Here is a 66618-nt window from a genome sequence, read left to right as displayed (position 1 = left end):
CAATTTGGTTAATATTGTTACTTATTATACCTAAAGCTTCTTCTTCTTCTTTAACTCTTTATTATGCGCGTACAGTCTCGTCTATACTATCGCTTAGTAAGATAATGCCGTCTCTATATTCTTATTATGCAAAAGAGGGGTTAGTTTATATTACGCTAGCAAGTCCTTTATCTTAGCAACTGTCCTCTTATTTAGAGTGTACTAAAGCAAATATTTAATCGCTTTGCGATATTTATTCTATTTCTAACGCTAAATATACGCGTCCTATTACTCTTAATAGTCTTTAAGTTCCCTAAGTAATTTATTATAGGGTCTTATATTTAATCTGCTGCTGCAAAGCTTAATAATAAACTATCCGTTACTCTAGCGGAACTTCATTATTCTTATAACGCTAAAAAGGAGGCTGCTAATACTTAATAACGTGCCCTTAATTCTCATCTTACTGCGTCCACTCAGTTAATCCGTCTTAAGAAGGTGCGTAAGAAGGTTTATTCTAAAGAGTGGAAACTTATAAAATAAGGTTTACAGGAACTTGGTAATAAAAGAACGGATTCTCTTCTAATAGAGAAGGAAACAACTCCAAGTAGTTCGGCAATTAATCCTCTTAGGTCCCCCTTAGGTAACTTATTCTTTAGCGATTCTTCTTTATTATTGCTTCCTGACCTATTTTCTTCTAATACTCCTATACCTTTCCTATAGCGTTCTTTAGGTTTTTCAGTGGCTCCCAGGTAGTCTTATCGTAGCCTATCCACTTTACTTTATACTATATTTTATTGTTAACGTCCTTATAGCTAACGATCTTTAAAACTTACTATTTGTCCTCTTCCTATTCTCTATACGTGTCTGCTTTATAAACTAGTGGCTTAATATTTCCGTATGCTAGCTTTAGCATTACGATATACTATATAGAGTAGATCTTTATCTTAGCTAGTAGGTTTAACTTAAATATAACCAGTGAAATTCTTTATATAATTTCAAAAGGTCCTAGTCTAACGTAGTCTAACTTCTTACTTAGTCGTCGACTCTTAAAATTTTTGTATAGTAGCCATACTTTATCTCCCTCCTTAAGATCTGGTCCCTTAGATCTCTTAGCATCATAGTACCTTTTTATTCTTTACTGTACCACCTTAGCTGTTTCCATAAGGTCTGCATAAAGATTTATTAAATTCTCCATTCTTTACTTAGCTATGCTACTTATCTTCTTTACTTAATATAGCGATAATAAGGTTCTTAGCTCATATCCGTAATTCGTCTTAAATAGTGACGTACCCATTTCTTCTTATAGTGTTGCATTATATATAAACTATATAACTAGCAATAGTAATACCTAATTATTCTATATATGATTAATATAATACCTTAAATACTGTTCTAGTGTCTAGTTTAATCTTTCCGTTTAACCGTCTGTCTATAGATAATATGCGGTAAAAGTTACTACTTAAACCCCTTACTCTGCTAAGAATACTTCCTAGAATGCTGCTATAAATCTTAAATCTCTATCTAATATAATTTTGCTTAGTGCTCTATATCTTATAAATACTTCTTTAATATAGATTCTAGTAACATCTCCCGCTAATATTTCTTCTGTGCATGCTATAAAGTATCCCTACTTTATAAGCTTATCTACTATTACTAAAATCGCATCGTGATCTTATCCGGTAATAGGATCTCTTAATTTTAGCAACTTAATAATAAAGTCCCATAATATAACCTCCTATAGTCTCTCTAGTATTTTAATAGGTTATAGCCCTCTATATAGCTTATGCCTTATTAGTTTATTCCTTTAGCAATCTAGATATTCCTTTATAACTTGTCTTGCTAGTCCCCAAATTCCATTAATAATATATTCTTCTTAAAGTCTTAACACTAAGCCTATAGCTCTATTATGTCCTTAAGTTAGTCCTTCGTAAAATAACTTAACAAACTCCTTCGCGATAGATCTCGGCACGTACGTTACTTCTCGATTTTCGTACTGCTCTAAGTCTAGATCCTCCACCTATACTTCTTAGATCTTTTACGTCCATTCACTCTTTAGTAATTTATAGATCTTTTCTTCTCGTGTTGCTATAATCTTCGGATAATTATATTTAATTAACTTATCTGTGTCTCTCTGTAACAAAGCCCCTAATAGCTTCTTATCATTTTATAATTTAGCCTTTCTGCTTAAAGCATCTGCTCATGCATTATCTGTACCCTTAGTATACTAAATCTTAAAATAGTATTCTATAAGCATCTCTACCCATCTAACCTATCTTCGGTTGAGTTCCTTCGTCGTTAGGAATCCTATTAGGTTCTTATAATCCGTCTTAACCATAAATAGCTTTTCTATGCCTTGTAAGAATGCTCTTCATTCCTAAAGTGCTGCAACTATATCTAACAACTCCTTATTATAGATGTTATAGTTTAGTTCTAGTAGTGTTATCTTTCAACTATAGTATGCCACTAGGTGCCATCCGTCTTTATATTTCTATAGGAAGTACGCCCCTAGTACAAAGTCTAATACATCCATCTCAACCACTGTCTTTAACTTTAGTTAGTAGATCTTAAGGATTAGTTCCTAAGTAAACAACTCCTTAACCTCTTTAAATAACTTTTTTTACTCTTTTCCCTATATCTAAGGTTCCTCTTTCTTTATTAACCTTATAAATAGCTCGATGTTCTTTAACTATTAAGCTATAAACCTTCTACAGTAATTGCAAACCCCTAGGAATGACCTCAACTATATTACATTCTCTGGTTCTTGCCAATTCACTATAGCCTCGATCTTCTTTAGATCTATACTAAGTTGGCCTAATTTAATAATAAATCTAACAAAATCTGTCTTCCTTATAAAGAACTTGCATTTCTCAATTACTACTAGCATCTATTCTTTATATAGTCTCTTTAAGACCCATTTAACGTATTCCCTATACTTTTCCTCACTTATTAAGTAGATAATAATATCGTTAAGGTATACTATAACAAATTCATCCAAGTATTTTCTTAATACATTGTTAATACGCTTCTAAAACGTTGCTAGTGCGTTTATAAGCCTAAATTGCATAACTAATGGCTTATATAGTCCTTCCTTTAACCTAAAGGCTGCCTTCTATTTATCGCCTTCCTTAATCCTAATCTAATAGTACGCCTATCTTAGATCTATCTTCGTAAAGATTTGCGCATTACCTATCCTATCTTAAATTTCGCTAATTAAGGGTAAAGGATACCTATCCTTTCTAGTGATGCTGTTTAACTGTCTATAGTTAATATATAGCCTAAGTTTTCTATTCTTCTTTGGTACGAACAGTACTGGATATCCTGCTAATAATTATAATAGTCTAATATATCCCTTTCATAAGTTCTTCTAGATAAACTCTTTAAGCGCTCTACCTTCTTCTTTAGTAAGCTTATAGATTGGAAAGAACCTTAGACTTATTCCTAGTTCTAACTCTATCTTATAGTCCTATGCTATATACTCTAATAGCTTTTCACTTTCTAGTAACTATAACTTTTTGCCATATTTATGGTATCTCTTTAGTATATAGGACAACCCTTTCTTAGTTTCTTTATATATCGCTCCAACCTAATACCATACTATCTTAGTTTATTATCGCATCTTACGTCGTTATATATCCCTAATATCGACCTAACCTATAACCCAATCGATCTTTAGATTATATTCCTGTAACCAAGGTATTCCTAACACTGCCTTATCATTTCCCAATAGTAATATATCGAAAGACATCTTAATTTGTCTTCCTTTAATAGTTAACTAAATAGGTCCTGTTTTAAGATTAATAATACCTCCTCCGTAGGCTATTAGATCTCCTAAAATTATTACTAACAGGTAAAGGTGCTCCTTTTATCTATATAGTAGCCCTATCTTTTTAACTGCTGCTAGTAATATATGGTTCCTTATTACTTTACTATCTACTAATACTTTAAACTGTTAATCTTGCTAATTAACTTATAAATTTAGGTATTGTCCTTAAATTCCTTTAAAGGTCTAAGGCTCTACCACTAGCTCCCTCTAGTCCTATAGGCCTCTACTTTTCCTAACTATTGGCTACTTAATCCTATCTATACTTAGTCCAACTTAGGCCAATACTTAGTTTGCTTCTTTTCTTTAATATACCATAAATAGGTGTTTTCTAGACATTCCTACCATTATTATCCATCTAGGCATTCTTCCGTAAGGAATCTTCCTAGTTAAAGTATTAAGTCCCCTTATTCTTAAACTTCTACTAGGTGCTAACCATATATATACTTAACATTTCGATATTTCGCCTCGTCCGTCATCCAATACATCCTTATTAAATACTTCCGATTTTTGTCCTTAGGTGTCTTATACATATTACACGCATTATCCACATATGCTATCCACAATAGTATATAATGCGCCTAGTGTCTTAGGTTAACTCTTGGCTCATCTTTATCCTTAAGTTTAAACCTTTCACATGTTAATCTAAGCGTTATAACTTCATTTACAGGTACTAAGATTCGTTTTTTACTTCTCTAGCCCTCTAATTACTTCTCTAGATCCTTTAACGTTATAATTAAGGCTCCCTTAATATAAGTTATAGCCTTTTCTATAATCGGGTGGTCTTAGACAACTTTTTCGTCCAGCTATATATAGAAATCTTCCCACTCGTTATTATGTCTTTGCCTATACCACTTTTAGTACAGCTCCTTAAGTGTATACGGTCTATCCGTAAGAAAGTATTTTCTTATTACTGCGTTATAACATCCTTTTATATGTCATTCCTTAAATCTAGTTAAAATCCCTAGATCCTCTTCTTATTCCAGTTTAATAAGCCACTTAGCTCTTAGTATGCCTACTCTTAGCCTATTAGTGACCTTTTATATAAATACTCTATCCCTTATACGTCCCAATATGCTAAATCTTATATCTAGTTTCTGTTCTTACCATATAGTAATTCTTGCTTTAAATTCTGCTATAGTTTCTTTCTATTTACGTCTCGCGAGTAGATCCTTAAAGTTATCTTACTTCTTAATCTCGGTATCAACTTTTTAATCTTCAGGCTAAACACTGTGTTCCCCTAGTAAGTCCTCTAGGTCTATATATTTGTCTCCCAATCTAGTTACTATTTATATCACAGATTCTCTAATCCATAGCGAAGTTTCTTACTTTATGCCTATGGGTGTCCTTATTTATACTCCAAATTTTTAGTTCCCTAGGATCCTTAATCCTAAGCTGGCTTCTAACTTAAGCTTTGCTCCTACCTTAGTCCAACTAGGCTTAGGTATTCTCATCTCGTCTTAAGAGTCTTAAATCTTACTCATCTCATCTTAAGAGTCTTGTGCCGTTAGGAACACTTATCCTGAGCTCATTCATATGTTCTTAAACTAAGCTACTGCCCTACTCCATCAGTTTTCGTCTATTATAGGTCCTTAGGTATACCTTATCTCATCTTAAGAATCTTAGTCGTCTTTTATCTCGTCTTAAGAATCTTAAGCCTTTAGCCTTTTGCCTTTATCAAGTAGTAAGCTAGCACTAGTAGTCGTCTACTTGCTTAATCGTCTTTAGATATTACTCCTTCCGTCTTATAAAGCGATGGATACCATATCCAACGGTATTATAATGCCTATTACTAAACCTTACTCTATAGCGGTCTCAGTCTCTACTTCTATTGCGTTATTAAGGTTCGGATACCCCCAGTTAGTTCCTTTACTATCCTCATCACTATTAATTAATAAGTACTCTAACTCCATTATTATTATAGCTAATCTTTATCCGCACATTGCTGTAATATCTTAATCCAGCTTATAAAGTTGATCTTATTCTTTATCTAACTCTTTAATTCCTTTAAGTCCTCTTAACTCTAGCTCTTATAGCCAATAGCTTGCACCATACTTAGCGTCTTTATAAATTCAGTATATGTTGTTATAACAAAACGCAAAACTTCTAATTAAATACTCTTTTGTTCCCCACAGTACACTATTATCCCTCTATACGTGTGTGTCACATACTATTAGTCTAATTCCCTTTACCGCATAGTAATTCTAACCACTTCTACAGTCTCTAGCAAAATAACCCTATTTTCTACAATTTATATAAGCTCCGTCTTTAAACCATTGCTTTTACTATAGAGTCCGCTTAAACGTCTTCTACTACTAAGATCCTTAGTTTAGCCTATGCTCCTTAGTCCTATAATTACTTAATCCTTAACCTCTAGGTTTCTATAGTTTCTTACTCTATCTCTTATAGGCTTCTTTAGTACCACTTAGGTCCATTAGCTCTGCGCCATACCATAGTTTCTAACTTAGCTTTTATTANTGCGTACTCTGCGNCTTATANAACTATANAACTCTATCCTAACCTCTCTTAGTCTGTTCCCTTTAGAAGATCCTATTATTAATCTTAATCGCTTAATCAATTAATTCCCTTAGGGTGTCCGTATCTTCTATCAAAATAATTACGTCCTAGACTTTAGCCTTAAGTCCCTGTTTATACTATGCCATAAGCGCCCTGTTATTCCACTTAACTTATATCGCTAACGTTTGGAACTACGTTATATATTTAATTGCTAAGGTTCGCTGCGTAATGTCTTAGAGTTTTCTTTTTACTATAGTCGTCGCCTCCAGGTCTCTAAATATCTACGTAAGTCGTTCTACAAATCCATTCTAGCTTAAGAACATAAGCTATACTTCCTAGTTTATTGTCGTCATTCCGTTTACTTGTATCTCTATAAGGTAAAGCTTAAACCATTTAAGTGCTCTTCCTAATAAGAACAATCCTATATACGCTATTTGATCTATAGGTATTGCCAGCTTTACTCCCTCTTACGCAACCTTCAAGTGCATTTACATAAGGAATCCTTTAAGCTTTAATCTCTCTCCTAAGAATCTTTTAATTAATGGTAACTTAACCTTTACTACTTCTATCCCGTTAATCCTTTGTTTAAGTGCCGTATTATTTTCCATTAATTAGTTAACTATTTCCTATAATTACCCTACTATTACAGGCTGTTGCGAGTTAGTGTCTGCTATACTAGTGTCGTTACCTAATCTTAAAGTAGTTGCCGCCGTCAATAACGTTGTAGTGGCTGCTTTTAGTGGCATATTATTCGACTTCTTAAAACCGTAACTATAGTAGTAATTGTGTAACAAAACCTTGTAGTAGATACTACGGTAGGCTCGTTAATAGGCTAGGTATATAGGTATTAAAGAAAGTCAACAACGTAATAATAACTGGTGGAGTAGTTGCCCAATAGATTAACTCTAATTATATTCTAAGAATTACTACAAGGAAGGAACTATCTAGGTAGGGATTAAGGGTCCTTAAATACACAACTATACTCCTATAAAAGTCGTTACTCTATCTACTCTATCTACTCTATTCGCTCTATTATAGATCTCGCAGATTACATAGATTACACAGATCACATCATGTGACCTTGCTTACCATTCCTCGTCATATGGTTCCACGGGTTCCATCCTAAACCGTGCCTGTATTAACTAACTAGCTTCCTCCAACTCTTCTCCAAGTAGTCGTAATATTGTACTTAAAGCGTCCATAACATTAATAGCTACTGGTTAAAAGTCTTTAGGAGCTAAGAAGTTAAAAAAGCGGAGGTCCGATTAGCTTAATTAACTAGGCACTATTAATTATATCTCTAATACTTCTATTAGTAAGAGCGGCGAGAGTGTACGACCTAGGAAGTAATAAAGGTTACCTACTTCCCGGAGGACTACGCCTTTTAGCTCTTTTACCTTTAGCCTTAACGATAGTAACGGTATTAAGGATCGAGTGGTCTCTACTGCGCGGCCTACTAGCCCCTCCCCCCGGCACTATATATCTCCTTACAATACTAAACTACTAAAATATAGGGCTAATAATAGTTGTAATTATATCCTAGACGATCTTATAAACGGCTTAGCTAAAGAAAGCAATAATAAGAATGGCGAGAACGTTATAAATAAAGGTAAGGCCGAGAACTATAGCGATGGAAGTGATAATAGTAATAATACGGATAATAACGACTCTGGGGACGGTAATAGCAGCAATAGCAATAAGGGTAATAAGGCCTATAGGTGTATAGGGCGACGAGGATTCCTAACCCTTATTACTAGTTAATTAAAGGCAAAGCATGCTGCGAAGCATTATCCCTAGCGGTCTTACTATTCCCCTTTAATTTTATCCACGTATACGTCTAACTAAAGCACTACGCTTACTAGTAATTATTGTAAGCGGGTTATATACCCTATATATAATTACCTCTATACCCAAAAACCGCTATTAAGCCCTATCTCTAGCTCTAACTCTAATAAAGTAATACTAGGAGCCGCCTTAAATGCTAATTTAGAAGAAATTTTAATCTAAGCAGCTTTTAGGCGCTAGAAAGACGGGTTATATATACTAGATATCCTTCCTTAACAATTCCCTTTACCTTTTAATCTAATTAAGTAGCCCTAGGAGCTAAAGCCCTAAGGGCTAAAGTTTAGAATAAATTTTACTAAAGAGGAAGACGCGCTACCTATTAAATTAAAGGAGGGATATAATCTTTTATGGGAATAGATTAAAGACCGCTTTTTAAAGAGAAGTTTTAGATTACTATAGGCGCATTATTATTTAAAATTAAAGGCCTAGCCTACTGTGCAGAAAAAAAGGGCCGGCCTATTAGGCGGAAGAGATAGTAATAATAGTAGTGCCCTTCTTTTAGCTTAGAGGTCTATTTTTTATTATATATTCTATTTCTAGCTTAATCTGTTTATAGCGCACTTCTTTTAGCTTAAAGGTCTATTTCCTATTATATATTCCATTTCTAGCTTAATCTATTTATAGCGCATTTCCTATTATATAAGGGCTGTATAAAAAGATCCGTAAGAGCATTACTTTTTTAAGGGCGGTAAGTAAGAGCCACTTATTACTACTTATAACGCTATAGACAATAGAGAATGCAAGGCTAAAACTATATTTACGGCTTGGCCAGCCAATTCAAATTACGTAACACAGCTAAAACTAAGCGATAGTCCGAATAATATAAAGTCGGGCGTTAATAATTGATTAACTTATATATATAACGTAAAGGCGCATAAACTGGCTATAGTTAATTTACCTTATAAATAAGAACGAGCTATAAGAATCCAATCCTTAAAGATATTTTAGTTAGTAAAGGGGCTATATATATCTGGTAACTCTAATCTCCTAGACTACGGCTAATATATAGCTAAAATGCGCATTATAGCGGACGCCTTACCTATTATTTGGCTGGTGGCCTTATTATATACGTAATGTTCTACGCTAGAAAGCTTTAATAGTGGGGTAAGGTAAATCCGGCCGCAGCTTAGCCCAGAAGGTAGCCACTTAGTAATTATTTTATATAAGCATACGCTATTAAAATGCATAACATCACGGACGCCTTACCTGTTTTACTGCCTAATAGACTAATATATTTACGTGACATTTACTGTATTAAAAAAAGCTAAATAGGGTAATGGATTTTTTCAGCGGCGTAAAATAGGCGGCTATTTACCTAAATAATTCTCGCTAATAAATGTCCTGTTAGGCACTAACGTCTAAGCAGTTATACGCTTTATTATCTTAACGATATATTTCTATTTCCGCAAGTCCTTTCTTCTACCTTACTAAGCGCCTATAGTATAGTTTTATTAAGGTCGCAGTGCGCTTAAACTTACGGTCCTCTATACTCCTGCCTGCTCTATTTACTATAACCTATAAGTTATAGGTAAATATTAACCAAGCTACCCCATCCTTAGCTATAAGTAGGCTAATAGGTCTTTACGCGAATTATAGCCTTCCTAGCTGTCTTAGTACGTTATCCGCTAAAAGTACGCCTAATTTTAACGCCTATTACCCTTCTTCCCTTATCCCTTAACCCGCCGAGTTACGTCCATCTGTTATCGATAAGGGTTTAGCCAATCAGATCAATAGGATCAAGGCTCCGTGACCATACGCGTAGTTTTGATTCTGGTGTTCCGCACGGACCATCTACTAGATGGACGCCGGCGGGTTAAGGGATACCGCGCGTCTTTAGCCATACGTTAGGTAACCTTTTTTAGCTTTATACGGATATAAGGCACTCTAGGGTTATAAAAATTAAACACGTTATAGCCAAAGTAAGTACTAAAATGGGCCATTTTATTTACTGTATATCGTTTTTAGCTACTAATATTATATTGGAAATAGTAGCTCTTGCTTTATAAAAGCGCATACTTAAATTAAGTCGTCTAACTAAAATACCATCGCTATTCATCGAGCCCTCTCTTTATAAACTAAGTTATAGCCAAGTTATAGAGGACCTAGAAAGGATATATATTTAGGCTAGAGGAATTTTCTTAACATTAGGTAGATCTGCGCCGGACGCCTAATATACTATTAGAAGTCCTTAACTATATCTAGAGAGGTATAGATATTTAAACTCTTTTAATACCTATTTAAAGCCAACCTATAATTATACTTAGAGTGGAGCTAAAGCGCTTAAAGGAGAGGCCGAATATATAAACGGGAAGATATTTAGAGAGGTAGATTATAATAAAAAGATAATTGGGAAGGGTAAATTAATTTAGGTCTATAATCCAAAAGCAGATATAAGCTCCGCGCTATACTAGAAATATAAAAACCCCTCTGAAGACGCTATAAGTAATATTCCTGCTAGTTATAAGGTTCGTGTTATAGGAGCCACTATTAAGTTTACCTAGATACTAGCTAGAATTTCTTAATTAGTTACATTCCCTTCTTATAACCAACTAGCAAGGTTATAAAAATATCTTAACTTAGGTTTTTAGGGGCTAATATAAGTAGGCAGTTTGTTATCAACTTAATACTAAGGTCGCGTTCCTATTTCTATTATTAGCTACTTTAGATAGCGTTAGAAATAAGGTCGCCTAAGAGTGGGGATTAGGTCAATTAGTGCTTCTACGTATCTATATTTAATTTTTATAGTAAATATTATTAACCGGGTTATATAAACGAGCGTTCCTTTTTACTTATACCTACTTACCGCTATTATACCTCTATCTTAGCTATAAGCTTTAATTTTTAGCTAATTAGTTTTAGTACATAACTGTATAAATGACGCTTAACGTACCCTATAATGACTTTTCGGCTTACTAGCTCTTATTACATTTATACTTTCTATATTATTCTAAAATATAAATAATCTAGGGGCCTAAAGAGATTAGCTTTATCTACCTATAGAATTAGATTACGTAATGTCTAGATATAGTATCTTATAATCCTTAGTAAGAGCCTTAAGAGTTAAGGAACTAAAGGAATCTTTACTCTCCTTAATATAATTAAGGAGGCTAACTCTATCCTCTTTAGTTATGCTAGCTATTCTTTATTTTCCTAAACTAGTAGCATATAGTATAACTAATCTAGGGCTGTAATAGCGTAGAACGTTATATAAGAACTCCTAATAGACCTTAAACGCGCGATCTATTTACAGTTTGGTCAGAATCTTAACAGTAATATTAATATGCTTAGAAGCTTAGTTATTTAGGCAATCCCTAATCTTTAGCTTCTTAGCCATCTTATGGAGTTTTTTATAGTATCCGTTATTCCTATTAAAATAACCTAAAGGTAGTTATAGCTGTCGCTTCCCAATCTCGGCTTCTAATAACGCTATTATATTACGACTTTGCTAAAGAAGAGTCTCTAACTCCATATTCGTTACTCCTATATATCCTTTTCGCTAAAGGAAGCTATCCCTCTGTTTTATATAAATAGTAATATAGGGAATCTCCATTTTGTAGGTAGCTTAAATTTTCTTTAGAGATACCAGTTAGTAGTTATAAAGATTAGGTAGTAGCCAGAAAAAAGGTATAAATTTTAAATTTGGGGCTATAGAAGCGAGAAATATTTTTTAAAATTTTAAAATTTTGTAAAAAAGTATAGAATTTAATAAAGTGCTGTAAATATTCTAAGATATTAGTTATATAGCTAATAAAACACCCTACTTATATATAAAGCGGGGGAATTAGGCCCTAACTATTTCGCTAATACGTTACGGCCTTACTAGAGGAGGGTAGTTAGCTTAGCATTTACTTCGCTATATCCTTCGCTGCAGCAAATTACAATCCCCTTCCTTTACGTAAAGCGTAATATAGGGAAACTCTATTAAGCAAAGTAAGTAGGTAGCAGATAAGTTGCAAGAGTTGGTGCGAAAATAGTAGCTAAAAATAACTGTTAATTCTTAAGAAGTTTCGCCCTAAGTTTAAAAAATTTTAGAAATTTTAGAAATTTAAGAAATTTTTAGGAACTTTTATAAATTTTGGCTAAGTTTTAAGAAGTTAGTCTAAGTTTTAGCTAAGAACCCCAGCGCTAACGCAAATAGGGTTTACCGCTCTAGCGCTTATACCTAGTGTATATACTCTTTACTTTGATTAAAACATCTACCTAGCACCTATATATTAATTAGAGTAGTCGTATCTCTTTTTACCTTAGTCTAGTAATTAGAGTTAAGATCCTATATATAAGCTAGCGACGTCTCTATAGCCTAGGTAGAAATGTCCCTAACAGCTTTCCCTAAATTAAGCTCTCCACTATATTAGAACGATATTAATATATATAATCTAATATATTCTAGCGTTAATAAGGGAAGGCATTACATAGCTGGAAGAGGGGTGTAGTAAAGATTTATCTATAGAATTTATGCAGCCTAGATAGGTGATAAGGTCCTAATTATATTCCTTCCCGTATTGTTTCTAGTTTAAACAACATTAGATAGCTATAAGCCTCTACTATATATGCAACTGCGTGTCTACTATATCTCCTTTTATATCGCTCTAGTGCCGGAACTAAAATACCAAATACGAGCTATAGCTCTATTTCTGTAGTTATGGCGAGACTATATACCTTTACCCAGTTAAGTTCTGTGCCACGTTAGAAGTAATATTAGTATAGCGTCTCCTAGGGTGAATAGGGGGAAGTATTTGCATAGCATAAAGCGGGTTTTAGTAAATATTCGCGGTATAGTAGTAGCTTAGGTCCTATTAAAGGGTATAAAAGAAGGCGGGTCTTTTAAAGAAATGATACCATTTATACTTAGCTCCTTACTCTAACTTTGTACTTTAAATTAGTATTACGTTACTAAGCTTTACAGAGTAATAATGCTAGTTATATCTAAGCCTGTTACGCCAGCGCCTTTACTGCCTTATAATAGTATAAACACCCCCCCTAGTAGCCTAAGCTAAACGCATCTATATTATAAGCAGTTAGTGCAGTATATAATTGAAATGCTTGCAGTTGTATTAAAGATAGTTTAAGCGACTTAACCTTCTCTACCTCCTTTACCTTCTCTACCTCCCTTATCTCCCCCTATAAGTTTAGGGGTTAAAGAGATACCCGAAGTAAGAGGTTCTAAGGTTAAAGTTAAGGTGTTAAATAAGATGTATACTCGCGAAATCTCTAAAACATACTTGGAAATACGCTAATATAGCGTTTACTATAGCTAGAATAAATAAAGCTGCTAATATAAGACTATAGAGATTTCGCCGGATACGTTTAGTGAGCGTAATATATATAATTAGTATATTTATATCCTTTAGAAGAAATTTAGTCTGTTTTTTAGGTGACTTTAAATATATTAACTTAGATACTAACTTTTAAGCTAGACAAGGACAAGAAAGACTATAGTACGTACCTACATCAGGATTTTTTTTGGGGCACGTTGTTGCAGATTGCGGCAATTTGCTGCGAAATGTGCGAAACGTGCGATTTAAGCGGTCTATTGCGCGTTGTACGTTTTGCAGCACTTTGCGCGGAGCCTAAACGTAGCCTATACGTTTTGCAGCACCCTGCGCAGAGCCTATACGTTTTCCCCTTTTTACAGGTTTTATAGGTTTTATAGGTTTTATAGGTTTTGTAGGTTTTGTAGGGTTTATAGGTTTTGTAGGTTTCGTAAGTTTTAGTCTATATAAATTATAACTAAATTATTATATATTTTCACAGATTGCTATAATATACTTTTAAATATATTTATATTATAACTATATAAAATGCAGAGCCATCTAATTAGGTGTAAAGGGGAGAAGCCTTTCACAGAGGCTCTAAATCGTCAATTGGCCTAGTGCCTGCCTGCCTGCCTACCTGTCTGTGCCTACCTGTCTATGCCACCTTGATTTAATCGATCGATTGAATCGTTTATAGTGTTCGCTGGCTGGTCGTTTGAACGGTTGTTGTCTGGTTCTAGCAGCGGTCGTGTAGCTCTGACGACGGTCGTCTAGCTCTGGCGATGGTCATCTGGCGACGGCGACGGCCGTCTAGCTCTGGCGACGGTCATCTGGCTCTGGCGACGGTCGTCTGGCGACGGCGACAGTCGTCTGGCCCTGACGACGGTCATCTGGCCCTGACGACGGTCATCTGGCTCTGGCGACGGTCGTCTAGCTCTGGCGACGGTCGTCTAGCTCTGGCGACGGTCGTCTAGCTCTGGCGACGGTCGTCTGGCGACGGCGAGCTCTGGCGACGGCCGTCTAGCTCTGGCGACAGTCGTCTGGCTCTGACGACAGTCGCCTGTCCCTGACGACAGTCGTCTGGCCCTGACGACAGTCATCTGGCTCCGGCGACGGTCGTCTGGCTCTGGCGACGGTCGTCTAGCTCTGGCGACGGTCGTCTGGTTCTGGCGACGGTCGTCTACTGGCTGTCGTTCTGGTGTCTCCCTAGATAGGGAGGATGTAAGGAAGGAAGGGTAAAAAATAAGGTGGCTACCTAGGTGTATATAGGGGGTATACTTGGCAGAGGCACGTGTAGAGGCTATCGGGAATATAGCGGGGACCCGATGCAGAGCTTCGTGTAGAGACTCCGTACGCAGAGCTTCGCGTAGAGCCTCGTGCAGAGCCTCTGTACGTAGAGCTTTGTGTAGAGCTTCGTGTAGAGCTTCGTGTAGAGCTTCGTGCAGAGCCTCGTGTAGAGCCTCTATACGTAGAGCTTCGTGTAGAGCCTTGTGTAGAGCCTTATGCAAAGCTTCGTATAGAGCTTCGTGTAAAGCTTCGTGCAGAGCTTTGTGTAGAGCTTTATGCAGCTTTATAGTATTTTTATTGCAATTTTATAGTATTTTTATTATAGCTAAAATTAGGGTCTGCTTAAGTCGCAATTTTAGTAATTTGCAGTAATTTGCATAAGTAGCTTAGCAAATCGCCAAAATCGCCGCAAATCGCCAAAATCGCGACTTACGCCGGTTTTGCAGACCCTGATTTTCGCTTGCGATAACGTGCCCAAAAAAAAGTTTTCCTAATGTAGGTATAAATTTAGGAGAAGTAAGAGATGGCTTATAGGTGGTGCTAAACGGCATATAAGCTATCTCCCTTTAGGAAGATAAGCCTATAGTATGCGTGGTAGTCATACGATTTGTATGGTGAGATCACCTAAATTCGATGCTGTGCGGGCGGGGCTCGCTTAATTCAATTTTCGCAAATACTTTCGAAAACGGTAGTAAGCGAGCCTCCCGCCCGCATACGCTCGCTCGACAAAACACTTCTACAGTAACTAAAACCAGGTCTTATTTAATAAAAGCAAGTATATAAAAGTATAGAATAGATACTACTCTATAAATTTAAAGCGTGGTAGGCCATTATATAACGTAGTAGAGCTTTAGGCTAGGTAAACTGTTTAAAGTCGTATATAAAAATAAGTCTTATTTTATAAAGCTAGTAAATAGAACTATAAAATAGACATGGCCTTATAATTTTAAACATATAGCAGCTTAGTAGATAATATAGTAGTATAGCCTTTTGGGGTAGTTAGTATTTAGATGCTAGAAAGCGTTATATCTTAGCAGTCTTAGCAACAAAAACCACGTTATTTACTAAGCCGCCACGTATTTAAAATAGTCCTATCTACTAGTTTTATAAAACAAGACTTATTTTTGGCAAGGTAGTAACCGAGTTCTAGGGGTCCGAGCTTACTCAACTATTTTCTGTCATTCCAAGATTAACTCTGTATGTTGTGTATTATCACTTACAAGTCTCTGTCCTACCCTAGCGGCGGGTTTCGGGGAATGACCGACAATATGATATTGGGCTTGCGAGAAAGACCGGCTACTTGGAGTCTATGGATCATGTCAAAAGTTATCATTTGACCCTTAACAGAATGCGCGAGGCTAAGGAAATTCCCACTGCTTAGCTGCACACAACAAGCATCGCCAAGAACAGATGAAAGGATAGGGTAGTATGCGTTCCTAGAAAAGAATTAAATTTGTCAGACGCTTCTGCGACATTGCTTGCAATCTTGCTCCCGCTCATGACTGAGGTTCGTCCAATCAGTGTTCGCGATCTCCCCTTAAAAGGCCTCGAAGATAATTTTAGTTTCAACCTCTATATCATAACACACTTGACCGAACATGATAGTCGCGTTCTGGGGGGGCCCGAGCCTAGAATACTTCTTTCAAGTTACTTTTATACTAGTCCAATGGATAGCTGTCCTTTGCCGCTAACATCAGGCTCAAGGCAACACTCTCCAAGCCAAGTTTTAACGTCCACGCCTCAACCCTGGCAGCGCTTCCAAGTTGTCCACTGATAACAATGCGTAGATTGAGCTGAAAAATAATGGCGGAGGGTGCAATTTCCTCCGTCTTATTATTCGCAGCGACTTCGTGATAATGTGTCTCAGCTCCTCCCGCCACAGGGTTCTCCGTTTTGCAAGGACAGGATCCGAGGAAAATATATTTGAGTGACAGAGATCTATTAGGGAATGAAGCTCTCAAAGCGAAATCGTCTTCATCACTTACTTCAAAGCATCGTTTAGACTTGAACGAATAGACACTACAATATATTATATATATATCATGGAGACTCTCAATATCTCAGATCTGCCTCCGACTGCAACTTCTCCCACGGTCCCTGCTCCGATGTAAGCCACACCTCATATTCCAAGCTTTACTAAATAGATTTAGGACCTACGAACCGCCAGAGGAGAAAGTCCTCAACAATTCAAACGACCTCCTCGCCCTTCTCGACAAGTACGAGGGATGCGTCGACGTTGCCAAACGCTAAACCGTCTACGTTACCACATATCCAGTCTCAGATGCTGACGTACAGAATATATCTTGGCTGTTCTGCGTCGGCAAGATGGACCTGTGGACCGACAAGATCATCTCGTTCTACACAGTCAACACGTCGACACGCGAGTACTCTCCAAGCCCCATTATTGAGCGTGTCGATACCCCTATTCTGCGCCTCAGCGCTGCCTTGCGCCCGCATAAGGAGGAAGGGAAGCTGAAGTATGTTGTTGCGATTCAGTGTAGGAGCACGCCTGTTTCGTATAAACTGGTTGTAAGTAATTCAAAGAAAGCGGCGGGTATGGACATGTTCTATGAGGTTCTCAATGGGAACTCCATATCTTTCGTTGGAGCTGTCCTGAAGGATGTACCGATCCCTGTAGAGCATCCGCATAAATTCCCACAGACTAAATTTAAGCGGGTAGAATCAGTGGAGGAGGCTGAGGAGGTTGGAGAGGGCGTCGTTGGCATTATATGCTGATCAGTGAGATCTCGGCTTTTCCTGTATCTATTGGATATTCTTTCAATGCAATGTTGATTCGGTACTTCTTTCCATGACAGAAAAAATCTTGTTTGGTCTTTGCCAAGTTTCTTCGCATTTGTAAAGATTGTGAGTACAGCCTCCATTATCACCGCAGCTAAGCTCAGCCCTACAGAATGCATTGTATTCCCTGCCAATCACTTCCCATCTATAATAAATATCAGATCTCACTACGAAGAGTCATTGAACCTTCTTTTGCCTTTAACGTCCAGCTGCCAATGCCTTGGCGTGGCCACATTGTCTGGGCATGAATCATCCCACTTTCTGGCTATTCAGCCGCACTCTTTAGGAATGTTATATGTGGTATCCTCGGGTTTTTATTCATCTCTATCGTACATTCATGAAAAAATGCCAACGATTAGCGGGGTTCATAGTGGCTTCTGGATTAACTGGGGTGAGTTCATTCCGAGTTATTTCGTTGCTGAAATTATTATTGTAAGAGCGGGGGGGACAGGGTTGGCGCAGAGAGATACTCAGCCGATGAAATCCGATGTGCTATCACTGTCCCCAATTTGGGAGTGAGATATTCTTAAAGGTTGTTAAGCATATCCGTTGGCAGTTCATCTTTGGACGCTGAATGTCGCTTTCTACCCGTTTCGTTGAACCAGCTTCATATCCTAATTACAAGCCGCTAATCTCCTATTTTGTCTTGGTTCTGCGTATCCTTACCCTCCTTCAGCTCTTTAGCTGACACGTTAATAGCCAGCGGCAAAACTCTAGGTGCAACGCTCACACTGCCAGCCGACGAGGCTTTGATCCTGGTTGCTTTCCTCGCCCTATTCGTTCAGACATCCGGTAGTTTCTTTTGGAGAATACTCTGTTTCTCATTACACCAAATCCGCTCGACATCTGCGAACCAGGACGGCCTATACCACCAACAACAAGCACTACTACGGAACGCCGTCAACGGTCCCAACGCACTCTGGGAATTGACGAAAGTGGGCTGGGCGTGGCGCAGCAACTCACGCCCCGTGCTATGGCGCTCACTCCCCTTAATCATCATCACAACCATCCATGTCGTTTGTTTTGCCATCGCGGGTCTTTTCTCCTCCCGCGTCATCACTACCAGCGATGAGGTGCTCGTGCTAAGCAAGAACTGCGGCTTCCTGCTTGGGCTTCCGGACGCCATAACTGCCAGACCCGAAACTGTCAACTCGACTCAGCTAGACATCTTAAATTCGGACGCCGTACTCGGCCGCTGGAGCTATGGAAGAGCCGCTGCCTACTCGCATGCGTGCTATGGCGAGGAGCCGGGCCTTTACAACTCCATGTGCCGCTTCTATGTCCGTCAGCAGCTCGACTCCGCTATTGATCGGTTTGCCCCTTGCCCTTTTGCTTCAGGACTCTGCGAGACGTCTGCGGCCAGGTTTGATTCGGGGTTCGTACACTCGAGCCGGGATTTGGGCATTAACGCGCCAGAACATGACGCGATGTTGTTCAGACGTGTGACGACCTGCGTGCCTCTTCTCGCTGAAGAGAAATATGGGTCTGCTTGGGAACCAGCCGAGAATTTTCAAGGTCAGTGGCCGGTTCCAGGGGACAATTTGAGGCTGTATACTATGGGGAAGTCGCTCTTGGAGTTTGGCAATGTTACGTTCGTGCGAAGCAACTTTACCAAGTTACTGGCAGGTCCGTATGACATGCAGTGAGCGTAGAATCCAATTCCTTATAAACCCCTTACTTCGGAGAAGCTCGACTTGTATTCCCCCTTATTCTGCTGAATATGTGGAAACCAAGTTAGAGATATCTCGAAGAACTACTCTGGGAGAATGAAAGCTGATGAAATGGGGCTTACTAGGTGGACCAGCGCCTATCTTCAGAACCCAAACGCCAGTTCCTACACTCCCATTCCTGCCCTCAACACGACCGACTCCGACGTCACACTCATCGGAATCTCCAGCAACGTGAAATACATTGGCAACACCACCGACCCCTGGTTCAAAGCGCTAAACCGGAGCCTCATCCTCGACCTCGTCTGGACCGCCTCGCGGGACCTCTCCGTGCTCGGCTGCACCGAGCAGTATCAATTCTGCAGCCCTCTCAAGCGCTGCACGCCCCTCACAGGGCTATACGCCACGCTCCCGGCCGCCACCTCTCTTGGCCTCAGCGCGCACCAGCTAGCGATGTTCCAAATACTATGGAAGGCTGCGTGGGTCACGGCGCTGCAGTTCCAGATGGCGCTGCTGGGCAGCAACGTGCTGCTGGCCAAGAACGCGCTGTGGGGCGACACCGGTTGGTCGTCGCGGCTGCCGGACCGCCAGTGGGAGCTCGAGGCCTTCAACATGCACAACATCTCGCTCGCCTTCATACAGCGCGCTATCGTCGAGTATGCCTCGCCGACGGACATTGAGATCAGGCCCGGGCTGCGGTCGGTGCAGCAGATTGTCCGCCCGACGGATCCAGAGGCTCTGCGCGTGTGTGGAATAGTGAAGATTCGGAGTGTTGACCATACGTCGTTTAGCGTGCTGGGACTCGTGCTTATACTTGTGCTCGGCTCGGGGTTCATTGTGCTGGATTTTGTTCTTGCGAGAGCGGTCGGCTGGACCCAGACGAAGACTGGATGGCGGCTGTATAAGCGGGCGGAGTGGGTTGACCAGAGCACTTTGCAGCTGCAGAGGCAAGCGCTGGAAGGGCGCGGGATCGGGCCTTGGACTGGTACGGACGATGATGTTCCTGTCTTGGCCGGATATCGGCGGACCTTTTCATCAACGACGGATGGGGGTGCAGCGCGGGCTTGGTCTTCAGCAGTGCTAAGGGGAACGGAACTAGGTGTGCTTTGGGGGCGAGGCTCTGCTCAGAGTGTTACGCCAACGCGGAGTAGTGAATTTCTGCTTCTAGATCGGAGGAATGAGGAGTAGTTCCATTTATATGTATCGGAGAATTGGTGTTTAGGGCAGAGTTTTGAACATCTCCTCGACGGGTAAAGAATAGGAACGGCCTGGGGGTTGGGCGTTTGGGGTGTCCTACCGTAATATTGCTTGCCTGCGGTAAAGTCTCTGAAGGAACCCTCGGTAACTTGGCTGGAAGAGCTGGATGGAGGTTTAATTAACGACTGAACGACTTGTGTCTGACGTGCAATAGTAGTCTTAGGAATGAAAGGAACCACGCTCCAACACTCAATCTAATTTCTTTTCGAGCCCAACACCAGGCCTTGAAGGCTACGTTCGCTTCAAAACGCTTATAATACATCGGTTTTCTGACCTTTAATTCCGCACATTCACATCCCAAATCTTGATCGACTCGCCCTTCCACCCCCTCTTCTTACCGACGCGCGGTTTGTCGCCAGTCTGACTCATCGCAATCATAGTCTTACTGCTCGTCGCAAATGCCCTTACAAGCTCCTCCATCCTGCCCGTTTTGACAAACGCATCTGCTAGTTCGGCATTAGTATCGCTAGCAACAACGGTGGCGAGGTCCATCGATTTAGTCATGATGTCGCGGGAAACGAAGAAAGCACAGGCCTGGACGGCGGAATGGTACGCGAGCACGATTTCGGGGAGGTAGGCGGTTCGGATCTTGGTCAGCTGGGCGAGCTCGCCGTCTGCGAGGGCGCGGCGTTTAGTATCAAGAGAGGTTAGATGGGCGGGGGTCGTGCGGTTACCGTCAGAGCCGTGAGTTAAAAAGTCGTTGAGCAGTGGCTCCATGGCCGTGTTGATCTGCTCGAAGAGGTCTTTGATGTTCTTCGTAGCTGCTTTACTGCCGGAGTCGCGGGCTCTGGGAGGAGAGGTTAGAGGGCATTGCTTGTTGCGGGATGGAGGGTGGGGAGGTCTGAGGGGCAGGGATGGACGGACTTTATGAGAGCGTCTTCTTCGCTGCGCCATTGGCTTAGCAGCTTGATAGCTTGCACGAGCTGTTGGAGTTCGTTGTAAGTTCGGCACTGCTCTTTGTATTTGAGTAATTTTGCTCTCCGCTTCTCAAGCGACTGCTTCGATAGAGGTGCAGAGCCTCGCCTCGAGTTTGAGCGAATGGATCGGCGCAGTTCTGGATTCACTAGTTCCTCCATGCCGTCCCATTCCATGACGTTGAAAATTTGGTCATCGAAATAGAATGGTGTTTTGGCCCTTGAAACAATTTCTATGGACATAACAGTGCACAGCTCAAGCGCTGCACCGATACGTCCATTGACTAGGTGTTTATGCGTCAGTTTACGCACTCAGAGAATGGTAAATTAATGGTAGAAAAACTCACGAAGAAAGACTTTCATGGCATCCGTCATGGCGACAAACGTTGTGCTCATATGGTCTTCTAGATGTAAGTACCACTCAACACTCTGAATAATGGCCGCTTCATCTGGAGTGATATCTAGATCGATAAAATCGTCCTTGATCCGTTGGCCAGGCCATAATTCGCCGTCAGTAGGTTCCAATATCTCGTATTTCTTGATAGATTTCTTTTCATCACCAAGAGAGCTTTTCCCAAGGACAACTTCGTAATACTCGCCGAGCGCATCCACAACTTCAATATCATATTCTTGCATGAGTTTCAGGAATTGTTTCTGCTCAGCGGGATTCCTGATGTCCGGCAAGATTCGGCCAAGGGTGTTCGCTCTTCGCAGCGGCGAGAGTTGCGCCGCGTATAATGGAATGAGATCCATCTTCCGGGCCATTCGCAAAAAGTCAATGTACCCGACAGTGACATTCTCGAAAATGTGGCCACGTGTGCCATGTGCGTTTTCAAGTCCAAGGACTTCAAAGATGAGCAGCATGTGGACCACAATGCGAAGAGCGTGTGGGTCCTCTCCAATACGCTTATAGTACTCTTCTGTGACCTCATCTACCGGTAATATCAGGGTTGAGGTGAACTCTTCCGAGAATGCCATTTGCGAGAGAGCGATGCCTAGGTTGTAGACAAGATCTTCAAATGTCCTGCTTATCAGGCTTCCCTGAATCAGCTTCATGGGTGACTTCGACTGTGCGAATATGCTTTTCGTCTCCTTCAACAAATCAATGACCCGACGGTTGGTATTTTCCCAATCTCCATGAAACTCCACAGAGTTGAAAAGAGCGAACTTTCGGGTCAAGGTAGATGGAAGCCTTTGTGGATAGTTTTCTTGAAGGTACGCGTCGAATCGAGAGAGTAGTAGTGAGTTGTAGCGAGCATATAAATGATCATCCCATGTTCGACAGACTGCTTCAACAGACGCCAAGTCTCCGCTAAGCAGTCCGTAAACGGCACTTTCGTATCGGTAAGTACTGCCTCTAGCAAGAGCGAAACACATGCGACGCCATAAGCCCCCAACATTAGGCCCGGACAGACAGGTGAGTGCATCGCCTTGGTGCTCGTAGGCAGCCCCCATGCTGAGGCCGCGCCAACCTTCATTTCGTTCTTTACACCATTCGCAAATCTCTTTCCAAGGAATTCCGCGCCGCAGCATTTCGTAGCATGCCATCCAAATGGCCCGTTCATAGTAGTCGTCTGATTTTTCTAAAGTCCTTCGTTGCCTAAATGGAGCATCTGGATCAAGCTGGGTTGCCAAAAGCTGAGTCTTGTCGCTGTTCTTAATTGGAGGCATATCCACTCCTAACGGGTAATCCAATTGTCGCAAGCGCTTCTCTTGCTTAATCTTCGCCCGTGTATCCAGCCAACCGCTAGACCATGTGCTCGTGCCTTTCCCTGATTCCGATTCTAATTGCTCTGTTATCGACTGGATATCGCTCTCATTGCTGTCCGCAGCTTTCTCCAGCCATTTCAGGATCATCTGCTTTTCTTTGGCTTTATCATCTTCTAGAATGAAGCGCTCCCAAATTTCGATTTCTGGAGTATAGCGGTAGATGTTCTTATTTTCAGCCGAACCTTTCTTCCTTGCTGCTTCAAGGGTCACTCCAGGTGCAGGGTAGTACAGCTCAATGATTATGCGGAGGAGGTCCCAGGTTGCCGCTTCCGATTGCCAGTGTCGCAAGTCTTGCACCGTTAACGAGATTGACTCCGGGATCACTGTCGAATCTAGATCGGATTCTTCATCCTCATCCTCCACACTACGATGGGGAGTACCAGCTAAGCTCTGTATTCTCCTTTGCACATCTTTCGCAAGTTCTCCACGATTTTCTACGGCGTTTTGTTTTTTCAATGCCTCAACTGTTGCGTCCGCGTGATCCTTGAACTTTGATACCAATCGTAATGTAGTGTGATATTTGGCGGTTGCAGTTTCATTTCCATGTGTATACCAATGATCCACTCTCTCCGCAAACTTCTCCACTTCCTTCCCGACGCGGTCAGCCATTGTCCGTAGTGGTTGCAGAGCGTCGTCGTGCGCATATGATGTGAGGCGGAGAGGGGATTCTGGATCTGAGAAGAGTCAGCGGGACTGCGCGTGCAATGAAAATTATCACCGGCGTTTTTTGAGAGGATTCTGCTCACCGTTGGAGGATCTGTCGAAGCTCTGGTGTCTTTGGGGCTAAATAAGGGAACGCAGATTAGCTACGGCACTGGAAGGTAAATTGCAGTAGAAGAGGAAGTAGTTCCAGCTCTTCTTTCACGAGCATGAGGCAGAAATGAGTAAGATACCACCACAATGCCGGCCCACATCTCCAAGTGAATTAAGAGTAGTGTTGGAAGTTCGACTGCCCCCAGGAATGCTTGAGCAAAGTAAAATTAGGATACCTTGAGTCCCGAGGATTGCGATCGCCTTGAGATAGGAGCCATTGCCAGCGAAGAGAGAGGGAGATAATCAAATGGGCGAAATGCAGCTACGCAGAACAAGCTGCGTGAAAGGCGAAAGCGGGCCTTGACGCTTCTTCAGAGGAAGCTGTCGACGGGCCAAACAACGAGATAATCATGCGGCTCTGCGCTAGCGCGTTCTCGCTTGTGGGCCTAGAAAACCAACGCTGATTCTTTTTGCTTTCCTCTTCTTTTTCTTCTTCTTCAATGTCTTTATAGGCAATCATTAGAGTCTCGGTTCAAACTTATCTCCATGTTTGTACAGGCCCTTGCGGCCTCTTGCGTGCTCACGATCGTCTTAGACTAATATACTACCTGTTCCCTCACTCGACTTCTTCGGAGCCAGCATGAGAGTGTAGATTGGAAAGTTGGTATTACATTCTACGGCTTTTTGTTACACTTCTGTCCCACAGATTAAAGTCCTTGACTTATCTGCTTCATCTTCAGCCTGTGGTCTTAGTCAGATGGGCCCTCATTAGAACAAGAACGAAGGCTTTCCATTACCTCAAGAGGGATACCTTTGGGCAACTAACTGTACTCGCTTCATCACCATTCTCTTTGTAGAAAGCGTTGCAGCATTCATAGAGAGCATCAACCTTATAATATGTATCAGGCTATGGCTCGCCTGAATATACCGGCCTGGAAATGCGCTTACCTCTTTCCTGCACTTCTCTTCGTTGTAATTGGATCTTTGCAAACAATCTATGCACCAGCGATTAGTCCTGGTCAGCAATGAGATATTTACCTTACCCACCCTGAATCGCACATGCCCTAGGATGGCAGGGAGGGTCGGTCTTCAGGTCTTTTACTCCCTAGGACGGCTATCAGCTCTCATGTTCCATGTTTATCCAGTGACATCAACTACCATCTCGCTTAGAGCACCACTTTAGCGCGGATACCGGATACAAACTTCACGAGAGAGGCAGGAGAAATTCAATGCACCTCTAAGTAGACGTGTGAAGTGCTCGAAACCCTAGCGAATGCAGATGAAAGGGTGGTAATGTAGTAATGACACAAGCCGTTACCGTGAAACCTGTCTTCCATTCCCGACCTCGCTTCTCCCTCCGGGCCACTTCGAAGTCCAAGACCCCACCAAGCTAGGACTTTCTTCCACATCTCGAGCCGACAGTACTTCAGCTCTTATTTCCTTCTTCCACCTTTACTTTTTTCGCCACCACTCTTTCACCGTCGCAATCACACTCACAGGTCGCGCTGTGATTTCAAAGACTCCAAATTATCCCGCCTATTCTCCGGTGATATCGTAAACTCCGCTAAACATCACTTTTGCGCCTTGCACGCCCAGGTTCGTCTCACGCCACACCTCTACCATTTAAGAAGGCTCACCCGCTCACAGGCAACAGCTTCACTTTCCTCATCATAAGCAGACCTGAGACCCAGCATTCGACACCCCGAAACCACCTCCAATATGTCGGACAACGGTTCTCCAAACAACATGCACAAGCCCGAGGATACTGCTCAGCAGTCGGAGCATCTCAATATCAAAGTCACGGATAATAACAACGAGGTGTTCTTCAAGATCAAACGTACTACCCAGCTGAAGAAGTTGATGGATGCGTTTTGCGATAGGCAGGGCAAATCCCCACAGAGTGTGCGCTTTCTCTTCGACGGACAGCGTGTGCAGCCTACAGATAATCCAGATTCGGTGAGTCAATCATCCCGCTGTTTCAGGTTCACGGTTCGGCATTTCTATTCTATGGCCGAGGGCTAGCACCGTGTCATGCCTACTGGTGAGGGGCAGTATTCAGCAAATACTTGCTATATAGCTGGCTTCCAAAGACTTCGTAGCCTTGCCTGTTGCCTGCTCGTGATTATTTTATGCCAGTCTGTAATTTACTAATACATTTTATACAGCTTGACATGCAGGATGGCGACACGCTTGAAGTCCACCAAGAGCAAATTGGCGGGTGTTGATCCGAAACTCCTTTCCGACACGACATGATTGAAAAGAAAAGCTGGCTCCTGCTGAATGCTAGAAAGGTCAACTAGCAAGACGTGCACACGATAGATACGATGATAAATGAGCACTTGCTGCTAGGCTGGCTCGTCAGGTGAAGGACTGAAGATCTAACCAGTGAGACGAGGAATGAGGGTGGGACTCTTTTCTTTCTCGGATACGGTGGTTCTTCAGGCATGTTTGGGGCGTCTTTGGTGTCACCGGGGTTGCGTTTCGTGGCTTCCCCGCAGCGTGTATCTTTTATGTTATTTACTTTTAGAATCACTCCATCTCGCCGCCTAGAAAAGTATTTTTCACGTGATAACCCCTTTAACGGCTTGATTGATTCTATCTAGGGGCTCGTTAAAAATCTGTAATGCCAAGAATACACTATGTACAATTTGGAAGTCACATGAAAAGGAACCACAGGCTTGGTGTCGTTCCGAAACGGTAAACCTCAAATTGCGGTGAGCTTTTATCCGTTATCAACCAAGCACTCCCAGCTACCTTCAATCGCTTCACTATAGCCGGATAAAAAGCCTTGCTGGATCTGTAACTTAATATACTTTACTATTTTTTTAGCGGCTTGCAGGCCTAGTTACAGAATTTACCTCATGCATTAAGATTAAATGAATATCTCCTGCAATGCTCCTTCAACTATCATCTACTGGTGCAAAACCTCATATAAGTTAAATGAATATAATGGTTGATAAGTTGAGCCCGTTTGACTTGTAGTACTGAACCAACGGACAAAAGCAAATGAATGCCATGATATATAAGTTTTCGAAACAATGAGTCGAACAAAGACGCCCCCCGATCTCAAGCCCGAGACCCACAATCCATACAGCGCAAGCAATACACGCGATCCACGCGTGACCCGCCCCAATACTCCTACAAGCCCAAAAACCCCCCTCGCACCCTCCTAATCCTCCCAAACTGCCTTCTTCCGCCTCTCCGCCTCCTCCGCCTCCCTCCTCTCGCGCTCCCTCCGCTCCTCCCGCGCCCTCTTCTCCCTCTCCCGCGTCACGCGATCGAACTCCCTCTCCTCCTCGCTCCGCTTCGGCGCCCGCACCCCCAGCGCCCCCGCGATCAGCCGCCCGGCCACCGCCGTCGTCTTCTCAGGCCGCCGCGCCGGGCTCGCCGTCCCGCTGTTATTCCCGCTGCCGCTCCGCGAGCCCCGCCCACTGTCGCCCGCGCCACTACCGTACGCCGCGGCGGCGGCGGGGGCAAGGGCGGGGAAGTCGAACGGGGCCCCGACGGGCGAGGCGGGAGTGGGCGGTGGCGGGTGAGGCGTCTCGTAGCTCGAGGCCGTCGCGATGGGCGGCGTGGTGTCGGAGGTCGAGGTCGTGGAGGCTGTCAGCGTGTCTTCGGTCTCGGCTTCGTCGCTGGACGAGACGTTGTCGTCCCAGGAGTCGGCGATGGGCTTCTTTTTGGGCTTGGGTGCTGTGCTGAGTTTCAGGTGGGAGAGGGCGGATGTGACTTCTGCGGGGGGGTGGGTAGGTTAGTAGGTGGTTGCTGGGAGCTGGGAAGGGGGGGCATGGTGGGGCACGTACCGGACTCGGAGGGGGTGACGTGAGACATTGTGGTGGCTGGTCTATTGGGTGGTGGGGATGTGGGTGTGAACGAGCAGATGGTACAGTAAGCGGACAAATGTTATATACAGGGCGCGCGGTGACGAAAGGACGATCTCGGTGGTGAGAGACTAAAGAGCAGGAGACTTTGGGCACAGAATGTGGGGGGGTCCAAGCTTGGACTGGGCTTGTGAAAATCAAACCGGACGAGAAGGCACATGCCAGACGACGGGCTTGCACGTCCGATATCTAGTACCTTCTCTTGATGGCGTTGCAAACCAACTTGTATTGAAAAGCTAAGACAAGCTCGGGTAAACGGCGTACAGGTGTCTGCGCATAGGGGAGCACGAGGACGAGGGAAAGGCAGGTAGGCAGTTTCCTATCCGTCGAACAGGACAACTCATATGCGTTCTTAGGTCTCCGCGAACATGATTTAGTCTTAATTTAAATACACTGATCCTCAGCATTTAGGACTATGACTGTTAACGACCACGTTGCTGCGCTGCGGCCGCGACCTACAATAATGAGAAACCTCATCTAGCACTTAATTAGGCATCGTAGTCTCGGCGCCGCCAAGCTCTTACCGATAACTTCGTCTCTACCTATATTGAGATATTGCATATAGGTAAGCTCTTCAGATACTACTGCAATCGGAGACTCGGTGCAGCGCCTCTTAAAGACAGCTAAAACGGTGTACACGTTTTACAAAAATTAATAAACTACTCAAACGGGCACACAGCATTAATCTCACGTCTCCATACTCGACTATTCCGCTTAGTTATACTCTATGTTTGTGTGTAGGTCCAGGGGGATGTAGGCTTTAGTTCTGTCTCTTAATTCCCGTCGACTAGCAGAATACATCCTTTTCGCGCATCTAGTGGATAACTTGCAGGAGGTTTTTCGGTAACAAGCAGCCGTTTAATGGCTTTAGCCCCGCTTCGTCCAAATCAACTCAAACTGTACAGCCGGATTTGAGATGTTCTGGCGACAGAGTGGCTGACGCTCTCTCCCGAGGTCGGAGCAAGCCAATTGCGTCGTCAGGTGCGGAATTTGTTTATTCCCTATTCCCGACGCTTTTACAAAAGCAACCTAACTCTCATTCTGCGCTATATACTTTCTCACTCCTCCAATAGAGCCCGAGTCTACTCTACCAATTGCTTTGCTCCTGCTCATGCCCATGTAGCGTGCTACTTACTAGCTTCCTGCCACTTTACAAGGACCTGTTGTTGATCCTTCCATCACACAGCGAGCATTACGTCTCATGTGTCAATCATGCTTTCTCATCGTGCTTTCATCAAAAGAACTTCTTTTAAGCAAAGTTGTTTATATTTCAATAATCGTTCTTCTCATCTATTCTTCTCGTCCTCTGCAAAGTATGGCGCATACGCCGACACCATTCCCAATCTGAAGATCGGAAAGTACACACGGGTGATATATCAAGGCTTCACGGGTAAACAAGCTACGGCCAATGCCAAACAATCAATTGAGTATGGAACTCAAATAGTAGGAGGTGTAAAACCTGGTACGACCGGGGAACATCTCGGTTTGCCTGTTTTACCGAGTGTGAAAGCAGCCAAAGAGCAATTAAACCCGGATGCTACCGCAATCTTTGTTGCTGCTCGGTATGCTGCTTCTGCAATCGAGGAGGCCATTGAGGCGGAAATTCCGTTGATTGTAGCCGTTGCGGAGCATGTTCCATTACATGATGTTATGAGAGTAAGCCATGTGTCCTAGCTAGGACAATTGGGGCAAGTCTACTGAACGGCTTTAGATCCATTCCATCCTCAGCACACAATCCAAGTCTCGCCTAGTAGGTGCTAATGCTCCTGGAATTATCTCGGCCATTGGAAGGTGTAGAATAGGCTTCCAACCATTGCCAACATTCTCTCCTGGTCATGTTGGCATTGTGGCTAAATCAGGAACACTGAGCTATGAAACCGTTGCCTCTCTCACAAGAGCTGGACTCGGTCAAAGTTTATGCATAGGGGTGGGTGGTGATGTTATTGCTGGAACCAATTTTGTGGATGCACTCACAGTCTTCGAGACGGACGAAGATACTGAAACTATCATTTTGGTCGGTGAACTAGGCGGGACTGCGGAAGAGGAGGCTGCCGAATGGATAAAGGTGTATAAGAAACGCGTGCCAAATCCAAAGTAAGCGTATCCTCTTCTAGGTCATTCTCATCAAACTAAACAGCAATCTAGACCCATTGCGGCTCTTGTAGCAGGTTTCCAAGCCGTCCCGGGCAGAGTGATGGGACATGCTGGAGCATGGACCGGCATCGGCGAAGGTACCTCTGAAAGCAAATACAAAGCCCTGGAGAGCGCTGGAGTAACTATGGTCGACCACCCAGCCAAGTTCGGCAACGTAATGAAAGGTCTACTATTAGGTAGTGGAAGAAGCGTGTATGAAATTGTATGTCCTGCCCCCTTACTTAAGAAATGGTTCTAAACAATCTGTAGCAAAAATCTGTAGTAAACCAACGCCGATCCTTCCACACTTCTCGCTCACGGCCTCATGTTCGACTAGCCCCAAGTCGCTCAGCTAGTATTCCTCACCGCAGCCTCCACCTCACTACAACTCAAGCTACAGACCTCCTCAAAAACTATGGCATAACTATCTCGCCAGACCCTTCACCCACGCCCTCATCCTCCCACTTCGTCGGCATAACAGTTGACCGCTCATCCCGCAGCCCTTGCATCGTTGCCTCTCCCACCACCTCCCCGACCCAGCTCGCTTACCGCGCACGTCGTTTCCCTTTCGATTACCGGCTGGGTCCCTCGCAAGCCACAATCCTCGCGGCGCTCGAGTACCTCCAGCTCGACGCCGCCCCTTCCAGTGCCAAAGCCTCCGCCGCCTCCCTAATCAACTCGCTCTGGTCGCTCTACCAATCCAAAGAAGCACTAACCCTGACCGTACACCTCTCCCTGTCCACCCAGCAAGACTCACTAATCCTCCACAACCCCTCCCTCACCTTCGACGACGCCGCCTTCAAATCCGCCTCCCGCCACCCGGACATCCATTCCCTGCGCGACCTCTCCGCCATCCCCCCAGCCGAGCTCGAAGCCGAAGCCCACGGCATCGTCTACATCCCGCTCCCCTCCCCCAGCGCCGCCGCCGCGCAACCTCTTCTAATCGGCACCCTCGTCAACGGCGCCGGCCTCGCCATGAACACGTGCGACGTCCTCGCCGCGCGCCTGCACGCCTCCCCCGCCGCCAACTTCCTCGACACGGGCGGCAAGGCCACCGCGGCCACCATCGCCGCGTCGTTCAAGCTGGTCCTGGCGGATCCGCGCGTCGGGGTCGTGTTCGTCAATATCTTTGGCGGGCTGACGCTGTGCGATATGATTGCGCGCGGTGTCGTCCTTGCGTTCAAGGAGGTTGGGGTCGACAAGCCGGTTGTGGTTAGGTTGAGGGGCACGAATGAGGAGGAGGGTGCGAGGATTTTGCAGGGGGCGGGGTTGCCGATTGGGGTGTTTGATGGGTTTGAGGAGGCAGTGGGGGAGCTGGGGAGGTTGGTTGAGGGGCAGGACGGGTGGGGGAGGGGGAGGTTGAGAGGAGGGGTGGATGAAAGTGATGTAGGTATAGGGATAGGGATAGGGAGGGGAGATTAGGGTGAGGCGGAGGTAGAAGTAGAGGTAGAAGCGTTGAAGATAGATTTGGGTGGGAGTTGGTTATGCTAGTTATGCTAGCTATGCTAAATATAGACAGATCCTTTTACTCGCGTTTCAATTCCTAGTATACAGTTCATGCCGGTCCGCTCCCTGGACGCGCGGAAGAGGTAAAAAACAAAGACGAAGACGAAGAAAAGAAAGGGCTCTGCCGCCCGCACCCGCGTTTTTCCGCTGGGGAAGAAATGTTAGAACCGCCTGGCAAGCAGGCGCTCATCCCTCATGAAGAGAAAACACGAGTCAAAACAGAACCCGCCTCCCACCCCTTCCTGGCTCATCCTATAAAACATAACGCCATGACCACTGCAACCCGTAGACCCGCTCCTAACGCCGCCCGCTTACGATAAAAAAATGCAAGACTAGAAATGAGCGGAAAAAATAACTGCGTAGCTAAAGAAACCGAGAACTTCAGAATCAAAATATATAATGTGTGGCTGTCGGACGCTGGGTGGTTGGGAAAAAAGAAAAAAGAAAAAAGCGGTGTGCTGAAGAAATGAATGCTCGCTTCAAACGCTTCAGTGTTGCCGGAACAAGAAACAGAAGAACGGAATGGAATACAATGGCATATCGAGTACTGTAACATGCTCACATACCCAGCTGTCGAGATGGTAGAACAAGCCCCTTCTTTAAAAAGCTTAAACCAACCCCCAGGCCGTAACGCTGCCGTACCCAAGCAAACTATCTAATCAATGAGAAAGGATGATGTAGAGGGAAGAAGGGACAGCCTTAGAAAAGAGATTCTCTCCCTTAGAAATCCACACTCCACCGCATCCTCGGATCCCGTTCCAGCGACCGCTCCTTCCCCTGCCCATCCAGCACCTTCCCCAGTACCCTCCCCTCGCCCTTCAGCGCGCCGCCGTGCTGCACGTCGACGAGCAGCATCTCTTCGGCGCAGTCGCTCTCGGGCAGCCGGATGCGCGCCTCCATCAGCGGCGCCGACACGAAGCGCGAGTTCAGCAGCGCGTGTGGGGATACGAGGTCTTCCAGAATGTTGAGGGACGAGACGTCGGACGCGGCGAGCGGGGCGCGCGACTTCATGGCGCGCGGAATGGGGTCCGAGGAGGTGATGGTGGTCGAGCGGGAGATGCGTGCGGGTCGGCGCGGCTTGGAAGGGGATGGGTGCGCGTTTTGATCGGAGCTGCTTTGGGAGGAGGGTGAAGGGCATGCGGATTCACCGGATAGCACGGTCGAGAGCTTGTGTCTGCTGTTGCGGACACGCACGATGCGGAGGCTGGAGGTGGGAGAGGTGGTCGGCGCGGTGTGCACGATGGTGTCGCTTGATTCGCCGGAGGAATCGTCGTCGGTGGAGTCGGAGGAGATGGCTACGGGTGCGCTGCGGCGCTTTTTGCGGGATCCGCTTAGAGGGGGAAGGGTGGCTTTGGGGGTCTTGGGGTCCCGGTCGTGGCGCTGGCCTTTTGTTGCGTTCCTGTAGCAGCTGCCTCGTGATAGGGGAGGCATTTCTGGAGTTTCGCCTCTTTCCAGTTTCACTTGCAGTTGTCTCGCGCTGACTTGGCGCTGCAAATTCAGCTCTATGCGGCTGCTGGTACCACTTCCGCTGCGACTTCGGTCGGTGGCCCGTTCCTTCCCGTTCATGATCTTCGCTCTCGGCGGAGGTTGGAGCATCCATTTATTGTCTGCAGCATTCGGAGAAGGCATGCTGACGACGGGAGGGTGGAGATCGTTCACTGGAGGTGCGCGAGCGGTGTAGTAGCTTTCCGCAGTGGAATATGCAGTTCCTGGTCTGCTTATACCGGCGACTCCTACAGACGAACCGGTGCCATTGCTTTGAGAACCCTTCCGCGTTGTCGGATCCGGTTCCCCAAATCCCCATAGCTCTTCATCTTCTCTCTGATAACGCCGTCTATTCCAATTGTCTCCACTCAACGTATCATCTGAGGTCCGGGTTGGATCAGTAGTCTCTGGATGATTCATATCCAGACTGCTTCCTCCTCGGCTTGGACCAGTGCTGTGTGTTCCTGCCGTTGTGATACCCCTCTGGCTCCCGTTGTGTGCCTTGCGACCTGTTCTTCGCGGTGGAGGGCCTGGTCCGAGTACAATCTCTTCGGACCAGTACGGATTTGTCGCGGAGGGTTCAGGGTGACGGTATAGATCCGGTTGCTCCATTTCGAGCTGCCTCTTCTGCCCCCTATCTCTCTTTGCTTGTTTCCGCCTCTTGCTGCGGTATAAATATCCTGTACATGGTGCACAGGACACATAATGGAAGATGGCTGACTGTATTCCCCTGATGAGAGACATAGCGGCGAAAGGTAGTCAATGCCAGAGTGTGCGATGTAGTTGGAGAATGCGGAGAAATCGGTAATAGTGGGGATGCAAGGCTGGTGGAGATGTTTGACGGGAATTATGCGTATTGACCTGGCTCTTTGGGGTGAGGTATCTTGTCGAGGCGCAGAAAGGTCAGTTTACACAGCGCCGCGCAAAGTCGTCGTCCATGCCTGCCGGAACCAGCGGCGGGGAAGTGCCAATTGTATAGGCACTGCGAGCGACTCCTTCCGGAAGGTGGTATAGCGGCAAAATGTGTTGTTGTCGAGGTGCGACCGTAGTGGCAGTTGCTTCTGGGAGCAGGGAGGGGGCGCTAGATGACGAATGATCAACGGTAGCCACTAGGGTAAGATGCCCGGTGCGGTGCGGCGGCGCGGCGAAAGCTTGGTCACTTGTAGAGCAGCGGCGCCCTGCACATATGAATTGGACCGGGCGAGGATGAAGTACTACTATATTATAGCTGGCCTGTCTTCCAAACTCAAGCTTCAGGGCTGTGCCGTTCGACAGGAGAGAACCAACGACGAATCCGGGACGCTTCTCGTATTTGGCTACCTTGGCGTGACTGTTCCTGCAGCGAGCTGAGGAACATCACATCCAGGACATACATTCCATCCAGTCTGGACATGAGGCAATTGGTAAAGTCTCACGGCACGTTGGGAGATGTTACCCTTTCAAATTATGCACTCAGAGGACGGTGATGCATCCCGCTATCCCGTCCGTTTTGCCGGCGCTGTCTGCACCGTCTGCACCATCTGCACCGCCTCCACCGCCTGCAATCTGCATCTCTAACCCGTCAACAACGCACAGTCTTTCTCTTGGCACAACCTCGCGACACGTCAAGCCACCAATCTTCGGCTGTGGATGACAACTCCGAGACGTGGTATTTTCTCTACCGGCTGCGGCGGGAATGCACCCACGGACACGAAGAAGGCTACCACCATCTTTCTGCAAAACTATTCAGACCGCGGAATGCTTCTCTTCTTCTAGCCATCAGTCATGTGTCTAGCATACTTTCATGCACCTTACCACGACTAGAAATGGCATAAGGAATTGGGCAAAGTGTCGTTTAGATGGCAGCTCACATGGCGGCCCGCACGGCGGCTTAAATAGCGGATCAGATTGTCGTTCAAATGCCTCATGTGTCCGTCTGGCGGCTCCTAGCACAGCAGTGATCAACAACTGCCAGCTGCGCCATGCGTCAAAATTGCCTCTTCCACTAAGCCTGGATGTTGGAAGCTTACTGATTCAACAAGGATCATGTCATATTTGTGTAACACGCAACGGCACCGTTGCTCGTTTCATGTTAGCAGACTGAGCATTTTCACTGTTAGGAACTTGTCACTATGAAGGTGTCGTTGACTTTCTCCACCTCGTGCGTTTCCTCGTCTCAATAACTATGGCGCTCACCACCCCCGCTGATGAGTCTCCTACACTTCACTAACAGCAGGTACTCTGCTTTTGTGGTTCTCGAGATAGTATTTAAGTGCATTTCTCTACATTCTCATGTGCAACAAGGCTAGTCTGTTTTCTTCGATGTTCCTCGAACGCTCCCTAAACCATTCTCTAAATTACCCTACCTCTTTTTGCAACCTATTTACCACTCTCCCTTTTTAACACTATACTATTCTCGCCAGTTCGACTCTTCGCCAGCTACATGTGCAGATAGGCTTGGGACCACTACCAGCACTGCAACCACTTAGCAAATGGAGCGATCGAGAGGTGTAATACCGTAGAAGCTGATATTAATGCCAGTCGCCCGCACAACTTTTCTATTCCCTTTCGATTTTTTGATGTACTCTGCCCCACTTGCTTGGGGTTGCCCCAAGAGAACAATGCCCAGGGGGGAGCAGCAGACGCTCTTGCTGCAGATATTGCTCCTGTGGTGAACCCACCCACCCCTACCCGCGCTATTACCCCTGGCTTCAACTTTCCACTTAGCAACGGTCTCTGGGGACGTTCCTCCTCCGCCCCCTGGTTGGATACTTGCCCTCCTAATCTGTTCTTGCCTCCTGGATCTATCGCACCCGCCCCTCCTATGCTCCCTCCTGGCGCAGTCCCCGTGCCTCCTTGGTATCCCTTAACACGGCAAAATGGGTCCTCAGGTTATCGATAAGAATCCACCAATTAGATTAACCGAATCCGAATACACGTACTTAGAAATATAAAGCCAGTAATATTCGTTAAATCCTATATAAAATTACTATATAAGCTTAATCTTTGGAGCCACCCGATATGAGGTAGCCAGCAGTTATCCTTCCTGCAGAACGGTATTTTAGTGATGGTGTAATTGATGATTGAATCCTATATAGATACACGCATTGTTTTGATTCTAGTGTTCGCGCACGGTCCACTTCCTCCGAGGGCCTGCCGTGTCAAGGGATAGAGCTCGTGGCGTTATATAAATCTCTCCCCCTAATATTTACCTACGACTTGCCTTCTATTTAAAATAAGTTTATAATCATAGGAAGTATATTAACTCTTATCAGAAAGCCCTAGGACTAATATTCGCGCATCTATTTAATAATTTAATCCTCCTAATAAGAATGCGGTAGGGTTTTATAGGCTAGGTGTTGAGTGAGACGCCCAGCAAGGCGATGGGCAACGGTGGAGGAAGATAATATGCGAATGTCGGAGGCTTTGCGAATTAACGGCTCAACGCCCCGATTCAACGTCTTATATAGCTTCTTGTATAGAGACTTTAGCTTCGCAAGAACTGAATTTAGGAAGGGAAATGCTGATTTGTGCTAGAAATTTTCACTTTAGGTGTAATTTAGCAGGGGAAGAAGAAGGGGAAGCAGAACGTAGGTGATGAAGGTTTGCAGGTTTTGCAAACAAATTTCGTCTATGCGCTTTGCTTCGTCTGTGCTCCAACACTTTGATGTTCAAAACCTTCATAACCAGGGTCACCTTCATAACCCCATCACCTACGTTAGGCGAATGGCTCGCTGGGGGGTGTCGCGCTTCCTGGGGCCCCATGTTAATATGCCAAGACGTCTCGCCTCGAACCACCACCCGGCCAATTTCGCCAAAAACTATTTCTAACCAAATCCACCCTATTTTTTTCAAGACAAACATGGCGTAAGTACCTAGGTGTAGCGTATATATTAGCCAGTTTGCTAACTTAATTCGTAGCTCTCCCTATAAAGAAGGAGATCGTTTAACCCTATACACAGAGGGCGAGCAAACATTTTGGGGAAATCTGCAAGTCCGAATAGGGAAGTTGTATCAACCTTGGACACTCTCTTGCGTAATGGAGGTCGACGTGTTACAGCCCACAACTAGCCCTGCTCGAGCAATCCTTAAGCTCTACGACTGGCGATTCGCAGCGCAGCTCCGTAAGGACAAGATGATCGATCCATGGACCACCGACTACGAATCCGCCTATATCGACTTTGTCCGCAGTAGCCGCGCCCAGGACTTTCTAGATAAATTACGCAACGACGATGACTTTGAGGAGCCGGAAGAAGGCTGGGATATTGCTGAAAACGAAACCTATCTCCATGATTTATGTATAGACATGTTCAAAGCCGAAACAACAGTATATACTAAGTTGCAAAGTTACCAAGGGACCCAAATCCCGCGCCTATTTGCGCTAGCTACACTTAGCATTAAACCACTATATCTTGAAAACGACGTCGACTCTGCTCCACCCGACTCCGAGCTCTTCCAAGTAAATGGTATCCTGCTCGAACTTATCCCCGGCTTTACTCTCGCCCAGCTCGACGAGGACAAGGCCCCACATACATCCTGGCAGGCCATCGTTAACCAGGCCATTCAAACCGTACACATCCTCTCCGACCATAATATACTAAACGAAGACATTCGCACCTCTAACATACTAATTACCCCGGACGCCCATGCCCAAGGCGGATATCGAGTTATTATAATTGATTTTGCGCAGTGCAGATTCCGGGGAGAAGATGAGTCGGATCTTAAGTGGGGTCGTGCAAAGTGGAGTCAGGATGAAGAGGGGGCCGTTGGGGCTGTTATGAAGGCGAGATTAAAAAAATTTGGGTTTAATTTGAAGTATGAAGGGTCGATGAGATATTTGGAGTGGGCTGAGGGAGAAGGGGATGAGGAGAGTTAGCTTAATTTATAATAGTAATGCTGACGTTAAACTAGAATAAACTGTGTTCTAGTGTCCATTAGTTAATTCGTTGATGGTATCTCGCAGAAAATAAAGGAAATGGTAGGTATGCTAATAAGGAAGATAACGGTAGAAGGAGTATAGGGAATACCCGATAGTTACTGCTTAAGGACGTCGCGCGCGATAACGTAATAACGGTTCAGAATTAGGTAAAAAAGACGACACGCGCACGGGCGGGCATACTGCTCCTTATTAACCAACGAAATTTTCTCCCGAGGATCTGAGAGCTTATGGGCGTCGCCTTGGTGAGAAGTAAATGTTTTAAAAATTAGAAATTGTGTATTTTTGCGAGCAACGTCCTAACCACAAGATTTATTATATATTTTATTGATACAATTGATTCTTTAGGTAATCGTATCTATATACTTATAGATTATAACCCCCTATTAAGAATACTAGGGGGTAAGATATATCGTCGCAGAACGTAAGTTGGATTTTAAATTGAGATGTTTATAGATTTTAACTAAAACCAACCAATACTAACTAATTACCTATATCTAACTTCTCATAAAATAGAGCTATAATATCGCCGTAATATAGAGGCAATAGAGGAAATAAAGGGCTTTTAGCTTTTAGCGTTTTAGAGATAATTAGATGTAGAGAAATATATAAGGTATGGCAGTAAGGTAAGATTTGCGACAAGGTTGCGATAAAATACTGACCACAAATGCGACTGACTGCCCATATCTAATATTTTATATAATATAGCTATAACATCATTTTTTAATGCAATAGATAGAGAAGCTAAAGAGCTCTTACCTCGTAGTATTTTTATAATAACTAGGAGCTATAAAATAGTTGAGATACAGCAGTGAAAAAGGTGATTTTTGGTGCATTTGACGCTCCGTTACCACCAAAGCTGCGACCATAAACTCTCACCCTCAGGAGAAAATTTCGTTGGTTAATAAGGAGCAGTATGCCCGCCCGTTGCGCGTAGTGCACGTACCAACGGTCTCCCGAGGGTCTGATTTATGAGATAATCGATACCTTGTTGGCCACTTAGTCACGTTACTTCACTTGTCTATAAAATTCTATCCTGCTACTCTTGCCTGTGCTGTTCATCTTCTACCCTTGCTTCATGTTATGGTCGTGGCTTCCTTTAATTCCTCAATCAATTAAACGCTTACAATATTGCGGTTCTTCTCCAACGTAATATACACATCATTGAATACTGAGTACATCTACTATCAATTATAGCAATTTTAATCGCCCAAAAGACTCTCATTCCGATATCTCATCCTAGTACTGCCGCTCGCTACCGTCAATCAATGAGGAAATGCACTGCACACTACTTTGTTTTCAAGAAACACTTCTTAACTCGCCAATCCGAACCTGCTGCTCAATCAGATCTAAGCAGTCAACCCTTAGCATAGTGGATTTGGGGGAACTGCTGTTGGGCGTTTCTGCGTGGCCCAAACCCTCTAGATCCGGTTACATAGCTCCTAACAAGCTAAGAGGCATCACGCTTTAAACTGCACACCACCAATTATGTGCGTCACCGCCACCTACATCTACCCTTGCAACATCAACTCACATTGCGAACACATGCATATCCGGTGCTCAGAGATCCAAAACCTCCGTCCCTACCCTGTCCCGGGCCTTACATACGGCAGCCCACCACGATGTCCCAACCGCCATCAGGACGTCTACCGCGTTCAGGCCGTCTGTCCGAGATGCAATAAGCCCAGCCTGGATATAGAAGTAGCAGCAGAACCAATGGGAAAAGAGATGGAATTTCTCGACCCGGAGATAGAACACACAGTGAGGAAGCATTTCCAGGCGCCGGGATCTATTGTGGGGAACACAGCAAAGCGTCATAATGCAAGAGACGGTGGAAGAACCGCGAGACGTGATGATGGAAGCAAAGAGCTATGTCCGGAGAGGTAGGGAACTCTGAGAGATGCTTGGAGGTGCTCCTGCCTGGGTGGCGCTGTGGATGTGCATGCTGGGTTGGAAAACCCTTGTGCCCGGCAATGAGATTAACCTTTCTAGGCCTTTTCGTGTTTTCTACTAGGCGTTATCGAAACTCGCTCTGGATGGCGGGGCGAGAGTGCTGGCGATTCGTCAGTGGTTGTCTGGAGACTTGATGAACTCAAGTATATTTAGGCGTTAAGGTGAAAGATGGAAGAAATTCTGGAAAAGTTCATGCCGAAGATGGAAACAGGCAGCCACCGATTCATCAGAGCAACCGTACGCCGATAATTAGCCCTCCCACTTCGTACAGTGGGCAGTACATGGACTAGGATCTAAAGGTTCCCGAGCAATTGTTTCGGCAAAGCGAAAAATCATGGCATCACTGTGCGTATTGAAATGCATACGCATAGTTGGAGAAAGCAGTGTGCAGCTAGCATAGTATTACGTTAATTACGGGATATGTCCTACATCAAGTCATCGCAAAAATAAGGGCTTCTGACCGGTATATGTGCCTAATGTCGACGGAGCCGTCCAACCGATCCACAGCCTAAGTATTCATTTACGCCGCCCCCCACAGACCCCATGTACCAAAAGCGCCGCCGCCAAAATGCCGAAATCACATCATGAAACCATAGCATCGGCCTCGCCGTTCCCGTTCATAGCTTCATCGTCATCGTCGTCATCGTGGCCTTCTTTGTCTGCGTCTAGTCCCAGACTCAACTTGGACGGAATGTCCTTATTGGCTTCTCGTGCCTTCTTCTCCGCCCATGCTCGTAACCGGACGAGGTTTCTTATCCGAGCCTCACGGCGCGCACCTTGATTGCCAAGTATGGCCTCATTCACCCGGTTTGCGACGGTTTGCCGTAGATTTGGGTCTAGGAGAGCGGCAAGAGGTGGTGCTAGGTTTTCCGGTGGGAAGATGAGGAGCGCCATCGTTCGTTCCAGGTCTTCCAGAAACTCTGGGTTCGTGGGTGCTCGAGGTGCGAGTTGTGAGGTTGCGAAAGTAAGAGCGGGCGTTATGTCGGCATTAGGGGTGGACATGCAGTTTCGGATGAGTTCGATGAGCTGCAGTCGCAAAAGAGCAAAGTGGAGGGAAGGGTCTAGGTCGAGAATCTGCCAGATGTGGATAAGGTTAGCTTATACTGGCGGTGAGAGGCTGGCTTGAAATATGCGAAAATGACACAATGTTGTTCATATTGAAGACTGAAGTTTTGGAGTTTTTTATCATCAACACCCGAAGGCTATGAGTGGTGCATGAACTATATTAATCATAACAAGAGGGTGAGCACAAAAAATGAGGAGATAGACTGACTTGAGGGTTGAGGTCATTAATTTTATGTATTGCAGTCTCAATATCGCCGGCATGAATGGCATTCCGGATTTCCACCCTTGGCCGTATCGATTCTTCTTCAATAGGCGGTTGGATGTTGGCTTCCATAGCGAATTTCTTCGCTGCCGACGGATACCCTTCGTTGATCAGGTAGTCCATAATGACGAAGTTTATATCCCTGTCGAGAGCGGCGATGCATGTTAGCTTCTTGTCTCCCATCAAGGCAGCGTGGTAAGCGAATAAACAACGAGAGCATAAGCTCGTAGATTATCAGAAAAACAAGTTAACATGTTCTCCACATAGAATTTCGGAGAGATTCCCAACTTGATATTTGGCACATCATGGAAGAAGATAGAGGAAGTGGGTCGTGCTAGGTAGCAAACATAGAGGAGGTCTTACGTCTTGGAAGGTTTGATTTCGTCTACCCGACGTTCGAAGGGATGCCGCGTCGGCGTGGCTGCCGAGACTGAAACGGTGGAGGAGCTCTGACGGACGGTAAGTTTGCGTGTCAGGCGCCATAGTCAAGGTGGTGGGTATTACCATGGTGAAAGAGAGATGTTGCTACCGTATCTCCATCAGTTGTGGATAGGCGCTGTTCGACCTAGGTCGAGGTACAGGGCCGGACGCAGATTTTTCTTCAGGCTGTGGAGAGAGAGGGATGCCTCGACGTCCAGCTTCGACAGTGGAGCCCGCTTAGCGACAGCTTGGCGCTTTATGTCAGCGTTCAAGCCCGAGGCCGGCTGACCGACAAGTCCCATGCAGCTTCGGTTTATGTACGCCGCGTTGCTAGGTAGCTCCATGGAAATACTTCTGGCTTGTGAAAGCGTACCAAGAGAGACTCTGAAATATATTTCCAAGTGAATATCTGCACTGCGTATGCACCCCTCGCATGTATGTTGATTTTGGATATTCACAACCCTTTCAGACGAACTCCGATTGGGTAACCTTGACTAATGCAAGCCTCGCTTCAGCCTCTTTAAGTTCACACTAATTTCTCGAGAAACGAATGCCGATTGTTTCCCTTATTGCTGACCAGGTCTATTGCTATCCTATAGTTAGCCGTCTTATACGTCGACATATTACTATGGAGTGATATCATCATTTCCAGGAAGAAATTTGGCTCATATTCCTCCCCCCACCATGGCGTCGGTCCAGAGAAGTCATTATTCTCCGCCATGGGGGAATGCAAGCATTATTGGAGTTGCTGGGAGCTCTGGTTCCGGCAAAACATCCTTGGCCCTTGCCATAGTAGCATCTCTTAATCTTCCCTGGGTCGTTATCTTGTCAATGGTCTGATCTCTCCTCACATGTCAGAGTTCTCATGAGCATACCTGATAGGACTATAGGATTCCTTCTACAAGTCTTTGACACCGGAGCAGTCAGCAGCAGCTTTTCGGAATGAGTATGACTTCGATTCGCCTAACGCTATCGACTTTGATATCTTGGTGGATCGTCTTCGAGATATCAAGGAAGGGTATACGTAGCCTTATCCCAGCTTTGCCTAATTGCTCATGGTAGTCTAGGAAGAAGGCTGAGATTCCTGTCTACTCTTTCGAAAAGCATGCCCGACTCGATAAGGCTACCACCGTCTATTCTCCTCATGTGTTAATATTAGAAGGCATTTTTGCCCTTCATGATCAGCGAGTGCTAGATATGCTTGATTTAAAGGTAAACACCTAAGCATTCTGCTATCCGTAGCATTTCTTATACCACTAGCTAACTGATCTTTAGATATTTGCTGAAGCAGACAGCGATCTCTGCCTTTCCAGACGACGTATATCTATCTTCTCGAAATAAAGTATCTTCTAAGCTAACGGTGCAGCAAGCAAGTCCTTCGCGATGTTAAAGAGAGAGGACGGGACATAGAAGGTTGTATCAAGCAATGGTTTTCTTTTGTGAAGCCAAATTTTCATAGATACGTTGGGCCTCAGCGAGAAATAGCTGGTGAGTAATAGCCTTCTTTTGTCTAAAAGACTTCTGAATCAAAAGCTTACGTCTTTAAGATATTATAATACCTCGAGGAGTTGAGAATAAGGTTGCTATAAGTATGTCATATATCTCCATTGTTGCAGAATAGAGTCATCTCATATATGTTAGGCATGGTCTCCGACCGTATTCAAAAGATACTCTCACACAAATCAAAATTGCACCAAATCGAACTACGTCGGCTAGGTGAAGTAGCTGAGGATGCTCCTTTGTCCTCCAATGCCACCATCCTAAAACAGACGAATCAAATCCGTGGCATCAATACCCTCCTTCTAAACCCAGAAACACCCAGAGAAGATTATATCTTTTACTTTGACCGTATGGTTGCGCTTCTAATCGAGAGAGCCATTGATTTTCTTCCGTTCCAGCCGAAGCAGGTTTGGACTCCTCATGGGAATGCGTACATGGGTCTGGACCGATCGGGAGAGGTACGTCTTCTATGACCGTTCCCCCGTTCCCCATCAAAAATCTCATTTCTCTATTAGGTCAGTGCAGTAGTGATTTTACGCGGTGGCAGCGTCCTTGAAACTGGTCTCCGGCGAACTATACCCGATTGTCGTACGGGCCGCATTCTTATCCAAACGAATTACCGAACGGGAGAGCCTGAATTGCATTACCGGGCCCTTGCCTCTGGTACGCTTTCTTTTACTGTTAATCTCCATGTAGTTATGCTGATATCATCTTTAGATATGTCGGAACACGCCATGTTACTCTTACTCGATTCTCAAATGTCAACCGGCGGGGCAGCACTTATGGCGGTACGCGTGCTGGTCGACCACGGAGTCCCAGAGGATCGAATCGTGTTCGTGACGTACATGGCAGGGCGAGTTGGTGTGAACAGGCTACTGAGTGTCTTCCCAGAAATGCGGGTCGTAATGTGTAGAATGGGAGATGATATGGAAAACAGATGGGTAGAAGCGAGATATCTAGGTTGCTAGTGGAGCAAAATCCATATATGTACAGCGAACCATAAGCTCATGCTCTTTGACTTCCTGGTGTGCTTGTCAGAATGTGCTTCGTTCCTGTACAAGCATTACGACTACTGTTCGGACAATGTCAGATACAGCCAAACTGTACACCTCTCGACCGTAGCCCGAAATCAATGGAAGGGAATAACGCAGCCCAAAACGCCTCGAATGCCACCAAAAACCTTCCTATCTTTAGCTGCTACTACAGAGCGCTCGACGCCAAAAATCCTGCAGCTCTGTCCCGCTTAGCAATACAAGCCCTAAGTCCATGTTATAAGAAGTACTCCGTCGTAACTTCTTTGCCTTGCTGTTGTTGCTGCTCCGCCCGGTGCACATCGTTCTCTGGCGATGCATCGAACACGTTAAAAAATCTCTCTCCGGTATCACTAACCTCCAATACACTAGCCATATTCCCACACCTGTAGCAATAATTAGGTGCACTCCATACAGTGCTCAATCGGTCATCGTACAGCACCTGAAACCCTTCCTGGCAAAGCTGGTGCGCGCGCAATATGTGTGACATGGCGTTGACCTCCAAGAACTTCTTCACGACCTGTGCCCCGAATGTATACCCGGCGCCTCTGGGGCTCAGCGAGAACTCGTCGCGCTCGGAATCTGGATCGCTCCACACAAGATCTGCCATAGGACCTTCGTGGGGTATTTCGCGGAAGCGATCGATGATCTTGATCTGGTCGATCGAGTGAATGGAGGGGGAGAGGCCACCGTGCACGCAGAAGATCTGGTCGTTGATCACGACGGACAACGTTAGGAAGTCGAACATGTCGGTGAAGTAATGCCACACATTCGCGTTACCGTATTTGCGCGAGCACTCGGTGTAGAAGCCATATGACTGTGTGACGCCACGCGATTCGTGGTTGCCCCGGATGAGATGTACGCGGTGCGGGTACCGCAGCTTGAGGCAGACAAGAAGGGATATTGTTTCGACGCTAAAGAGGCCGCGGTCGACGTAATCACCTGCGAACGAACGAGATTGTCAGTGAACGTCTGCGCGGGAGGGTGTCGCGTGCTAAGGAGGGGAGGCCGCTTGCATACCAAGAAACAGGTAATTTGTATCCGGACAAGGCCCTCCAATTTTGAATATCTCTATCATGTCGAAAAACTGGCCGTGAATATCACCGACGACCGTCACCGGTGCGAGGATGTGCACCACGTTGCTCTCCTTCATGAGGAGCTCTTTCGTCTTCGCGCATATTGCCTCGATGACCGACTCGGCCAAGAGTTCCTTCTTGTAAAGCCTTGCTATGCACTCATCAAGATCGACAGTTGCTACGGAGGGAGGAAGAAGTTAGCTTGAAGGTATTTCTCGTTCCGGAAAGATATTGCTTACACGGAAGACCTGGCATATCTAGAGGTCTACGGTAGGTGAGGTTTGCGCCGGCTCCTTCATTCGCAAAGGTTCAGGGAAACAAATCCAAGCTGTTTGCCAAGTCTGTATCGTAAAATCATTCTCGACGCATCCTGAATTTCCTCTGCAGCAAGGCTGTTACCGGAGTCAACGTATTTGGAGGTGGTATGGAAGACTTGAATGACTGTGAGGCGCGGGTCGTTTAGTCACTGCCAACCAGCAGCTCTTTTAGTCGTGACCGCGGGGTTACTTCCAGACCCTTTACCACAGCTTAAATGCAATTGTAAGAAGGTCTGTATAAGTTTTGCATATTCTATCTTTATAGTCTACTCTGCATGCTCTCAAAAAGCCTATTAAAGACAATCATTACATTGGCACAGTTGAACGAATCGCGTTGCAAGAAGCCCGCAATAATCACTTAGTCAGCGAGAGCGCCGCTTCGGAAGACATCAAACTAATAACCTTTACGTCCAACCTCACCAACGGCAAGTCGTGCATAGCAGCCCATCTTCAGCCTGTTCTACACATTTCCCATGTCTCCGCTACTTTCAGACACTCTGTGCCATAGCCAATTCGTCTCACCTGGTCTCTGGAGCTCTTTCTCTTGGCGGCTGTTCTCCCTCTCACCTCATCAGCTTTAAAATTTTAAGTCTCTCATTCACCACGTTTATCTCTATAATACTCTTGCTTTCACTCAATTTTTAAAACCCAAAGGCCTCCAATACGTGCTGCCTACTGCCTTGCGAAGGCTTGTGCATTTTCTTCGCCAAGCCTTGTGAACTGAATCTAGCTTGAGACGTAAGTAAATCCCCCACTTTTCCCTTCTCTACTCCACCAAGATAACTATACCCACAACTTCGTTCATCAAAGCCTCATCTTGCTTTTGACAGAATTGTATTCTCATATTCCATTAGCTAGAAAGGCTGTTTTCGGATGGCGTGGAGTGGTCCCGCGGCAGGCACGGCGCCATATCAACCACCCCAGTACGCAAATGGCCAGCCACCGTACCAGCAACCACCTTACAGTCAACAACCACAGCAATATCCTCAACAGCCATATGGTCAGCAATCTCCGTACGGTCAACAGCCTTATCAGCAGCCACCCTATGGCCAATCTCAATATCCTCAGGGTGCTCCTCCACAGCAAGGGCAACCTCCTAGTCAGTAAGTCATGCTCGATGATTTCTTATTTTGTGATCATTGCATTATTTTTGTGTAAAATTGATTACGCATAACCAACTATGACTCACTTCGGCACGTGTCTCGTAAACTAGTCGTAGTTTAATGGTGCTGATAACGTGATAGACCGCCATATCAGAAGCGTAAAGGCAATCCAATAATCACACGCTATCCACCTCCACCAGGTTATCGTGGTCCTGCACAAAATCAAGGTCCTCCCTACGGACAGAACCAGTATCCACCACCTCAGGGTGGTTATCAGCCTCCTCCACAAGGTGGATATCAGCAGGGATATCAACAACCTCCAAACTATCAACAGAATCAAGGCTATCAGCAACCACAAAGTTACCCGCCACAGCAAGGCCCGTATCGACCTCCGCCAAATTATCAACAGTCTGGAGGGTACCAACAGCTTCCTCAGAATTATCAGCAAGGCTATCCTCAGCCTAGTTACCCGCCAAATCAAGGAGGGTATCAGCAACCGCAAGGCTATCAGCAACCTCCACAAGGCTATCCACCTCAGCAAGCAAGCTACCAAGGCTACCCGCCTCAATCCGGCCAGCCGCCTCAAGGTCCACCGGATCCTAATGCCCCGCCATATCCACAGTCCGGACAACCTTGGCAACCTCCAAATCAACAACCGCCTTATCCTCCAAATGATCAGTATGGTCCGTATGGCCCCCAGCCTCCTCCAAGCACACAAGACCCGAACGCAACGCCTATTCCAACCCCGGCACAGCCTCACACAGATCAAACCACACCGATTCAAGGACAGCCTTCCAGCGCTGTGAGCATGAACCCCGACCCGGCCAATGGATCAAAGCCCGGTGAACTATACCTAGCTTGGGATGACTGGGACTTCGACTTCGATGGTGCCATATGGCCGAAAGGAAATGAACCAATCGATCCGAATCTGAGCCTTGGTGTTATCTGTGAGTCATCAACGCCAGAGTTTCGGTATGAGAGTCTAATGTTCTATAGTATGGCGCCCAGCGAAGCAGGTGACCCGTGCTCTGCCTTCGACATATGCCGAAGCAGAAGAACAAGCGTTGCGGCCGCCTGCCGAGAAGCTTGGAAACGGAGAGTCCGTGTCCATCTATTTCACACTAGAGAACTCGCACGAAGCTTTCTTGAATGTGAGACAAACAGACGATTGGCCCAATGTCATGGACGATCCGATTTTCGTCGAATTTCCGGACATAAACGTTGAGCTCATATCTTTGGAGGATGTGGTTGCAAACCGCGACCGTCCTGATTGGTCAGTCGAAGAGGTTGTTCAGGATAGAGAAGATAGAGAAATAACTGATTCTAATTGGAACGTCATGGATAACCTTGAGCAAGCCTTGACTTCAGGTCAACATTCTGCCAACGAGCCGGAATCAGACGCAAGGGATAAATCAGATTCTCCACACGCCCAGCCTTCGGCTGCAAAGGATCAAAGTCAGGAAGATATACTTGCTCAATTGGGCGTTACGGGTTCACCAAAGCCAGTATTTCCGACTCCAGGTCCAGCCTATATGCCTCCTCAACCTGTAGAGGAGCCCATGAAAACTCCAGATAAACCCCCACGGTAAGAAGGTTGTTCGTATAGCTATGAATTTAACTGACGTACTACCAGACCTTACGGCGATAAGGGACCCCCCCGCTCTAATTCGTACAGCGGCTACCGGAGTTCGTCATATGGGCAACCTCCTCAGCGCGGCTACGGCTCAATGCCATCTCATCATTCACATCCTCCCCTCCTCCCTGAATCCGAGAATTCTCCATCCCATGACCCGTGGAAGGTTGATCAGCCATTGAATCGCGCCAATGGACATGCTAGCTACGATGGTACGCGCGATAGCCCTGCTCGATCCGAGGGAAGCAATCGTACCTTAGCAGGCTCTGACTTCGAAATGGAAAATAAGACTAACGCAACGAACGGGGCTGACAAAATCGGTCCACCGGAGCCTCGGCTGCAGCGCACTGAAAGTTCCGCCTCAAGGAAACGAAGCTATGATGAGACTGATCAAGAGGATGGTAAATTGCGACAGTCCGATGATTATACGCCTCGCTTAAAGAGACGCCAGCCACAAGTCGCCGCCGCTTATAGGTAAGATTGTTCCGGGGTGTTGTATTCATTGCTGATGTTCCTAGTCGTCGATAATAGGTCTGCCATAGCGTAATGGAGATGTTGCTCTACGCTGTTAAAGTCCTGCTCTTTAAAGAGTAAAAGTAATAATCGCCGCCTGTACTATATACACTCTGCATCGCGCGATGGCGCGGGTGGGATTTTTCTCTCATGTCCTCTAGTCTGTTGACCTAATTATGGTCCAGCCTGGGTTGTCTCTTAATATCAGGCTTTAGCGATCGGGGCCAAGAAGCTCCATAGATCGCTCTCTGGCATTAGTGCACTTTCTATTTATCTTTTACTGTCTCCAGGCCTCTGTCTGTTGCTTCAGACCCTGTTATTCTTTTAAAACTTCATCTCGTGGCGATTCGGTTTTCGTAGTCTTTTTCTGTATGTTTTTCAAGTTACTCAGCTGTCACACATGTCGTCCCAGCTAAATAGTAATCTCTTGTCACTCTGCTCGTTGACCATGAACATTCCGAACCTCGTTAGCTCACTCGTCACTTGTCTGTTGGTCAGGGATCCGAGTTTCAACAACCTCTATAAATCCTTCAAATCACCTCTAATTTCATGGCTCTCACGCTAAACCGTCAATCGTTAGATTCTCTACTGCCCAGTGGTGTTACTTTATTTATTAATTTCGGCTGTCCCTATAAATGTAGCGTTTATGGGAATGAGTTGGAGAAGACGTCACCATTCTATTTCAGAAAGCGTTGGGCGGAACCGAGACGATATTTTACCACCTAAATATCTTTACGAATTGGAACGCGACTGCGCATAGCTCACGGTTATGCTTTGGGCCTCTTTTGAAAAATTTCAGAAGCTTATCGGAATGGCTTGTGGTGTGGCAACCATTGGACGACTTACCCTTTCCACTCTTATTTTCCAAGAGCCGACCTGATGCATAACCCTGAGCTGTGTGTAGCTGAATTCCAGCACTCGTCATTCAGTATCACGACCAGGAGTCAGCCTTCGAAGGATAAGCGTCAATGGTAAGACCATAAGACCTCAAGAGGCATAGATTTCAGATAGTTAACTATCATTTCACCAACCTATCCCCCTCGCCTTCGTCATCGCTTTCCTCACTCTCAGTCTCCTCTTCCTCCTCCGTACTTTCCTCCTCCTCTTCGGTCTCCTCTTCGGTTTCCTCGCTCTCTTCTTTATCCTCTGCCAGCCAATCATCCAACGACCTTTCCTTGATGCCATTCGTATTTTTCGGGGCAAGGCCCGTATCTACAACCCTGCCAACACCAATTGCGCTGTCCAACTTCTCACTTGCCGTCTCCCTCCGACCTGGCTCGTACTCCTTGCCAGGGCCTCCAGCCTCGTCTCTCAACCGTGAATCAGGCTCCTTCCCTTCTTCCACCCACGGCGGTAGATCCTCGTATCCTCTGAGTCCGCCCACACCACCTTCATCCCCGACGACCAGACTCGCGCTTCCGAGCGTATAGCCCTTGCGAGTTTCGCTGGGGCTTGGCGTCTGCGGAACAGGTTTCGGTGCGAGGAGAAGGAGAGAGGCCAGCTGGGTGGATGAAGGGGTGGCGAGCAGCGCACGGTAGACGCGGGCGCGATCTCTAAGATCGTAGGAGGTGTCATAGCGGGTGAGAAGCAAGACATAGTGATAGAGTGCTTGTATCGGATGCGGTTTCTCCGCTTCCTTATGCCCTTGGTGCGGGACTTCCTTCGCCAGCTCCGTGTCCCTGAATCCACCCTCCTCCTCAAACCCAGATAGCAGCGATGCCGCGTCCTGAGGCTGCGATGTCTGAGGCACGGGGTCTGGAGGCGGATTCGCGTTCAAGTAATGCACATACACTTTCGCGGCCAGCAGCACAATCTGCAGTTTGGCCGCCTCCGCCTCGTCACTAAACCCCTTGACCAGAATGCGCAGCACGTCGGCAGCGATGTTGTTCTCCGGGTCCAGTCCCGCGAACTCGCCGACCAGCCATATGATGCTGGCGCGGGCCTGCGCGCTGGTCGCCGCGTCCAGATGTTTCGCCAGCCGCACGACGGTGGTGCGGTGCGCGCCGGGATCCCGCTGGATCAGGTGCCGGATGACCTCGAGGCTCTCGGCGACGAGATGCGCGTCCGCGCTGCCGATGTGCGCGAGCAGCAGGCGCAGGCAGCGCGCCGAGGTGCGCGGGCTCGTCGCGCTGCTCTGCGCGCAGCGGCCGATGGCCCGCACGGCTTCGCGCACCAGGCCCGGGTCCTGCGACCCGCTGCGCGAGAAGTGCGACAGCTCGGCTAGGATCAGGCTCTGCAGCCGCGCCGGCGCGTGCGGGAAGATCAGGGTGAGTAGCTCCAGCTTCAGGCGCCAGATGTGCGGTGCGTCGGTGCTGCGCACCAGGAAGTGCGTGTAGTGCGCGGCGAAGGGCTCGGGCCGCGCCAGACACACCTGCACGATGTTGTAGAGCGCAATGTGCTGGATGTCGGTTCCGGAGCGTAGCAAGGAGATTAATGGCCCGATAGCGCTGTCGAGGTAGGTCGAGTTCCCGAGGTAGAGGTAGCAGCGGACGACGGCGATGACGACGGCGGAGTTGCGCGATTGCAGGAGGGGCGTGCATGATTTGAGGAGGAGGTCGAGATCTGGGTCTAGGAGGACGATTTCCTCGGTAGTGTGGGAGGGGTTGTCGTCATCTGAAGAGCCGTCCGAGTCGTAGAATCCTTTGGTAGTTTTTGTAGTGGCAGTATCATTAGTATTCGAACTACTTTTCTTAACACGCCTTGTCCGCCGTGGGAAGCATTTCCGTGCATATATCATCATGAGTCGCAATGTGGCCAGCTGACCCCATTCGTCCATGTCTACTAGCTTGCGGATGAGACTGCGATAGTGGGGGTGTATTAGATCCATCCGTTCTGGGCAGACTTCCAGAAAGGCGGCGACGGCCGCGCCGGCCACGAAGTACTGCTTGTCTCCCAGCAGTGTTGAGAGGTACTCCAGAAGCTGCGGCAGCGTTGTAGGGTCCAGGGAGTAGCATTTCGGTATAGCCAACGCCGCTGCTCGCCGTACATACGGACTCATATCGCCTGCTCCACGCTTGATACCTAGGGACACGATCTGGCTAATGACGGGGACACGGATGCCCGACATTACACGAAGCGCTAGCGCCCGCAGCTGGGGGTTCGAGTCTGTGAGAGACTTCTGGATCGTGTTGATGGACAGCAGCGCCGTATCCGGCTCCGCTTCGGCATGGTGGAGTAGGTATATGTAGACGAGCTTCTTTATTTCAAGGGAAGGCGATGCGATATTTTTGATTACGGAGCTGAAGTAGGGAAGGGTGGGTTGGTTGCGGTGGGTCATCTACACAATAATATAAGTTAGCATTAGACTTTATGCCGGATAGCGGAGGGGTGGTCATACAGTGATGACTTTCCGCAGACCTTCAAGCACGTCGCGGTCGGAACGGCTGTCGAGCAGCTTCTTGAGTTGGGCGGCAGGGAGCACGCGAGTCGACGTCTTGCGGATGTAACTGGCATCGCGTGCAGCTTCGAGGGTGAGGTCTCGAGCTGCGGGAGTAAATTGGGCGTAAGTTGCTGGATGCATGACGAGGGGTGATGGTGTAGAGTGTACCTGTTTCCAGCATGCTAGAGATGCGGGATATAGACTCCATTTCTCCGCCTTTCCTCTCGGAGGAGTTGAGACGTATGAGCGTTGTTGGTTGCAGTTTTTTCGGGAGAACGGGTGGGGGTGACGTTGAGGTCGTTGCGTGGGATGGCTCAAGCTGTTTCTCCTCGACTCCACAACACAATTCCGCTATGGGTTGAAAAACAAAGCGAGGCGGCATCTGTCGATATACGGTGCTCTCTATAGCTTTCTAAATCTACGGAGACACCACCACACTCTACTATTTCAAATATGTCCAGCACACGACCAGACTCAACCCCACCACACAGCTCCATACTCTAGAGCAATCCAACAACACAACTTCCTCCTCCCTCCTCCAATGGACCCAGCTACACCGCGCAAGCCCTCCCTCACTCCCACCGTCCTCCACCCGCTCAGCCTCCCCGGCTTCCTCACCCACCTCGTCTCGCAGCCCTCGCCGCCCCAAACCATCATCATAGTCTGCACCTCGCGCTCCGCCTTCCTCGCCGACCTCCTCACCTCCCTCACTCCGACACCCCAATCAAACACCGAAGACCAAGACCAAGCAGCCCAGCCCCTCCTCCCCCCAACCCTCCGCACCCTCCTCGCCTCCCAGCGCATCCGCCTCGCCTTCTGCGCCTCCGTCCCCGCCCTGCACGCCTATCTGGCCGCATACAGCGGGCCGGCCAGGGAACCAGGCGCTGGAGCCGATATGGCGCGGAAGGAGAGCGAGGACGAGGAGGAGCAGCATCCGGTGCTGGTGCTGCTGAATCCGCTCGCGCTGCTTGCGCCGACGCCGGCGTTCTCGGCGCAGGGGCTCGGGAGGCTGGTCGCGGCGGGGGTGGAGGCGGCGGGGAGGGCGGGGGGGAGAGGGGTGGTGGGGGAGGGGGAGGATGTTGATATGGAGCTGGGATTGGACGAGGAGGATGCTGGGGATGGGGAAGGGGTGGAAGGGCGATCGGATTCGAGGGAGGAGGATCCATGGGAGCAGGATATTCCTATTCTGAATGTGTCGGTGAGGAGATTTGGGTCGGGCGGTGGGGAAAGGGGATGGGCGGGACGGACGGTTAAGGCGAGGAGGGTGATGGAAAGGTGGTGCCGGTTCTCTTCTTTGGAGGGTTATTGACCATGAGGTGGAACGGGTTCTTATGGGGTTTATATAAGAACAATATCACGCTCATACAACCCTCCAGCTGCTCCTCCTGAAGCGTCTCGGATTACCTCGAGTAGTGCTTTGGCTCTGGAATACGGTGGCGGTATCCTTCTCAATGCTCTTCTTGATCGTTTTCGCGTTTGCGTCGGTCACCACTACAATTCCCTAAGAGATCTCTTATGCTGGATTTGAACCCCTCAAATCTTTTGATTACACTGCTCAACTCTGCCTGGATATTGTACTTTGCTAGTGAAGCGAGGTACTGAAGTAGCGTTAAATCACTTGCCATAGGTTCTCTATCTCCCAGATATTAATTAGATCGGATTGGGCTAAACATACTAAAGCACTCCAAAGCCTTGGTCCAATCTCAAAAGATTTGGTCAAGGGTCGTACCATGCTTTATGCGACTAAACACCTGTGCTTAAGAATTAAAGAGAAGTAAGGCAGTCAAGCTCGCTTGAAAAGGATTTGAACTGCAGTTGGATTGCTCTCTAGCTCCACCTTAGGCTTTTGCACCTACTCAGTCCCATAGGATCTCATGATATCATCTACATCCTCAACCACGAGCAACCCTTGCCCTAAATTTTTCTTCTAGTACAACCAACTAGCTACCTAAACTAAACAACGCTTCTAGCCAGCCCACCCACAGTTCATATTCGGTATCATTTTCCAACTTAATACACCACTTCTACTACAGATGCCACAGCCCAAGAAAAGCCCATAACAGACCGTCTTCTACCAGTCCTTCTTGATATCAAAAGACCACTCAAACTTGAGATGCGTCTGGTTGTCGTCGTCGACGAATTTGGAGGTGGCATTGTAGTGACCGCGGGTTATCATGCCGGAGGGGGCGGTTTCAGGTTCAACTGTAGGAAGGGGACATTAGCAGTGTTTTTTTTTCCGAAGCGGAAGAGCAATGAAGTCCATCACACTTACACTTCTTCTCATAGAGTGGTTTCTCCTCGGTATTAGGGCTATAAGAACCCTGGATATCATCCAAGTCAGCATTCCATCCATCGTTCAATGAAGTAGGGTCAATTTACAATCATCTCCTGCATCTTGTTCGACACGCCCAGCCGCTTAACCACCTGCACGTATTTCATGCCCGACAGAATCTGATGTTGCACCTTGAACTGTGCCTTCATGCGGAATACTGCACCCTCCTTGATTGTGAATGGCTTGCTCTTGAGAGCGTCGACGGCGCCCGGCTGCTTCAGGTCAATAATTATGTCGGGTCGTCCTTCGACTTCGAGACCGAGGGAGAGGATGATGCATTTGCGTGGGTCGCTGGGGTCGGAGATGTCTTTTCCGGCGCCAAGTCCTAGAGACTCTTTCCACTTGCGGAGGGATTCGTCGTTTTGGTCTGGTGTTGTGGTCAGTTAGAGGACTAGATCGGTTGGCTCAAGCATTGCGTATAAATAATGGTAGAGAATAATAGAAGCAAATGTTTTAATGTTTGGGTTAGAAGCAGGGATATATGCAGGGGAATAGTGTACGCTATGGCGTGTGTTCAGAGATACGAGGACAAAAGTCACAGTGAGGGGCAGCTCAACTTGCTCGTGAGACCGAAAAGCGGCTTCCAGGAATTCAAAAGTACATATGCGGTGCTGATGGTCTAGAATGGGTAGCAAGAACTCCGAGATCACTCACCTAACTTTTGATACTCATCAATGGTCTTCTTCTCACCAACCTTAAACCCCTCAGTGTGCTCTGGCTGAAGCTCGTCGTCGTGATCGTGCGTCATGTCTGCAGCTTTTTGAGGGATTCGGTAACAAAAGCGAGGAGATGGGCTTCGATGCGGTTAGAGTTGTAGGTTGACTAAAGTATCAGGCGGCTGAAGAGGGGTGGGTATGCGAAGAAGATGTGTCAAAATGCGTGAAGCAGCCTTTTGTTGCCTCATCTGTGACATGTGGGGCAGCAGCAGGGCCGTGCAACGAACGTCCACACCGCCTCTCGAAATAGCTCTGCGACTGGTGAAGCACGAAGTGGCAGGTTATGTAAGCCTGCGCTGAGATATCGAGGCCCATGGCCCATGATTGGATTTGCGTTGAAACGGGTGGTGCGCCAGCTGAGGCACGTCTGAGGTGTCATTGCTGTGCCCCGCTACGCCTTCGCTGTGCCTTTTCACGATGGATGGTGTGAAGCTTTTGACATGATAACGGATTTCGGCTGAGCCTCGATAGCCTCGAGGCGACTGTTTGAACGGATACTTCAATGTGAAGGCGATGACTCCCGAAGACGTATGCAGGTGAATCTGGAGAAATCATTTTGGAACTACTTCACCTAACCAGGAACACGTGTCGGGATATCCTATCCACAAAAATATTCTTGCTGTCGTGAGAGCTTCTTCACGACCTTTCAATAATGAATTCACTTCTCTAAATGTATTCAAGACATCCAGCAGAGCCATTCACCCACTACTCGAGCTCCAGCAGAGCTGTCAGGACTCGAGGAAACTAGTGGGGATCCCCGGCATGCCGAAGAGGTGGATCTGACAGTGCAGGTCATTCTTACCTATTCGATAACTCGTTCAAGCTTCGAAACTAGCATGACCGTTGAATTTATGGAAAGATCTGGTGTGCCATGATGCACACCCTTCCCATCCCTGGTCCCCCCAGAAAGGAGGCGCAAGCTTGATCAACGACAGGCTTTGACTGGCTTGAACAAGCTTGGTCGCTCTGTTGCACCGATTGATGAACTCCCTGTCGCATCGTCGCATCTATCACATCCCTGATGGGTAATCCGAGGCCGAAATAAGGAATTTGCGTGATCGAATGATGATTGAAGTCCGGGGAAAATCTCGACTCCCAACCTCTTTCTGGCCAGCCACGCCTCCATCTGCCTAGCCCGCAAGGATACAACCCCGAACACCCAAGTCAAAGCTCTCACCATCTCCCTCGCCTAGCAACCAGAACTGCATCTCCAAACATTCTGCAGAGACGTTAATTGCATCGCGCGCATACTTTATTTGCTGTCGCATTCACTCACGAGCCGACTCCATCCACGGTAGCAGCTTGCCAGCAGAGCCGGTGGCTGAGGTTGCGCGCCCAAGTCACCCTCTCGTCACCCCCATCAACGCGCTGGCGCTGCAGCAGAAAACTTCTGCTTCCCGACCTCGTTTCATCATCTCCATCACTCTCCAAAATGGTTTCCAAGCGATCACTACCAGAGAGGCGAAATCCTCTAGTTGAGCCTGAGAACTCTCCTTCCCGTACGTACACGTAGTGCATCGCGCATTGCGCATCTCCTGGAACTCCATCGCTAACCATCGCAGACGAGATTCTTGTCGAGCGGCGGCGGTTAGGCCAAACGAACCTTGCCGTGAAGCCCGGCCAGACAGGCCTCGTAAACGCCTCCAAGATTGAGAACTTGGGTTCCTTCGACTATGCCCACCTCCGCGCCCCCTTACCAAAGGACCTGAGCGGATCCGGCATATTTTCGCTGTCGAAGACGTCCTCGTACCCCGAATCATACTTCTTGATGGTACGATAATGCGGTGGTTGATTGAGCAAGAACTCGATGGCTGACCTGAAATCTATAGCGCCGAAGCAGCGATGGTTACATAAGCGCGACTGGGATGTTCAAAGCCGCATTTCCATGGGCATCTGTAGCTGAAGAGGAAGCTGAGCGAAAATATCAAAAGACGTTCCCGTCCGCTGACTCCGAAGAGGTGGCTGGAAGCGTATGGGTAGCGCCAGAAGACGGTACGTCAAACAGCGTTGGATTATTACGAGGATTACACCAGTCGGCATTCTAACATCAATATTTTCCTAGCACTCAAACTTGCGGATGAGTATGGCATGCGCGGATGGATCGTCGCACTACTCGACGCTGAACCGATAGAAAAGGGCAGCAAGGACAGGAACAACATCGAGATCATGACACCTCCAAGGTTTATCATACCGGAAAAGGGCTCGCTACTCCCGCCTTCGGCATCAGTCCGCGCTACGCGGAGCAGGACTTCTCGCTCTGTGTCCCCAAGCAAGGTTGCAACCCCCGGCAGGAAAATCGCGAGCCCTCGAAAGTCACGTACCACAAGGAACTCAGTGAAGACGGAACCCTCTACCGCTCTAGGCACTATCGCCGCGACTAGCCCCTTGCAGAATGTCATGGAGAATGGGACACAGGGTTCTGAATCAGCTGTCTCCGAGTCTGTAGATGGCGAGACGGTCAGAATTGAGGTCGATGAGGCAGTCGAAAAGAATGGGGACGTCGAAACAACTACGACAACCGTAAAGGTCGACATACCTGCTGAACACCCGGAGCTCCCATTACTAGAGAGTACAGAGGACTTAATCGCCAAGGCAAAGGAGATGGTTGAGGAAGCGAACAAGTTAGAAGGGCCAAAAGTAAATGGCGTCAAGTCATCGAAGCGCAAAGCGGAGGAGCTAGAAGTTGACGAAGAAGAAACTGTGGCAGAGGCACAACCTGTCAAGAAAGTCAAGGTCCTAGAAGAAGAAATCAAAAAGGAGAAAGTAACAAGAAAAGCCCTGATTGGGCTAACTGCAATGGTTGCAATTGGGTTCGTACACCACCTGCAAAACCTCAGTTCTGTGATTGACAACTAACCTGGAAAAATAATAGGGCAACAATTCCATACTTCTTCTAAATTCCCAACGGCCATATTTCCGAACTCTATTTATTGCTTGCTTTTGTCTAGTCTTCATTGCACGGCTGCTTGTGCCTCAGTTACAATCCCTTCCCCTTCCTCCTTCATCCCCTGATACCACAGACTTTACACCTACTTTCCTCTTATCTACTGTTTAAGGGCGCATGGCACAACCACCTGTCTTGATCTCCCGGCGTTGCACAGATAGCACCTTTTTTCCGTCCTTTCGTTTACCTCCCAGGCAAGGTAGAGGTTGACAAAGCACCCAAGTCTCCGCGAAGTCTGAACTTTGCGCATCACAAAAGAGACTGAAACATGCCCTGTTCGTAGATATTGTAATTTCACGTCCTTCATCCCCCTCAATCCTCGTCACCTCGCTCGCACCGGGCTTCACACGCCGCACTCCCATTCCTACGCTCCCGGCGCACTTGCACCTCATCACGACGTCATGCCACGTCCTCGCACGATATATAGGATTCAATAGAGAATTTTGCATGGCGACCCTACTCAACCTTTTTGAGTGTGTTCGGGAGGGCAGTACTGACCCTTGATATATCAGGGACAGGCGGCTAGACTGAAACTTAAACGAAGAGATAGACTCTATCAGAGCCCTCTTACCTAAATATAGCATTTGGTGTTTCGCTATCAACATGACCTCGCCATCACCATACCAGCCCCTCCAAGGTCCTGTCAGGCCGATCTGTTGATTCAGCATTACTGTTGTCATACGCTACTGGGTCAATGACTCAGGACAGTACTAGTCATGGCAGCGGGAACACTATGCATCAAATGATTCGATTACAAAAACTAGTTCAAGAGAGGTCTAAAGCAACATTCGAGCCCAATTTTACCCGACGAGGACCTCCCAAACGCCTTACTGATATCGGAAAAGATATCCAACCTCTCGTAAACTCAAATTCGTCATAAAGCAATCAATGCACAAATTCAGAGACTCTGCTCCATCTCGGTAATATACAGCTTGATATGTGACTCCATCTTCAGATACTCGTCATGNGCGCTGTGGACCTCATTCTCGATGTTCTCCTTGAGATCGACCATCTGAGCAAATAGTCAGTAAAATATTTCTTTCATGAATGGCTTTAACTGGAATGAAAAGATGATACGTACCTTCTTCTCCGTCTGCTCGATCCTGACCCTTCTCCTCTCCATCTCACGGCCCTTCTCCCCCCTCTCCTCTGCCAGCCGCCTGTGCACGCTCTTCAGCTCCTCCATGCGCATGCGCGCCGCCTCCGCCTTCTCGTCCGCATTGCGCCGCAGCTTCTCGGTCCGCGCGTTCACGTTCGCCAGCTGCTTCTGCAGTAGCCGCTCCTGACGCTCGACGTCGCGCACGTTGTTGCTGCGCTCAGACAGCGCGTCGCGATGGCGGGCCGCCTTGGCCAGCTCCTCCTCCTCCTTGCCGAGATCGGCCTGGACGTCCGTGAGCAGGCGCGTGCACGCGTGCACGTCGGTGGCGGCGACGGCGAACGAGTCCGTCGACGTGTGCAGCGCGCGGGCGCGGCGGTCCAGCGCGTCGATCTGCGTCTTGTCGGCCGTCAGGCTGGCGTTGAGGTCGCGCAGGGCCTCCTCGAGCGCCGCGGGGCTCTGCTGCGTGTAGGGGCGCAGCTTTGCGGCTTCCTGCTTGACGCCCATGGTCGCGGCCGTCTTCTCCTCCAGGATGCTCTTCAGCCGCGCCTGCTCCTCGCGCACGCGCTCCAGCTTCTCCGCCACTCGCTCCTGGCCCTTCTTCAGGTCCAGCAGCCGCTGCTTGAGCTCGTTGTTGCGCTTCTCCTTCTCGCGCATCGCGGCCTCGGTCGCTTTGCGGTTGCGCTCGAGCTCCGATAGCTGTGCTTCTCTCGCTTGGTTGTCGTGGTAGAGCTGCTCAATGCGCAGTTTGGTCCGCTCGGCTTTGTTGAAGTGCTCGTCGATGACCGAGGTCTGCGACTCGCGGAAGCGGATGAAGTTGATGATGTAGGAGAAGATCTTGACGAGCCGCTCCCGCGTCGGCTTGTACAGGTCTTGGAAGGTGAAGTCATGGATTCCACACTGGGGTTTGGAGAAATTCCTTCGTAAGCCGGCGTTCGCGGTCATGGTGGTGGGGTATACAAACCTCAGAGAGAAGCTTCCTCAGCACGACGAAGAACCCCATCAGGTCCCGCGTGTCCGACGTGAATATCCTGTCGGCTTCGGGCCCGCACATGTCCTCCGCTGCGGCCTTCATGGCTGGCGCAACCACCTCGCGCGTCGTGTTCATTAACAGCTCGGCAAACCATTCGAAGACTTTCTGAATTTGTTGCGGGTTGGGTTTCTGCAGGTCTGCGATGGTGAAGTTGATGCCAATGTCGCTGATGCAGCCAGCGATTTCTCTGTCAGGCTATGATTGCGTTAGAATAAACGTCTTCATAACTTGAAAATGTGGGTAGGTACTAATGTCATAAAGGCATCGCTCTCGTCTTGTTGCCGGCCGCGCTGGTTGTTGTTATTGTTTGAGCCGCGCGCCATGCTCATGCGCGGGTTGAAATCCATGGTGAGATTACTTTGAAAATATCGGTTTAGAGAAAGAGATTCCTTGAAAACTTTTCGGATCGTGAGGCTTGTGCTGGTCAGTGAGTTGTTGGTAAACAAAGGCGCCTGGGCGGTGTTGCCGACAGATTTCGCTTATCGCCTACTGCAGGTGTCTCTCCTCGTCTGTTTCACGTGATTGCGAGTTATCGTCCATAATTGTGAAACGCTCTCCAAGCGGTTCGTGATACGAAGACTCTTGGTCGTTGTACTCCGCCGACTGCTCAAGGCTCCGGGTATGTCGCGGATAACATCACTCAGAAAGCCAGACTGTGTCTAATACTTTCCCAATAGACTGTACCAGGTTTGGGGGATCCAAATGATCAGTCATCCTTGCTAGGAGGCTGAAGTAAGAGTTCGGCCAATGTTCGAGAGCGGACACCCTCCTGGAGGCCTCCAATGCATGAAAACTTCACCGGAATGAATCGGCTGAGAGGCGGCGGGGAAGCTTCGAGTCGATTTGAAAGTTCTTTTTCCGTAGAGATATAAGGGCCTCGGAGCTGCTACTTGGAATGGCTATGGTGATGTGCACTTTGAACAAATTTTGTGAAGCTTCTGTCATGTTGCACAATAATAATAAGAGGCTGAAGCTCTGCGTCAGACACGACAGATGTACCGAAAATGAATGAATGCACTTATCCCGTCTGCTTGGAACCCAATATTGACATTTTCTGCTTTGAGATATCATGCTCCGGGAATCTTGATAGGCGTTCCCCTGTGCTTTGCGCGCCAGCTGGCATCGGCCTTTCTGCAGGTTTTCCTAACGGGGTATGCACACCTCGATACCTAGGTACTTGGATGGCTAGATAGCTCCCGTCTCTTATCCAAAGGTGACGCTCTCAAAGCTTTCCCCAGCTCGTGTTGCCGAATGCGTCGTGCTCTCATTGGGCCCCCAGCGAATTTCCCGTGCGCCAGGCTTGGCGGTTCACCGTTCCTTTTCTGCAGGACAGCGTGGCTGGTCCAATATTGCTCTTGCATATAGGACCCTCGAAAGGCCTCAGGCTCTGGCCGTCCGCAGACGCCTGGATTTGCATACAATAATTAGACCCTATGAGCTGTAAGAAGACAGCCGTTCTAGAGGACTAGGGTGAAATTGAGGGTTGAACGTGCCCTGTGGCCCTCTAAACCGTTCCATGTCCTTTGGCGTTTGATTGGCACAGGTATTATGAATACAGTTTGAGCCCAGCTAGCAAACAGTGCCTGGGGAGGCCGTGATAGGAACAAGGATGAGATTTCCAGAAGACCACTCATCAGCCACAAAGGTATTAAGAGGCATGTCTTAACGACAGGCACTCGGTGTGGAGCGTTTGGACGACTTTGCCACGCGATGGAAGTGGGAGCGATCGCTAGCCCCCGCGAAGGAGCCAAGATGAAGACGGTGGACGATGGAGGCGAGGTACGGCGCGTTAAACTTGGACCGGCACACGATCTGCCCTGCCCCGTCCAGATGACCGTCGACGTTATGGCGTCGGCCAGTTGTGACGAGTAGGGAAGGCTGCATGCCCGCTGATTTCTTCCCCGGCCCTGAAAAAGGCCCAAACCAGCGCGAAAAGCCTGAGCTTTTCGCACCATGCACGGTCTGCACATCTGCACACGTACCAACTAGTTTATTTCCCGAAGGCAAAAAGCAAAAATAACATCGGGATCGCTGCCGCTGGATAGGCGTATTTCGTCGGGGCGGAGACCAGCTGTTAACTGTCGCGAAGTCCCTCACTGCTCCCATCCTTGCATAACCATTAACCAAGAGCGCACACTCCCGCCCCATCACTCTCCTTTTCATTCCTCTTCGTTAATCGCCATCACCATCAAAGCCTCACCGTCTCGGTGCTTGCATTTTTGATCCCGCCTAGTCGATCGCTTCCGCGCCGCCCACCCGCGCTATGATTCTCGCCACCTCTTTCGACGTCAGATAACCTCTCACCACGATCGCTACGCGTCCTGCGCTGCATGGCCTTCCAGGCCGCAACACTTTCGCAGGACCAGCCGCCAACATCACTAACCCTTCGGCCTGCTTCCAATGCCGATGTGGCCGTTTGGGCGGAAAGGCCGTCGCGCCACGAAATTAAGGGCCGAGGGTCCCACTGCCGTCGCTGAAGGGAAGAAGCCTGCCGCAGCTTATGCTAGCCAGCCTTCAGGCAACATGCCGGACACCACGCATGGGGTTGGAAGGAGTCTTAGCCGAAGACAGAGCCGGCGGAAAAGGAGGGCTCCTTCACAATCTAGCACATCGCTGCAAGGCGGCGAGAAAATATCATTAGACCTCGAACCTATGCAAATCACGTCCGAAAAGCTGCATTCATTTCCCCAAGGCAGCGCCGAAGACATCACCGCTCTACCACTCACCAAGGAACTCGGCACCAGTCCGCATCTACGACCTGTCACACAGGACCACGAAATACCTTACAATTTTCAACTACAATCACAGTCGCATACTAGCATACCATCGGCGAGGGACCGGGGCAGACTGCAGCGCCCACAGACCTTACGAATCAAACGCAGTGCCAACGACTCGGCACTTCCTCGACGGAAATCCAGCAAAAAGAGGAAAAATGATCATGTGCGGGAAGAGGAGATAAGGGCTATGAGCATGCCACTACCGCAGAAGCGTCCCGCTGGAAATTTTGGAGGAATGTTACGACGAGACAGCAAAAAGATGCGCAGCGGGCTGAACCGAAATCTTGAACGGCCGACTTCCAACATATCTCTTCCGCTCGAAGAGTCGATACACTCGTCAATGTCTGGAAACTCCGAGACCCGCGCGTTCATAGTTAGCGCGCTGGACATTGTTTTCCCCCGGCCAAAGATTAGGTACTCAACAAGCCCGCAATATCCCCTTGCTGGCATAAACACGTCTTCACATAATCCCTCAAGAAGTGAGTCGAGGAGAGAGAAGGCACCAATGCTCAGCAAAGACGATAAGGGGAGTAAAGAGAGGCTTAAAAAGAGTAGGACTATTGACGATCTTGCCGACACTCTGGACGCAGGCGCTTTAAGGGAAATCATGGAAAGAGATAAGAGGCGGAGAGAAAGGAAGAGGAAAGCCGAGGAGGAGCGCATGCGTCGTAGGTTAGAACGCAGGGCCGAAAAGCAGCGTGCGAAGGAACAACGAGACCAGCAGGGCACTCCCGCAGCCGTGCCGGATCAAGCCAAGGGAACTGTTGGGTTGGGAATTGAAAAGGACCCTTCATCCGCCCAGGAAGATGTCAATGCTCCAGCATCAATAGAACGACAGGAAAACACTATGACCTATCTCGAATATCCTCCTGAAGGGCCAATATCTCGTGATCCGTTTGCCGAAAAAGAAACGGAGACTATCAGTCAACGAGCTGACCTGCCAACTCCAGCGGAAAGTCCTATAGAAGAACCAGTTATCGCCACTGCACAGGCCGTTCGCTATTCTCAAGCAAGTATGTCACCGCCAACTCCATCTGTGGATCACTCTCGCGGCCCTTCGAACATCTCTCAGATGCCAAATCTTATCTCAGAGATCGCCGCTCAGCCGGTGGAATCAGTGAAGCCTGCAGAATCCGCAAAACCCGAAGAACTTACTGCCGCGATTCAACAACCACCAAGCGCAAGACGAAGTTCCGAAGCGAGCGGGAGACGAATGGGAGCATGGGCAACGATTTTTCGACGAGGTGGGAATTCGGGGAAGAGGGAGTCTATTGATCGAGGAAAGTCTACTCCATCTGAGGTGTCTTTTTCAAATACTTCACGGGAATCAATGTCTCGACAGAAGCCGCCAGCCCACTTGGTAGCCCAACCACAGGTTCGGCGAACTTCTGGTACGCCGGCTCGTACTCTATCAAAATTCAGAGAGGATCTTCCTGAACTGCCGATATCTCCACCAGATTCTAGAATGCAATCCCCTGAAGCAACTGCCTCGTCGGCCAAGCCCATTGCGACTCGACGAGGTTATAGACAGCCATCTAACCTTCATGTTGATCCCAATGCTCCTGTCCCTAGCAGCTCCTATGAAGATCCTCTATCTCGACGTCGCACAGATTCACCAGTCAGTCCCGGCGCTCGAGCGTCAGGGTTGATGTCGCAGTCTCTTGCTTCTGTGGACTCCGAGGGTTCATGGCTCTCAGGCAAGCCCCTTAAAAGACCATCAAATCAAGCGCACGTACGGACCAGTGTTGGATCGGTCTCTGCGCCAAAACAGCACGAGGATTTCTCTGCTTCATACGAAGAACTAGATGATGAGCATTTCCGTCGGTTAACGCCACAGCCTGATGATTGCCGATCGGGGCAGTCCGGTGACGTATTTGCGCAGAAACCTAGCAGCACCGCAATAGCTGCAACAGCCGAATCCGACACGGAAGACGAGCTGCAAAGCAGTCCTGTCGAACCAACGTTTCGCGAAGAGGAAAATATCATCCATACAGGCGTCGGCCGTCAGCCAACGGTGGTGCATCGTCAACCTCGCGTCAAGTCTACAGAAGGATTACTCAGTTACTTCCAAGCAGATGAAAATTCGCCAGGAACCTCCCCATCAAATATCGACGAGACGCCGGAAAAGGGATCACCTACTGATGACACGGCTCTTGTGCAGCGTGCAAAAAGCGTCGACCTCGGCAAAGGCCACGCGCGCCATCTCAGTGCAGGATCTGCAAAGTTGTTGGACATCCCTGCAAAGAGGGCGTCCGTCGACCACAAAAGAGCGAGTTCAGCATCTCAACCGTGATCTCCTCCAGAATGAGACATCTATTTTTGGTCGTGTGGAGTAGAGTTTAAGTACAAGCCTCGATTGCCAGCTGTACCGTTCTTTTAGCTTTCCTTTGTACCTTTCTGTCTCTCCCCATGCTTATCTCACCCCAGTCAGTCTTTTTACATTTCCTTATCCGATCTGTTATCTTTGGATTGGCAATCCTGGCTGTACCTTGCCTTCTCATCCGTACCATGAAAGATTTTTCTCTTTTCGGTGTGGAGTTTGCGACTTGAATGCTGAAAGGTTAATGAACACATCTGGGAGTAATAAATCTAATGGAGTTGGGGTACTGGCGGGAAATGTACTTTTCACATTTTGGTGTGTACATTAGGTGTCAAGAACAACCTATTTTAATTTGTTTCGTCGGATTTTTTGGGGGTCAAACGAATTGGTATAGACGGCACGGGGCGACGTTTGGTCTCTGCTGACCTGGTTTTGGAATGTGTGGCTATCTTCTTCGTCGGACAGCGGGATCTGTGCTTTTACATTAACAACAACTGCATTGGGAACCGTTACCGGCCATATACCTTTAGGCTGAAATTGTAGTTTCACCACAATGTATTGATGGTTTTTGACCTCATTCACTATGTCAGTGCCAAAAGTAATCCTTGAAGCATTTCAGCTCCTCTATTAATAGCTCAAAGGATGAAGTGCAAAAATACGCTGACCTATCCCTTAACCTGCTGAGGTGCAATGCCAAGCTGCACCGTGCACCAACACCGAGAACAAGATGGGGCTGTTCTGTGTGTAGGATTCCGTTCTGCACGACAGGGCCCTATTGGGAGGAACACCTGGCAAAGTTCAACTCTAAGGACCAGCCTACAAATATATATATACATAGAAATCACGGATTTGAATAACCCACGTCGCTGCAGTTCTTATCACAGTGGCCAAGAATCAGGTCAAACAAGAGCCTCTAATTGGCTAATCCTTATTAATAACTGAGAGAGCCAGATTCAGCTTGTCTCGTTCCCAGACCTTCTTGCCAAGGCTTACCTTGCCGAGCCGCTAACCGCTTTTGGCAAGACCTTCGTAAGAAGGTCTGGTACACGGTTCGGATTTTTGTTAGTCCCGCGCGGGGTATTTGGGCCTATATACACCTACTTTAAGCCAAATTATCTCAACTTCCACAGCTCCCTAGGCTATTCCTGATGGCCAGAATTACCAAATCAAACCTGGCGAAGAAGACTACGTTGCCCGATTTGCCCGATTCCAATTCGTTGTCTCGTCGTCGCGCCCGACGCCCCCGAGTCGTAGCAGCCGCACCTCTCCCACGACCACCGCCGCCCTCTTCCTACCGNAGCCAGAGTACCCAAACCGACGAGCCAGCTTTAAATAATACTTAAGGACTACTAGTAGGTATATATTTGC

The 66618-nt window shown here is 47.2% G+C and overlaps 18 protein-coding genes across 18 annotated transcripts; 9 read left to right on the top strand and 9 right to left on the bottom strand.

Moving 5' to 3' along the window:
* The first annotated feature begins 18948 nt into the window (after positions 1 to 18948).
* Positions 18949 to 20774, top strand: K441DRAFT_22101 (uncharacterized protein). The gene has a single exon (XM_067640591.1). It carries the CDS (start codon positions 19269 to 19271, stop codon positions 20355 to 20357), a length of 1089 nt encoding a protein of 362 aa, XP_067496417.1. The 5' UTR covers positions 18949 to 19268; the 3' UTR covers positions 20358 to 20774.
* On the bottom strand, positions 20703 to 23719 carry K441DRAFT_682988 (uncharacterized protein; the record flags this gene model as incomplete). The annotated part of the gene is made up of 3 exons (XM_067651647.1): positions 20703 to 21213; positions 21291 to 21624; positions 21688 to 23719. The coding sequence occupies 3 exons, from the start codon at positions 23717 to 23719 to the stop codon at positions 20703 to 20705; spliced, it is 2877 nt and encodes a 958-aa protein (XP_067496416.1).
* A 658-nt stretch (positions 23720 to 24377) lies between these two features.
* On the bottom strand, positions 24378 to 24962 carry K441DRAFT_623905 (DUF1903-domain-containing protein; the record flags this gene model as incomplete). Its single annotated transcript, XM_067646062.1, has 3 exons — positions 24378 to 24752; positions 24812 to 24858; positions 24911 to 24962. Coding segments are annotated over 3 exons (195 nt in total), but the record flags the coding sequence as incomplete, so codon positions are not given.
* Positions 24963 to 25383: 421 nt separating this feature from the next.
* K441DRAFT_671604 (ubiquitin-like protein) lies at positions 25384 to 26171 on the top strand. Its single transcript, XM_067650443.1, has 3 exons — positions 25384 to 25459; positions 25518 to 25819; positions 26029 to 26171. The coding sequence occupies exons 2-3, from the start codon at positions 25583 to 25585 to the stop codon at positions 26086 to 26088; spliced, it is 297 nt and encodes a 98-aa protein (XP_067496414.1). The 5' UTR covers positions 25384 to 25459; positions 25518 to 25582; the 3' UTR covers positions 26089 to 26171.
* A 520-nt stretch (positions 26172 to 26691) lies between these two features.
* K441DRAFT_701607 (uncharacterized protein) lies at positions 26692 to 28052 on the bottom strand. The gene is made up of 2 exons (XM_067653352.1): positions 27664 to 28052; positions 26692 to 27592 (listed from the first exon to the last, which is right to left on the bottom strand). Exons 1-2 carry the CDS (start codon positions 27689 to 27691, stop codon positions 27033 to 27035), a joined length of 588 nt encoding a protein of 195 aa, XP_067496413.1. The 5' UTR covers positions 27692 to 28052; the 3' UTR covers positions 26692 to 27032.
* Positions 28053 to 28953: 901 nt separating this feature from the next.
* K441DRAFT_597082 (succinyl-CoA ligase-like protein subunit alpha) lies at positions 28954 to 31296 on the top strand (the record flags this gene model as incomplete). Its single annotated transcript, XM_067645046.1, has 4 exons — positions 28954 to 29397; positions 29453 to 29835; positions 29887 to 30097; positions 30145 to 31296. The coding sequence occupies 4 exons, from the start codon at positions 28954 to 28956 to the stop codon at positions 31294 to 31296; spliced, it is 2190 nt and encodes a 729-aa protein (XP_067496412.1).
* An 804-nt stretch (positions 31297 to 32100) lies between these two features.
* Positions 32101 to 33609, bottom strand: K441DRAFT_597114 (uncharacterized protein; the record flags this gene model as incomplete). The annotated part of the gene is made up of 1 exon (XM_067645048.1): positions 32101 to 33609. One exon carries the CDS (start codon positions 33607 to 33609, stop codon positions 32101 to 32103), a length of 1509 nt encoding a protein of 502 aa, XP_067496411.1.
* Positions 33610 to 36571: 2962 nt separating this feature from the next.
* K441DRAFT_671600 (uncharacterized protein) lies at positions 36572 to 37750 on the top strand. The gene is made up of 2 exons (XM_067650442.1): positions 36572 to 36711; positions 36766 to 37750. The coding sequence occupies exons 1-2, from the start codon at positions 36707 to 36709 to the stop codon at positions 37718 to 37720; spliced, it is 960 nt and encodes a 319-aa protein (XP_067496410.1). The 5' UTR covers positions 36572 to 36706; the 3' UTR covers positions 37721 to 37750.
* A 2565-nt stretch (positions 37751 to 40315) lies between these two features.
* On the bottom strand, positions 40316 to 41543 carry K441DRAFT_691428 (uncharacterized protein; the record flags this gene model as incomplete). Its single annotated transcript, XM_067652482.1, has 4 exons — positions 40316 to 40807; positions 41007 to 41202; positions 41424 to 41481; positions 41519 to 41543. The coding sequence occupies 4 exons, from the start codon at positions 41541 to 41543 to the stop codon at positions 40316 to 40318; spliced, it is 771 nt and encodes a 256-aa protein (XP_067496409.1).
* Positions 41544 to 42164: 621 nt separating this feature from the next.
* K441DRAFT_711843 (uridine-cytidine kinase-like protein-like 1) lies at positions 42165 to 44238 on the top strand (the record flags this gene model as incomplete). The annotated part of the gene is made up of 9 exons (XM_067653906.1): positions 42165 to 42314; positions 42371 to 42498; positions 42548 to 42692; positions 42756 to 42798; positions 42855 to 42968; positions 43028 to 43069; positions 43122 to 43438; positions 43496 to 43643; positions 43698 to 44238. 9 exons carry the CDS (start codon positions 42165 to 42167, stop codon positions 43946 to 43948), a joined length of 1338 nt encoding a protein of 445 aa, XP_067496408.1. The 3' UTR covers positions 43949 to 44238.
* Positions 44099 to 45433, bottom strand: K441DRAFT_21826 (Ser/Thr protein phosphatase-like protein catalytic subunit). Its single transcript, XM_067640582.1, has 3 exons — positions 45327 to 45433; positions 45032 to 45265; positions 44099 to 44953 (listed from the first exon to the last, which is right to left on the bottom strand). The coding sequence occupies exons 1-3, from the start codon at positions 45340 to 45342 to the stop codon at positions 44250 to 44252; spliced, it is 954 nt and encodes a 317-aa protein (XP_067496407.1). The 5' UTR covers positions 45343 to 45433; the 3' UTR covers positions 44099 to 44249.
* Positions 45434 to 46035: 602 nt separating this feature from the next.
* On the top strand, positions 46036 to 48935 carry K441DRAFT_21783 (uncharacterized protein). Its single transcript, XM_067640580.1, has 6 exons — positions 46036 to 46142; positions 46263 to 46507; positions 46649 to 47454; positions 47504 to 48092; positions 48141 to 48614; positions 48659 to 48935. The coding sequence occupies exons 2-6, from the start codon at positions 46278 to 46280 to the stop codon at positions 48666 to 48668; spliced, it is 2109 nt and encodes a 702-aa protein (XP_067496406.1). The 5' UTR covers positions 46036 to 46142; positions 46263 to 46277; the 3' UTR covers positions 48669 to 48935.
* Positions 48936 to 49256: 321 nt separating this feature from the next.
* On the bottom strand, positions 49257 to 52308 carry K441DRAFT_649390 (ARM repeat-containing protein). Its single transcript, XM_067646942.1, has 3 exons — positions 52201 to 52308; positions 51991 to 52136; positions 49257 to 51930 (listed from the first exon to the last, which is right to left on the bottom strand). The coding sequence occupies exons 1-3, from the start codon at positions 52238 to 52240 to the stop codon at positions 49672 to 49674; spliced, it is 2445 nt and encodes an 814-aa protein (XP_067496405.1). The 5' UTR covers positions 52241 to 52308; the 3' UTR covers positions 49257 to 49671.
* Positions 52309 to 53098: 790 nt separating this feature from the next.
* On the top strand, positions 53099 to 53707 carry K441DRAFT_671587 (uncharacterized protein). The gene has a single exon (XM_067650441.1). It carries the CDS (start codon positions 53117 to 53119, stop codon positions 53339 to 53341), a length of 225 nt encoding a protein of 74 aa, XP_067496404.1. The 5' UTR covers positions 53099 to 53116; the 3' UTR covers positions 53342 to 53707.
* K441DRAFT_623875 (E set domain-containing protein) lies at positions 53669 to 55233 on the bottom strand. The gene is made up of 4 exons (XM_067646061.1): positions 55019 to 55233; positions 54412 to 54731; positions 54305 to 54353; positions 53669 to 54234 (listed from the first exon to the last, which is right to left on the bottom strand). The coding sequence occupies exons 1-4, from the start codon at positions 55110 to 55112 to the stop codon at positions 54104 to 54106; spliced, it is 594 nt and encodes a 197-aa protein (XP_067496403.1). The 5' UTR covers positions 55113 to 55233; the 3' UTR covers positions 53669 to 54103.
* A 1279-nt stretch (positions 55234 to 56512) lies between these two features.
* On the top strand, positions 56513 to 57977 carry K441DRAFT_691421 (uncharacterized protein; the record flags this gene model as incomplete). The annotated part of the gene is made up of 5 exons (XM_067652481.1): positions 56513 to 56579; positions 56643 to 56851; positions 56910 to 57072; positions 57143 to 57890; positions 57953 to 57977. The coding sequence occupies 5 exons, from the start codon at positions 56513 to 56515 to the stop codon at positions 57975 to 57977; spliced, it is 1212 nt and encodes a 403-aa protein (XP_067496402.1).
* A 945-nt stretch (positions 57978 to 58922) lies between these two features.
* Positions 58923 to 60500, bottom strand: K441DRAFT_682975 (uncharacterized protein; the record flags this gene model as incomplete). Its single annotated transcript, XM_067651646.1, has 4 exons — positions 58923 to 59036; positions 59106 to 60020; positions 60085 to 60348; positions 60402 to 60500. The coding sequence occupies 4 exons, from the start codon at positions 60498 to 60500 to the stop codon at positions 58923 to 58925; spliced, it is 1392 nt and encodes a 463-aa protein (XP_067496401.1).
* A 2053-nt stretch (positions 60501 to 62553) lies between these two features.
* Positions 62554 to 65223, top strand: K441DRAFT_597081 (uncharacterized protein; the record flags this gene model as incomplete). Its single annotated transcript, XM_067645045.1, has 2 exons — positions 62554 to 63738; positions 63769 to 65223. The coding sequence occupies 2 exons, from the start codon at positions 62554 to 62556 to the stop codon at positions 65221 to 65223; spliced, it is 2640 nt and encodes an 879-aa protein (XP_067496400.1).
* Between the last annotated feature and the right edge of the window lie 1395 nt (positions 65224 to 66618).

This window comes from Cenococcum geophilum (assembly GCF_001692895.1).
Source record: "Cenococcum geophilum 1.58 unplaced genomic scaffold K441scaffold_104, whole genome shotgun sequence".
In the NCBI taxonomy this organism is placed as follows: Eukaryota; Fungi; Ascomycota; class Dothideomycetes; order Gloniales; family Gloniaceae; genus Cenococcum; species Cenococcum geophilum.
This window is presented reverse-complemented; position numbering and strand designations above follow the sequence as displayed.

Bases quoted from the DNA above. Each gene is read 5' to 3' on its own strand.
- K441DRAFT_623875 (XM_067646061.1), bottom strand. From the start codon at position 55,112: ATGACGCACGATCACGACGACGAGCTTCAGCCAGAGCACACTGAGGGG. The intron at 54,732-55,018 runs GTGAGTGATCTC...CCACAACACCAG, and splicing joins TGATGAGTATCAAAAGTTAG to ACCAAAACGACGAATCCCTC. The intron at 54,235-54,304 runs GTAAGTGTGATG...CCCTTCCTACAG, and splicing joins ACCACTCTATGAGAAGAAGT to TTGAACCTGAAACCGCCCCC.
- K441DRAFT_701607 (XM_067653352.1), bottom strand. From the start codon at position 27,691: ATGTCTCACGTCACCCCCTCCGAGTCCG. The intron at 27,593-27,663 runs GTACGTGCCCCA...ACCCCCCCGCAG, and splicing joins CGTCACCCCCTCCGAGTCCG to AAGTCACATCCGCCCTCTCC.
- K441DRAFT_21783 (XM_067640580.1), top strand. From the start codon at position 46,278: ATGGCGTGGAGTGGTCCCGCGGCAGGCACGGCGCCATATCAACCACCC. The intron at 46,508-46,648 runs GTAAGTCATGCT...ATAACGTGATAG, and splicing joins CAAGGGCAACCTCCTAGTCA to ACCGCCATATCAGAAGCGTA. The intron at 48,093-48,140 runs GTAAGAAGGTTG...ACGTACTACCAG, and splicing joins ACTCCAGATAAACCCCCACG to ACCTTACGGCGATAAGGGAC.
- K441DRAFT_671604 (XM_067650443.1), top strand. From the start codon at position 25,583: ATGTCGGACAACGGTTCTCCAAACAACATGCACAAGCCCGAGGATACT. The intron at 25,820-26,028 runs GTGAGTCAATCA...CATTTTATACAG, and splicing joins CTACAGATAATCCAGATTCG to CTTGACATGCAGGATGGCGA.
- K441DRAFT_21826 (XM_067640582.1), bottom strand. The intron at 44,954-45,031 runs GTATGCAAGCGG...GTTCGTTCGCAG, and splicing joins TACAAATTACCTGTTTCTTG to GTGATTACGTCGACCGCGGC.
- K441DRAFT_649390 (XM_067646942.1), bottom strand. From the start codon at position 52,240: ATGGAGTCTATATCCCGCATCTCTAGCATGCTGGAAACAG. The intron at 52,137-52,200 runs GTACACTCTACA...TTACTCCCGCAG, and splicing joins CTCTAGCATGCTGGAAACAG to CTCGAGACCTCACCCTCGAA. The intron at 51,931-51,990 runs GTATGACCACCC...ATTATTGTGTAG, and splicing joins GTCTGCGGAAAGTCATCACT to ATGACCCACCGCAACCAACC.
- K441DRAFT_671587 (XM_067650441.1), top strand. From the start codon at position 53,117: ATGGAGCTGGGATTGGACGAGGAGGATGCTGGGGATGGGGAAGGGGTG.
- K441DRAFT_22101 (XM_067640591.1), top strand. From the start codon at position 19,269: ATGAAAGCTGATGAAATGGGGCTTACTAGGTGGACCAGCGCCTATCTT.